Raw genomic sequence first — 72,089 nt, 5'->3', positions numbered from 1 at the left:
ATTTTAGGCTCATCATACTTGGGTAGTTTAATGCTTGTCATAAAAGGGTCGATTTCAAGCTTGTCATACACTATGTGGATTGAGAGTTGGAATACTCGGGGCTATTTAATTAAGGCTTGGTAGACACTGGGCGAATAAAGACTGGTCTAACTCTGTGCTATTCAATGTTTGTCATGCTCAAGTCGTTTAAGGCTCATACTCGGGACACTTTAAGGTTTGCCATACTTGGCGAATTAAAGCAAGAATTTAATTTTTTTTTTTGGGGGGGGGGGGGGGGGTAGGGGTATATAAGGCTTGCTTGGCATACTTTGTCTATTTAAGGACATTCATACTTTAGCTATTTAAGGTTTGTCATGCTTTGGCTTTTTAACGTTTGTTACACCCGAGGCGATTTAGGAGCACGATTTAAAGGGGCATTAGCTACGTGGTATAAAAAAACATAAAATATGATTTTTTTTTGTTCAATCATAAAGAAAGTGAAATAACAATTCGCTTTTAGCAGCCAGTTTGGTTCAATTCTGTCAAAAGAAGATAAGAAACATCGCTGATGCATTATTCATTTGCAAGTGAATAATTTGACCTCATTGAATCCGTATTCATGTGACCTTCAATTTAATTCCTTTCAGCTAGAGATAAGTTAAGCATAAACTAGGCGTGTTCAGCTATTAAAAGGAAAAGAATGTCAACATTGAAAGTGAAACCAGTGTAAACCATTTGGTTGACTTATTCGATCCACAATCAAAAACTCATTCTTATACAGGTAAAAAAGGTGATTAACATATTTTTTAACCTATGATAATTATGAAATCAAACAGACCTAGAAAAATCCAATTGTACGTGTTCTCTATCTATTTATATGTATATTTATGTTTATATCGGGTTATATGACCGTCGGCAGTCTTCGGAGGTCACCTCGAACGTTAATTGGATGGCGTCTAGACTAAAATACATAAGAAATGCTGATACGTATTATCGAGTCCATGCATCGTAAATTGTTTATTTTAGACTTTTATAATTTGGATATACGTTTTAGTGTGCATATGCGGATCCAGGGGGCCCTGGGGGTCCCGGGCTCCCCCTTTCGTGGGAAAAATTTGGTTGATTATATAGGGAATCACTGAAGCATGACTGGAGCGCCCCCCCCCCCCCCCCCCTTAGGTCAGTCAGCGCCTCCCCCCTTATGAAAAGTTCTGGATCCGCCACTGGTGTGATATAAATCAAATATAAGAATTTGAGTCAAATCGGTGAACATTAATTTGACAGCTAATGCCCCTTTAAGTAATGTTATACTCTTGTCGTGTTCCGGATGATATATAAGGTTTGTCATAATATGAGCACACTTATTGATCGTTAAAACTGTATGTATTAGATACACCTGTGAGGGCGTAAACCCGATCTTATTTCCATCAAGATATTATTGTCAATGCAGAATGATAGTTTGCAATAATTGAGGAGGATGGTCTTTCAGCGATTTCACCATTTGTTATTGAAAAGCATGATAAATGCACAGTATCCAATTTCATTAAGCGACATCTTTGTGTAAATATGGTTACTGTTATTGTCTCATTAACATTTACCATGAACGAAGGATAGGGAAAAAATAATGTCGAAGGTTATTTATCTCCTGTAAACAATCTTATGAAATGTCCGCTTTAAGGTGGAAAGCTAACTCTCTTGACACCAGGCAACTTATTATGACAGCTAAGACCATGTTATTCTTTATATTAATTAGTAAAACCGAAAAGTAATATGAAACATGTGCCTTAGTGATGACCTCATCAAAACTGACCAATAGTTCTGACATTTTTGCCGTTTATCTATCAAATGTCTCATTTGATTGCTAAGTTTGTTAATTTAGCTGTCATTCATGTTCATACATTTGCCACAAATGCCACTCAATTTACTAGTTTAGAAATTTCTTTGTGACAATTATATTCTGACATTCTATCTCTCTATCATATACTATTACACAAAAAAAATATCCCTTTTGAACAGTATTTATTAATTTTACAGCAAATTGACTTCAGGCTGAATAAAAGATTTTTTTCTCTCGCGTAAGTTGAAACATCGACACGAAAAGATCCGTCGGAAGTTTCTGTGTAATTTGTGGATGAAATATGGACACGTGATCTGTATTCTAATTACAAGTAGATTGCTTGGTTTAGCACTAGAAAAGGAATGTAATATATTTTACCCATACGTCAAACACTTACACCATCTATGTTTGAAAACTGTCAAAGTTACATGAAACACAAAAATTGGTTTTAATCAAATGGAATATGTACATTGTCAATCTTTGTTAAAATTAAACTAAGGAAAGACCAATATGAGGTATAGATTGCGTTAGAAACACTATTGTATTAAATGGACCGCTGAACTTTTCGCTTTTTCTTTTATTTTGACTATTGACATGAACTTAATTGTTATATTTCTTGACATCACGGACTTCCTGTGTTCTAAATACTATACCACAATTGCACAACATGATGACCAGATTTTAGTACAGTTCAAAAGGGCAAGACCACTACAATGTATACTGAATAAAAGTCACAAAGGTTAAATATCTGTAAATCCTCTTTGTTTTCATTTTGGAATTCAACCTGAGTATGCAAATAAAAGGAAATACTATAAAGAGTATACCTTTAGTAAGCTACCATTTGATTTTTTATGGGGGGGGCTAGGATGAAAAATTTTGTCCTGCATTTTTTTTAGTTGTAATCTCTGTCCTGCCTTTTTATTTTTCACTCTATACGGTCCTGCCTTTTTTTTTTTTAAAGTTTATCCTGACTTTTTTTTACCTAAATTGTCATCCTGACTTTTTTTTTTGCAAGTGTCTCATCCTGCCTTTTTTTTACTCAAAACTCCTGTCCTGCCTATTTTTTTCAAATTTCATCCCCCCCCCCACCCCCCCCCCCCCCCCCCATAAAAATCAAATGGTAGCTCCCTTAGTTTGCCAAAATTTCGTTTATTTTCTATGAGGGGAAAATGTCTCTTAACCAAGAACAAAAAAATGCCAATCCCCTCTGTCATGGAACATGTTAAAAATATTGACTCCTTTATAAAAACAATCATATTAGAACTGAGGGTAGAAGTCTTATATTTGTTTCCATGTGTTCATTTATAATAGAATTGTTATTTCTTTGCTATGTTATGTTTGTTTTTGTATTTTGTCACAAACTAAATATGTTTATATGCAAATAAAGATATTTATACAGATTTTCGTTTGTTTTTGTATGCATTGTACTGACGTTACCATGAGAAGCACGTGCAGTCATGATTGTTGAATTTTATTGAGAAATACAATTAGATATTGGAATGCCTGGCGCTTGTTTTCAGCAAATCAAAAGTAATGATTATTATGAAACATACATGTAATGTAATTATTTTTTTTAATGAACTCAACAAGACTTAAACGCGATGGGGAACCAAAATTGAACTGTGACGTAAACAGTAATTTGAATATAACCGTTTACAAAAAGCGTCTAGGAAAATGCTAAAACAACATTTCCATGGGGAGTTTCAACCTTATTTTTGTAAAAAAATCTATAAAATATATTTGTCGGCAGAGAATGACTAATGAAAAATACGTATGATATAACACGCAGTCAAGTTTTGAATATCCAAAGTTAGAATATGGTTTAAATAACACCCAGAAGAAATCCCGCCCAGCTAAGTAAGAACATCACAAGATTAGATTTTGGGTGAGTAACATCCAGCAGAGATCAGAACCAGTCAAGTTTTGAAAATCACAAGCTTAGATTTGGTTTACATAACATCAAGGAGAAATCACGACTGGTCATGTTTTGAAAACAACAAGATTCGATTTGGGTTAAATAACATCCTGAAGAAATCCGGACTTGTCAAGTTTTGGAAATCACAAGATAAAATTTGGGTTTAACAATATTCAGGAGAAATACCCACCAGTCAAGTTTTGATATCCAAAATTAAGATTAATTAACACCAGGAGAAACCACAACAAGACAAGTTAGAAAATCACAAGCTTAGATTTAGGTCTAATAACATCAAGGAGAAATCATAACCAGTCAAGTTTTGTAAATTATAGGCTTAGATTTGGGTCAAATAATACACCGGGGACCAGTCAAGAGTTCAAAATCATATTTTGGTTAAATAACTTTCAACAACAAGTAAAGTTGTGGGTTAAATAACATCCAGGAAATTTTAACCATCCGAGTAAGAAAATAACAAGCTTAGATTTAGGTTAAATCACGTCAAAAAGATATCACGACCAGTCAAGTTTAGTCATTCTTAACTCATATGTTGATAAAATGAACGAAGATTACCAAATGGATAGACGCTATCAGAGACCAACACAACTATAGTTTCAATGACGTTGAGTTGTGTTGTGTACAATCTAATACCCCTTTCTCTAAAACATTCGATTGAAAAAGGCTTTAGATTGAATTTTGACAATATTGATCCCCTTAGAAACCGGAAGTGATAACAGATGCCCCGGAATGGTAATTAAAAGCATGTTCATTCTTAGCATGCGACTCCCTTTACATTGCCCAGTGGTTAAAGCCACTAATTGTGTGTATCATTTCCACGTGTCTATCATCATTCGAGTAGTAAAAACATTTGTCCTTAGGATAACCTTGGAAAATATTAAAACAGAAATGTTTGAATCAATGAAAACCACTCATTAGTGAACATTATATATCGGGAATAATAATTTTCTAAATCCTTTTAAAAACGAGGCGCTAATTGAATAGACTGAGGGAAAATGTAGTCCACTTTAAACAGTAAAACAACAGAAACGATTGACCTGAAAAATAAAAAAAAAAAACGTATGACGAACTTAATATAGCCTTCATTTGAGCTTCAGCAAAAGACTGAACTTTCATATTTTTTCCTGTTGACTATTTGTTGGGGGATAATCTATTATACTTTGATTTTGATGGTTCAATGCCATTTGGTCTGTGTTTAAAAAAAAACATACCTTCTGATCCTTGGTGCCCTTAAGCATTACATTTACGCACATTTGGGGATTAAATTTTTTTACGTTTGCTCACATTTTTTTTATTACATTTGCGCGCATTAATTTTGCAGGTAGTACAGATGAATATAAAGAAAAATCCCAATTAATACGTCGAAAGTTATTATATATTAACATATTTCTTATTTTGTATTTTTAGTGGGCTTTAAATATTCAGCTAGTAACGAACATGTAAAATCCTTACTTTTATTCTTCAGATTTGCTCTTTATGTATTTTTTAAAGGACTTAGTGCTTGTGCATAATGAACAGACTTATTCTGCTTGAATCCCAAGTCCACCTCCTCATTGTTGACTTACGGAAGGAGTTACTTGTAAACAGTTTAATAAATAAATTAAAAACCAATTGTTCAGAGAACAATTGAAGGTCTTTCCACCCAGAAAGATCTATTTTGATATGAAAATATTAAAATTCGGTTTAAAATGTCATTTCTAGGTCAAATGATAGCTTATTGTACGCTGATTCCAAAAATATATGGTTTCTATACATATTTTTTTTAAATAAGGGAGATAATTTGTTACTTCCGGTTTAAAAATGTTACTTCTAGTATAATTTGAATGTTTACTTGACACTGATTCCAAAAATATATGGTTCTATATACTTTTATATTAAATAAGTACAAAAAATAGCTACTTCCGGTTTACACAAGGCCACTTCCGGTGGGATTTTTCAAGGTCAAAGGGCTTGCAACCTAATGCAAAAAGTCCCATGGCTTTATCATGTATACATATGATGTAAAAGCAAAGGTCAAAATCTACAACGTCAAATTTACCTATGACCTTGAGCTCAATTTCAAGGTCATAAACCAAGGACATCAAATCAAAAGACCCTAGGTCTTAATAATATATGGTTAATGAGTTATATCACCATACGCGTATTTTTAAATACAAGAGGGGAGAAAACTCTAATTTAATGTTAGCGCACCATTTAAACCAAAATGTATGTGTTACGACATGTCGCAACTAACAATTTAGTAATAATATGTTGTCGATATCTTATACGGTTTTTGAAAACAAGTTAAAATAAGCTAAAATCAAAATTTAGAATATGACCTTGACCTTTGACCTTGACCAAATTTTCCTTTTTTTGGACCAAGGACCTCAAATCAAAAGACCCTAGGTCTCTATCACTTATGGTTTACGAGTTAGAAATGCATATCACTTATATCAAATGCATAAGGGGAAATAACTCTCATATGGAGTCTTCGGAACGCTTCGGTGAAAACCAAACTCAACATCCTGAAGATGTAGCGAGCAATCTGGTAAAATAAATTTGTCGTTATCTTTTACGGTTGCGAAGGAGTAGTGGCCACAAGAAAAACAGTGTTTGGGGAGATAACTCTTACAACGTAAAGTATTCGGTTAGGCGGTTGTCAGTTTCAAAAGCGTATAAACTGTTCGATATCATATACCAAATATCTAAGCGACATCTTGTGAAACAACAATACTACGCAAGAAAAAAATTAGGCGGAAGAAAAAAAAAATAATAATAATAATCAGAACAAAACCAATAGGTCTTTCCACGGAAAAGTGGAAAGACCTAATAAGTGTGATTTACCTGTGTTTGCCAAAATTTACTATGTTTATCTGTAAAGTGAATGCGCGCAAACGTAATGATTTCAAAGTTACTCACTGTATGGCTGTCCGTCCGTCAACTTTTTTTATATCGTTATTATAAGTCAATAATGCCTCATCTGATATCAATGATGTTTATAAACAGTTTTTATATCTATAAGAGGAAGAACATTGTCGATTTTTTTTTATCAAAAGAAAGGGGGAACTTTTTTGTAAAAAGTTTATTAAAAATTCATAAATTTTGAGATATCTTTGTTGAGCTAGAATTTCGATGGAAAATGATAATTGATTCCGGGGATTTCAAATTTGCGGCTTGTGAAAATGGGGGAAATGTGATAAAAACTTAAGTTTTCCTTTAAAAAAAACCAAATTATTATTTCCATCTTTATGTACTATGATTTCAACAACAATTTATATTTAGGAATTCCAGCTTGATAACCAGAGTCAAGCTTTCGATTAGAAATAGTTTTGAATAAAACAAAACCACAAATTTGAAGAAACGTTCTGTTCTAGGACTTGATCAAAATTGAATTAATATTATACAATTCTTAATTAAATATCGGTGTCCAAATTGCGATAAAAACTGAGCTTTTATTAAAAAAAGTCACAAAATTTGACAAACTTCTTTTTGTGTTAGAATTTGTATGCTATTAAGAATTGATTCCCGGTGTCAATGAATGATACGATATACTGAATGACAGCTGTGCTGCAAACAATGTTTCAATACGGTTTTCATAATCTCATCTCCGATTTATTCACTTTATAACACCCGTGAATAGATAGTTAGTTCTCAATAAGAGAAGTCGTCCCACTTTTTCATCCGAATATCGAACAGATCTATATTACTTAATATAGTTTACGAATATCAAACTGTTACATAATTCTGTAATCCGACAATTATTATATAATTTATATATTTAGAACCTATTTAGACTTTCTAACAAAGCGTTCTTTTGTTAAATGTGTATAAAACATAAATATTGATGTCAATAACTAAATATTTTTTCTAATCGTTATCTTCGTCAAATAAAATAGATTTTCCGTAGACAGAAACATGTGTGATTTTTTAACTTTCACTTTCCAACTGATTTTGAAATACATCTTTTGATTCCTATATATTAAAGGGGCACTAGCTACGAGATATATAAAAAATCTAAAATATGATTTTTATTTGTTCAATCATTAATGAAAATGAAATAGTGAAATAATAATTCGCTTTTAGCAGCTAGTATGGTTCAATTTTGCCAAAATAAGCTAATTAACATCGATGATGAGTTATTCACTTGCAAGTAAATAATTCGACCTCGTTTAATCCGTATTCATGTGAACTTCAATTTAACCCCTTAGATAGAGATGGATAACGCATGCATTGTGCGTGGTGAGTTATTAAAAGGAAATGATTGTCAACATTGAAAGTGAAACAAAGGTAAATCATTTGATTGACTGGTTCGATCCACAAAAACTGATTGTTATACATGTAAAAACGATGATTAAAATATATTTTTATCATATAATATGAAATTAAACAGACCTAGAAAAATCCAATTACACGAGTTCTTTTTCTATTTATATCTATATTTATGTTTATATCGCTTATATGGTCATCGGCCGTATTCGGAGGTCAACTCGATAGTCAATTAGATGGCGTCTAGACTAAAATACACACAAAACGATGAGACATATTATCGAGCCCATGCCTTGTAAATTGTTTATTTTAGACTTTTTATAATTTGAATAAATGTTTTAATATGTTATAAATCAAATGTTAGAATTTGAGTCAAATCGGTGAACATGAATTTGACAGCTAGTGCCCCTTTAAACACTGTCCTTCCTATCTTATCATATAATTTTATATATCGTATGAAGTTAATAACCACATCTTATTGCACACAAATGTCTAGACACACATAATTGTTTTTGATTCTTTAAATTATCCGTAACATATTGAAAAATGATAACATTAGAAAAATATCAAAAGATCTTAAATTAAAGGTATTACTTTTATAGAATTGAGAATGGAAACGGGAAATGTGTCAAAGAGACAACAAGCCGACCAATCAGTAGAAAACAGCCGAAGGCCACCAAAGGGTCTTCAACACAGCGATAAAATCCCGCACCCACCTAAACAAAAATGTATACTAGTTCAGCTAAAATGGACGTCACACTAAACTTCGAAACATATAAATGAACCAAAATTTAAAAAAAACATACAAGAATAACAAAGGCCAAAGGTTCCCGACTAGGGACAGGCGCAAAAATGATGCGGGGTTAAACCTGTTTTGTGAGATCTCAACCCTCCCCCTACTTTTATAGTATATTTCACACAGAAATTACCTGAATAAATACCTAATTCACTGATACGCTAGACTTCCACCAAATTACCCGATAAGAATTCGTACTGCTCCATCTTCGAGTTTGTAGTGGTGTTTGATTTTATTATATTATTTTGTTATATGTGGTCATGGGTTCTTGTGACTAATTATGAACCATTTCCCCCTTTTTAGAGGGGGTGTCATCGGCTCGTGTTTTTGCCAATTGATTTCTGATATTGGTTCTCCTTTGGTCTCTACATGTTGTTTATTCGGCAACTTGATCAGGTTCGCTCTTGACCATAGAATAGGGATTCCTAAATAATATATTACTACTAAAACTATAAGAAAATAAAAGGGTGACATTAAAAATTGTATAGTCGAAGAAGCCCTGATAAATCCATGTTTAAAAGAAAATAGACGAAGCGACGAACTTAGTTCACAAAACTTTTCAATGAGACCTAAATATCAAACAACCGGGGCTGGACGTGGGTGTCTTTTTTGGCCCAAGTCCTCTTCCCACGACAAACACATCAGAAAATATAGAATATAGAATGGAAATGGGGAATGTGTCAAAGAGACAACAACCCGACCAAAGAGCAGAAAATAGCCCAAGGTCACCAATGGACATACATGATGTTTTTGTTTATTCACTTAGGTAAAGAAGTTTCTAGATCCCCACCTTAGCAACAACGAAACCAAATATAAATGCCAACAACGAAGTCCCTCATGGGGTTGTCCAAGTAATCGCAAAATCACAAATTTTTTAAACAAGATAATCAAATAATCAAAAATACAGTCCTAGATTATCAAATAATCAAATAATCATGAAATATTTGGTCTGGTAATCAAATAATCACTATAAAAACGGCCAAGTAATCACATGATCAAAAACCCCATGAGGAGGCTGAACAACATAAGTAAATCGAACTCCATAAGTGGCGCCCATTATATTGATCATGGCAACTAAAATCCGTTAATGAGTCATATGCGGTGATAAGAATTGGACCAGGCAGGAGGACGAGATTTAGCTGCGATAAATGGAACATATCAATGGTCGTCTTTGCAGTAAAATGAAGGAATTCAGTTTTCAATGTGAGACAATATGTATCTCCTAATTCGCATCCTTGCAACAAGTATAATGATTTTAAGGTCACTTTGAATCTAAATCAATTGTTAGCCGGCTTAAAACGTACGCATAATAGAATCTCAATTCGACCAGCTGACCTTATTTCCCTTCTAGAGATGAGTCTTACAAGGATTCACATGCACTCAAATCATATATATATATCACTGAACTAGTATACATATATAGCTATACGTATGGTATGTAATGGACCATAACATCAGGTCAGGTTCGTCTTTTATGGTTTTGAGATTTATTTTTCAAGAGTTATTCCCCTTAGTTGGTTCTTCAGTTTCCAGATGATCATGAAAATATTGATTGCATATAGTAAGTATCTGAGAACCGACTGTGGAGGAAATTGTATGCTCGATCATTATCACTGAACTAGTATACATATTTGTTTAGGGGCCAGCTGAAGGACGTCTCCGGGTGCGGGAGTTTCTTGCTGCATTGAAGACCCATTGGTGGCCTTCGGCTGTTGTCTACTCTATGGTCGGGTTGTTGTCTCTTTGACACATTCCCCATTTCCATTCTCAATTTTATCGTTATTTACAATTACAACCAAAAGTTGCATTTGCAAAACAAGATATGATATGATTGCCAATGAGACAACTCTCCACAAGAGACCAAATGACACAGAAATTAACAACTATAAATATAACACTGGATATTTAAACATCGGGCTAAAGATAAAAAAATCGGGTTAATTTGCACGTGGAAAATATTTTAATATTTTTTATGAAAAATTACATTAAAATTAAATAGGTGTTTCAAAAGATTTCCATCATTTTGATTGGCAGTCAGCAATAACAATGTGTTTTATGTTCCAATATTTTTTAAGATGTACGCGTTTACGCACTACGCGTACTCTCCATATCAATGACTATTAAAATTTAATGCTTCCTTTCTTCTAACGAATATTCAGGTAAATTAGTTACAATTTCGTAGTAACATAACAGCCGTACGATTTCCGATAAAGACTGATTTTTATCTTTAAATGATTCTTGTCATCGATTATCATTAATGGTTAAAAATTTCATTCAGAAAAAAAAATTCATTCAGGAAATATTGTAGATGATTAGACTCTTAATAGTCTTTACACCAATATTGAAATACACCGAGATTTGTTTTGGTAACCGAGTCAGGGTCTCATTCCACGACACGCATTGTATTTCAATATTGTGTTAAAAATTTTTAGCCTTATCGTTTACATTATTTCCTGAATGAATATTTTTTCTGAATGAAATACACTGAGGTTACTTTTGGCAACCGAGTCACTGGCTCTTTCCACAAAAACTTACTACACAAACTGATCGTTTTACTTAAATGTTCATGAGATAACGAGGAATGTTTCTCCTATTTTATTTTTGTAAAATTAGTCAGGTTTTCTAGATTCATTTTTTAACTAGATGTGTCGGAACGACACGAATAGCCCCGTCTCAAAAAGTTGAAAAATCTGCAATTTCAACAACACATGTGGACACAAACATGCATGGATAGTATCCAGCTCTCCAGACCAATACTAGTTTGATGAAAAATTTCCTTGATCAATGAGTAGATAAATTTCAAATTATAAGCAAACATCAAGTGGATCGATGTACTGCAGATCTAACAAGATGTGTTAAAACGACATGAAAATCAGCATAGCGGAAGAAAACATAAACTTGATCTGTAACTCGGAAGGCGTAAAGAAAAAAAGTCCACAACCATTTCAAAGTCCAAAACCCGTAATTTCGGCAAAAATCAGCAGAGCGGAACGAAACTTAAACTCGATCTGTAACACATCATGGTTAACTCACATACCAAAAATCAGCCCATTATCTGTAGGCGTAGAGAAAAAATATCCGTATAAGATCTGTAACTCATCATGGTTAACTCACATACCAAAAATCAGCCCAATATCTGAAGGGGTTTTGAAAAAAAAAATGCGTTTAATGGTTTGTTGCGGAATGACGGAATGACGGACAAGGGTAAAACAATATAGCCCCGACAACTTTGTTGCGAGGCCATAAAAGTATTAAAGTGGCATAACCTGTGAATTTCGGAATAAATATTTTAAAATTACATAATGTATTAAATATTGGCATATCTTTGAAATGAAATGAAATATGCGTTAAAGTGGAAATAATATCGTGATTTTCGTCAAATTTCGTTAATACTCGTAATGTTTCTCGTCAGTAGTATTATTTACTTCCAAACAATAATTCGAACGATCGCTTACATGAATATGCACGCCACATTTGACTTGGCCTTACTCGAAAGGGTCGATACTCACGTCTATCAAATAGATAATTGAAACGGGGAATGTGTAAAAGAGACCCAATCCACACCAAAGAGCAGAAAACAGCAACCCAAAGCCCACAATGAGTCTTCAACGCAGCGAGAAAATCCCGCCTCAGCTGGCCCCTAAACAATTGTGTATACAAATTCAGCAAAATGGACGCCACACTAAGCTCCGAAACATACAAAATTAAACAAGATTTAAAAAAACACACAAGACGAACAAAGGCCAGAGGTTCATGACTTAAAACAGACGCAAAAATGCAGCAGAGTTACACATATTTTTTGAGATCTTAACACTCCCCTTTGTATTTATATAACCTCTAGCCAATGTGGAATAAACAAACAAACAGCAAAACGCACAGTAAATCTCAGTTTGCGGATGTCTCGTTGGTAAACCTGATCTCATTTTTAAAATACTTAAATGAATTTTTATTACGTGTTACCCCAAAAAGCGAGTCTCCATGGAAAGGAGTGTCATCCTACATTGATACATTAAACTGACCAGTGCCAATCACCTATTGACTTAATATCTAAACACCCCATGCCTCGGGAAAGCATTTTAAATATTTTAATTTCAAATGAACAGGCATCAACCTCACCGAATTCCGTACTCCATATAACTTCGCTGCCATGACGCGTAACAAAGTGAAATAACATTAGGTCTGGTTTGACTTATACGGAAGCGTATTAGGGCCATCCTTTTTTTCAAATTGTCGACTTTAATCTTGGAATTGTCAACTTTAATCTTTGAATTATCAACTTTAATCTTGGAATTTCCAACTTTAATCATGGATCAATTTTAATCTTGGAATTATCAATTTAAAACCTGGAATTATCAACTTTAATCTTGGAATTATCAACTTTAATCTTGAAATTTCAAACTTTAATCTTGAAATTATGAACTTTAATCTTGGAATTATCAACTTTAAACTTAGAATTTCAAACTTTAATCTTGGAATTATCAACTTTAATCTTGAAATTTCCAACTTTATTCTTGGATTTATCAACTTTAATCTTTGAATTATCAACATTAAACTTGAAAATTCCAACTTAAATCATGTAATTATCAACTTTATCTTGGAAATGACTGATATTTATTTAACTTCTAGCCTATAGTCTAATGTGTTTCTCCGTACACGTAATCTACTTTTAATTATTTTCGCGTCTAAAATTTTTGTAAAATATTAAAGAAAAATAGTCGTGAATCTAAAGTCTTGTATATCTTCACGAAGCCTTATATCCATGAAAAGGGGGAGAGGGGCTGTAGCTTCCTATTAATGGGTATACGTGGATATGCCAAAATATTGGTCATAATTTTGCGAGATTATATATATATATATATATATATATATATATAAGTGCCTATAAATAGCAGCACATGACATACAAATCTATGGGAGTGTGGATTAATCAGCACAGAGATTAATTTAATTACACAAATAAAATTATAGATTGCCTAACAATGTAATTTTAACACACTATTTAGTATGTAAATATAAGAATGTTTAAAATATTTACAAAATGATGAAAATAAACGCAATATTTCGCTAGACTAACTAGCTTTATCAAGCGTGCATCTATCCAGGTGGAATCGGAAGTAGATGATAAGAAACTTTTGCAGCTCAATGTATATGTTGCACTTGAATTTAGCTGCCTTGAAAATAATACATAATCTGGATGAAGTTCAAGATTTTTACAAAATTGAGCCACAATTCACGATGTTACAATTCAGAGATTCACTCGATTACAGAAATTAGGAAAACATGACGGACGGAAGATTTAAGTTGGAATTTCCAAGTTTAATGTTGATAATTCTAAGATTAATGTTGATAATTCCAAGATTAAAGTTGGAAATTACAGATTAAAGTTGGAAATTCCAAGATTAAAGTTGGAAATTCCATGATTAAAGTTGATAATTCCACGATTAAAGTTGATAATTCCAATATTAATGTTTGATAATTCCAAGATTAAAGTTGGAAATTCCAAGATTAAAGTTGATAATTCCAAGATTAATGTTGATAATTCCAAGATTAAAGTTGATAATTCCAAGATTAATGTTAATAAATCCAAGATTAAAGTGATAATTCCAAGATTAAAGTTGGAAATTCCAAGATTAAAGTCGACAATTTGAAAAAAAAATAATAAACGATGGCCCTAATACGCTTCCGTAGATTTACTTTTATACAGTCTAAATGTTTTATTTTTTTAAATAAAATTGATTTAGGTTTTAAGGCTTACGACCTAAAGTAAACTCTATATAGATATAAGAAGATGTGGTATGAGTGCCAATGAGAAATTATATTTTGATTAAAAAAAATATTTTGAACTATTGACTGAAAAAATATTTTTGAACTATTGACCGGTCGTAATTTTATTCAAAAACAATAATAGACTATGAATCTAGGATGAAAATTTTTGTTGTTGTAATCTCTGTCCTGCCTTTTTATTTTTCACTCTATTCGGTCCTGCCTTTTTTTTAATTAGTTTATCCTGACTTTTTTTACATAAATTGTCATGCTGCCTTTTTTTTTGCAAAGTTGCTCATCCTGCTTTTTTTTTACTCAAAACTCCTGTCCTGTCTTTTTTTTCAATTTCATCCTAGCCCCCCCCCCCCCCCCCCCCATAAAATTCAAATGGTAGCTCCCTAATGGTCGTTAATTGAGCTTACCATGTCGCGTTAGCGGAACCAGTAAAAGGATATTTGTGATCATCAAATAAAAAAAATCTGAAAACAATACTGAATGATGCATTTTTAATTTAAGTCACACGACGCCTGCGTTTGTACATAATTTCCTCCAATAAATTGGGGAATAGCTACCCTGAATTCATATCCTGCAAAAATAAATGTTACAAACAATTAATGTTCATGTATTATAATTGTCATGCGTTACAATTCTCTATAAAATTCGATAACAACACTTTGTTTGATATTTATAGTAAAGAATTTCATTCAGAAAATATTCTAATCCAGATGATAAGACTTTATTAACCTTTAAAACAATAATGATATAACAGGGTCAGGTTTTGGAAACCGCTTCAACTTTTTTGAGTTAATCACTACTAAAAATACTTGTAGTCGACCTCTTCCGGAATTCGAATGTAAGAACTATTTTAAGAATTTTGTCATATACATATAATACTATTAAGCAACCAGTTTATGAATTTTAAAATTTGATGGAAACCTTTAAATGACATTGCATATCGATTTTTAAATAAGCACTGTATAGTTTTTTGTTGTTGTTAATTTATCGGCATAAAACTAAAATAAAGCAAATGATAATGCTATGTTGCACGAATTATTCGGCAAATAAAATTCTTATAATTGATATTCAGCACTGCTATCATTAGGGAATTCTTATTTAGTACTTTCGGAACAAATATTATTTCTAGTTTATCCTGAATATTGACGATCATAAAGACGCTTGATGAACTTTAATAGAGCAGGGATACAGGCGATCCCCTTTATCTAGTAAATGACGTCACAAAGGCGCACAAAATTGACAAACTGTTCCGGTGAAGGACATAACTTGAAAGTGGTCTAATAGATCTTCATAGTTTCTCATGAAAATATCAATATGAAATAAGGAGATGTGGTATGATTGCAACTGAGACAGATATAAAAAAATATTGAGATGTGGTATGATTGCTATGGAGACAGATATGTAAAAAATAAGAAGATAAGGTATGACTTCAACCGAGACAGCTATACATATGCAAATACGGAGATATGGTATGATTGACATGAGACAGCGATCCATATGCTCATGAAATGTAAAACGGAAGTACATATACACTGACTAAGTTTTCAATATAAAAACACAAGTGAACTTTCCTATCCCCCCCCCCCCCCCCCCCCCCCCCCCCCCCCCCCGTTAATATCGTCCGCTATACTTCATTAGATTTTATACAGGAACGTGTTGGAAAATGCAGAAAAACTCAGAAAACAGTTTTCTTGTGAAATGTTCAAAGTTAATATGTGAGCTGACATATTTTAGTTGTATCTTAAAATCTTATACTTGTTTGCTTTTTACGTATAGATATTACCATATCTTCAGCTAGTTAGAAACACATCGTCTTTTTATTAAAAATCTGCAAATTGAATAAAACTTCCACAAAATATCTATATATTTCGATAAAATAAAGTAAAATATTGGACTATTTTATGATATTTCTGTATCTCTGCACCTAAGTAACATTAGGCAATGTTGCCTTTGTTTTGTTTTTTTTAAATTGTATCGAATGTTTTATATTTTTTACTCTCCATACTTAGTGCCTCGTTATTGGTATGTTGTAGAACGTTGATTTTGTCGATCAATTTGCAGGTCATAAAACTATGTAATATTGCCCAAACTTAGATCGTTGCTACGTACCATTAGATAAAATTGTTTTTGTATTTTGTTGTGAGCCATTGTTTTTTAAGACTGAAGTATATTTTTTACCTTCCAATCTTTTTGGGTATTAGATGAAGGTGACTGCAGAAAAACATATTTTGTGTAAGAAAATTAGATCATACGCGTTAGCTACCACTGCGTTGGCACTACTACTTGTGGACAATCTCAGAAATAGTGTGCCATGTACCCGATAGTTAATTTTTTCGGTATTGTAATGGTTTAAAGGAACATTTTATCTACAAAGAGATAGGACCAGTTTCTCACGAACATATTGCTCACCTATAAGGCCATAGAAACGTCTGTGAGACAATACATTTGTGGAGGTATGATTCTAAAGTTACGTCAAATTTAACAATAATTCTTTTAGATTTTAACAACATTTTGTCGCATTAATTAACATGAAAAAATCAAATAATAAGTATCAGATACACTTTGAGGGCGTTAACCCGAGTGGGTGTATCTGATTTACACTAATACATTATTGTTAATGCAGAATGATAATTTTCAATAATTTAGGAAACCCCGTTTCAGCGATTTGACCATATGTTATTGAAAATCATGATAAATACAGGGTATCCAATTTCATTTAACGACATCTTGGTGTTAATACCTATACAGATGACCCAGATTTTTTATTTTTTATAGATTTTTTGTCAAATTGAACACTTAAACAAGAAAAAACTAAAGTCATTTTTAATCTAGCTGTCTTTCAGATGCAAATCAAATCATTTAGGTTAGAATGTCATTTGTTTTGCAAAATCTGCAAATTTTGCTATTTTGTTTGAAAATTGATCTGAACAGCAATCAATTGGGCTAACTAACATTACCTTTTTAATCGGTATATGTGTCATTGTTACAAAATCGTGTTACTTTATTTATTAAGAATCTGTAATATCCAATTTCCGGATTATGACTGATGTAAACTGATCATTACTTATATAGGGATTTGATTTGCAATATGAAATCCATTGGTAACTTCGTGATTCTATCTATTGTTCTCTTCATCAGTGTTTATCTGAATTGAAAATCTAATAAATTAAGGGATTGACAGTTAATACTTATACCAAACCTGCGTCATTGCTATGATTTCTATCAATCGGACAAATTTAACAATAATGGATAAGCTATCATTAATGATATTGTATATCCACTTACAATTGCATAAAATATGTCAATATTTTCACTAAATATTTGAAATTTTAATTACGGTCCTACGGGTTTATTTCTTTTGACATTAAAGGTATTTGCGTGGGAAACAAATGACTGACCGCAATGACGTAGATAATTCAGAGTCGTGAACTTCCGTATCCTGAACTAGGCCTTGAACATGATACACCAATTAAACAAGTTAATTGTTATTAATCAAAACAAGCGAAATTATTAGATAAAAACACAAATGGATAAAAATATTCATACAATGCGTATAATAATAATAATAATAATAATAATAATAATAATAATAATAATAATAATAATAATAATAATAATAATAATAATAATAATAATAATAAAATTGATAATAATAAAATAGATATGATTACGAATTGATGTTGATTGTAACCTTTCAATGCTCGCACATCCTTCCATTTACACAATTAAACATTCACATCTTTCCATTTGAACAATTAATTAATAAAAGCAGAGACATATATATACACATATCTCTGATAAAAGTATTAAAAGAAGACAACAGAAAGCGTAGGCAGAGTCGAATAAAACAATTAAAAGTCATGCCGTAAGTAAAATCGGTGGGTAAAATAATAATGCAAGTTTAATCATTTTTGGTTTATAAGGTCAACAAAAAAATAAGTAAGAAATGATAAACGCGTAAGGGTTGCACAATATTTATCTCATTGTTTATCAATTCTATGCTAGACACATTCATTGTATAATTGTACAAATGACGTAAGATCTTTGAAAAATGTTCTTTATCAATACTAACATTGATTTTGATTTTATTAAATAAAAATATAACTAATGTGCAATGCTATACAGTTATTAACAGGTCAGGCGGAAACCCAGTTGAAAATAAATAAAAGAAGTGGAACTCTTTGTCAGAGAAGGTAAAAAAGGCCAAGTTGGTAAATTTGAATTGTTTACATCTGTTTCTATGGGCTTTAACAATTTAATGAATGTGCCTTATTTAGGATTTTATGCGTCTTATGTATGTGTTTTTACTTAAGTTATGGTATGGAGCTTCGAGATATTTGTAAACTGTTAAATTATAGACAAATTTTCACAAAACAATCGATTGTGGTAGGTGCCGCGAAATACATGTGGATCTTTTTTGTGCATAATCATAAATTCCGCCGAAAAAAATCCAAATAGATTGTGATCTCTTTAAAGCATTAATTTGCATCTCTGCCCCCGGCTACAGTTTTTTTTAAATTCCCAAAATGGGCAATAATTTCATCGAAAAGAGAAAGTCGAGTACACCTTTTTATGTTCAAGTTTTTGAGTTGACTATTCTGTCTTGAAAACGTATAAAAGAAAAATGTTTGATACACCATCTCGCTTCAGATTCTATTATTTTTTTTTATATATTCAGGCTCTAGGTTGATATAATAACATAATTTTCAGTAATAAAAAATGAAATATATGGGTCAAGTGTGAGTCATAACAACAGAGTAGGTGTGTTCGAATAACAAACTTTTACTAAAAGTAAGACAGACTTTTTCAGGTGGATCTTTAAAATGCATATCTTCAAAAAAAACTTCAATTTTTGCATGTGTTATCTAGGGTAATTAGTCTTCCTGAACCTCTGAAAAATTTGTAGTCTGCCCTTCCACGAAATATTTAATTAGAATTGTTTTTAAATATTTTGGAACTTTCGAAAATCCCCCCTGACAACCGATCAGACAATAGTTTCAAGTTGACCAAATGATAATCGATAGCTAGTAGATACATTGTCTTTTAAAATACAACTGGCATATACGGATCGTAATGATGCTATGTGGATAAACTTATCGGTTTTCAAGAGATCTCAAGAGCTAAATTTACAGCGCGTCATCACTACAATGGTTTCCATTTAACGATTATAAAAAATTGGTGGCGTAATGGGGAGATAATTTTGACTGACTGAGGTATCGTCCTACATCCTGTTGATGCTTATATTTTGACATTGCCCAAGGTTATGTTTTTCTCCGGCTATTTGTAAAGTATTCATACTAAATCCGTTGGATGTGTACTGATTGATATTTTAGTCTTAGAAAAACATTTATAAGTTTAAATTTAGCTTTTAACTTGCTTTCAGTAATTGCGATTACTTCGATACTTTGTCTTTTGTCTTTTAGTTGTTTTTTTTCGGGATTTTGCTCGTGTTTCGCGTTTCAAATCATTTCCAACTGATTTTAGAAGTTTGTTCTTATGTTGTGCTGTAACACCACTGTCCACGGCGAGGGGCATGAATTAAGCAGCAACATACCTAAGGTCACCTTTTAACCACGCTGTTTGTCTGTCTCAAGTCAGGTGCCTGTAAATCAGTGGTTGTCATTGGTTGCCATTTGCCATATTTGTCTTTCGTGTATTGTTTTTAGCATATATGTCTTGTTTTTTTCTCTATTCAATTGTTTCATATTTTGACATGTCGGGGCCATTTTATATTTAACTATTCAATATGGATATTTTGCTCATTGTTGAAGGCCGTACATTGCCCTATAATTCTTTATGTCCTCGTTATTTATTCTCTGTTTGACTGTTGTCTCATTGGCAATCATTTTCATTTTTCATGTGCAGATTTCCATAGTACAAAGTCTCTTTCCTGTTAGTTCTATCTGGCTGAACACAGTATTAACTGGTTTCCAAGCAAAATTTCAAGAACTATGATATGAATTTTAATGTGGCCTATTCATATAAAATTGAGAATGGAAACGGGGAATGTGTCAAAGAGACAACAACCTGACCAAAGTGCAGAAAACAGCCCAGGGCCACCAACGGGTTTTCAACACAGCGAGAAAATCCCGCAAACGGAGGCGGGCTTCAGCTGGTCCCTAAACAAAAACGTGTACTAGTTCAGTGAAAATGGACGTCACACTAAACTCCAAAACGTATAGATGAACTAAAATTAAAAAAACATACAAGACTAACAAAGGCCAGAGGCTCCTGACTTGGGGCAGGCGTAAAAATGCGGTGGGGTTAAACTTATTTTGTGAGATCTCAAACCCCCCTATACCTCTAGCCAATGTAGAATAAACAAACACACAGTAAAACTCAGTTCAAAAGAAGTCTAAGTCCGATGTCAGAATAGGTAACAAAAGAAACTAGCAAAATGACAATGATACATAAATGAACAAAGGACTACTAACAATTACTGATATGCCAGCTCCAGACCTCAATTAAACTGATTGAAAGATTATGTCTTCATCATATGAAAATCAAGCACAATCCCTCCCGTTAGGGGATTAGTATCATATCATCATAAAATATATGAGAACATAACCCGTATCATGTCAAAAACTGGTTTTAGAATAAGTGTGTTTATTTTCGATGCAAAGACCCTATGAGTGAATCAATAATAATACCAAAATATGCCATCTTTAATGACCTGACAACAGTATCGTAACTATGGTTTGGTTAGCTTTTGAAGTGAATGCCGACATTTTTGTGCTTTGTATTGAATATTACCATAAAAGATTGGATGTGAAAAACCTGAACGTATAAGATGTCTGTATGTTGATTTATATTTACGAATGATGTCCTTGTACCGATGATAAATTAAGTAAATGTTTTGACTAGTTTGTGATATCGAAAACCCTGGTATAATGATTTTTCAGTAATACAGAGATTTCTGTCGTTAAAATCAAATTCGTTGTTACATACACGAGTGAATCGAACACGTAGAGATATATAAACACCATAAGATGGTGCCATCTAAAAATGGATAATTAACAATAGGAAATGAAAAATCATCTCTTTTATCGTAAATTTTGGTATTAAGCTTCTCGTTAAAGATATAGATATCAAGATCCAGGAAAGGGCAGTGTTCATTGTTAGTTCATCAGGATAAATCTATGTAGTGTACATACTGAAGTCGTCATTATTGAGAGCCAATATATCATTCAAATATCTAAAAGTGTTATTCAGTCTTTATATATATGTTGTTTGGATGGGTCTTTGCTGATTTGAGTCATAAATTGTAACTCATAACAATGCAGAAACAGGTCTGCAATAAGTGGTGCACAGTTAGTCCCCTTTGGAATTAATATTCCGATAACTTGACGATATACAAAATCTCCATAGCGAACAAAAATGTTATCTTGTAAAATATCATATGCATACATTTAAAGTAAAAAACATTCTAATTTTACAAACGAAACATGATTTCATTAAATATTTTAAACGCTAATGTCGTACATTGAATAAAATGTGTCAAATATAGTCCAAACTGACAAACAAAAAAAGACTTGCATTGTGCTGTTACACCACTATCCCGGGTAGGGAGAGGGTTGAACGCGCACAAATATGTTAAACCCCGACAAAATTGTATGTGCCTGTTCCATGCCGCTGGTTTTTTCTTTTGATTTGTGTCACATTTTGTCATGTCAGGGCCTTTTATAAATGCATATACGGTATGGGGTTTGCTCTTTATTGACGGCCGTATGGTATATATAATAGTTAATTACATCTAGGACATTGAACTCTGGTAGAAAGTTGTCTCATTGGCAATAATATTACACCTCCTTATTTCAAGACTTGTGGAAATTTATACACCAGCGTACTTAAATGACGTAAAAAAAATGCGTAAATTTCTATATTCCAACCACTTAATGTAACGGACAGGCAAGGCCTATTGGTATTACATTTTCACGGACCTGCTGTTCCGGCCTTATGATATTACGTTTTCACGGACCTGCTGTTCAGGCCTAATGATATTACGTTTTCACGGACCTGCTGTTCATGCCTAATGGTATTACCTTTTTACGGACCTGCTGTTCGGCTACAGATAGATTTTTCTATTGTTAAAAAAAGTTTTACATCGGTTTTCACCTTTTTTTAGCGTTATTCAATATGATCAGTATTCCATTCAATGAGTTTACCTAGTATTCAACCGTTCCTTTTTCTAGATAACCTAGACAGTTAATGTGTTAGCTTTTTATTTTCGTCCATTATATTCACTGAATTAAAGCCTTGTAGAATATAGTTGAAAATTGTACCTGAATCATTTTTATATTCCGTCAAGAATTTGTATAGTAAGAACTTACTATACAAATCCTTGGTTCCGTAAACATGTTTATACTGTATTATACTTGTTATTAGCTATCAGGGATTCTTTTTCATACTAGTCAGGCACGTTTTCATTACCCGTTAATTTCCCGTCTAAACCGTTTTATACCCCGTTCATGAGTATATAAACCTTGCATCCGTCTGCCGGATGATCTTCCTCTTATCCGATACTTACATATACACTGTAAGATTTTCGTTCAGTGTACAGTCATCATATTTTTCATTCGCTGCATTTCTCAATTTTTTCAGTACACATAGATGTTGACATTTCTAAATTATCTGAATAGTTGAACCTTTCTTCTCATATTAGGTCTTGTTATGCTTGACTAAGAACATTATCTAAAATGTGATTACACAAATTTAGTTTCTAGTCAGAAAAAAATATAAATAGCTGGTTTATTTATTCAGACTAGCTTGCATTTGTCAATTTGCTCCTTAAGATTAAAACAGAATAAAGTTGCATGTATTTCACCCAATCACCCTTTTCTATCCAGTCTTAAAGTTATGGGATATTGTTACGTATTCTTTTTTCTGTAGTTTAATTTCCAGATATATTTTTGAGATAAGACACAGTAAGAAGTTAATGATTAAAGATTTAACTTTTTAAATACTCTCAATCGAGTAGTTGAAGTCTATCTTCCTCTGCCATCTCCAGAAAGTAGTATTAACTTGAATGTATATAAACAGAATTCGCGAACAGTGGCGGTCCGAAGTTTTTGACCACCACATTTTGCAAAGGACCGACACAATTTTTGCAAAATAAATAATAGCATGGACCAGCAGATTTCCTTCAAGGATCACCAGGGGAAAGGATTTCGAGAACTCTATGATTAAGTTATCTTAAAATACTGTTTATTCAAATGTAGTATTTATTAGTGAATAAAGTTATAACGGTGACCTATAGTTGGTAATATATAGGTAATTTGGTCTCTGTTGGATAGTTGTCTAATTGCCTATCATTCCACATCTCCTTGTTTTATATAAAACAAAGATATAATATATTTATCAGATAAATGGTCGAACACTGTTGCAATGTTGGGTACTAAATTCATAGAATAATAAAAGAGCACCTTTCCAGTGACTTCCGCGTTTCTCATATTTTATCTGTCCAAGGGCAATCACTAAAAAGAATTGTCTGAAATATTTTAAACTTTTTTATATATATCTAACAGAAATGAAGCATGAGATCGCTAACAATGTTTTTTGCATATCATTAATATACGCCCGTTTACGGAACGTATTATGGCATACCGTTGTTCGTCCGTCCTTCCGTCCATCCGTTGTCAACATGTCGGACAATAACTCAAAAACGCTTTAACAAATTTTCATGAAACTTTGGTGAATTGTTTATATCTATTGACGTAAGCTCCCTTTCGATTTTTATAAATTTTAGATTTTACGTTTCTGAGTCAATGGATTTTATTCATAAAATGGGGGATTCTCCAGTTTTCGGACAATTACTCAAAAATATTTTGAGCAGTTTTCATGAAACTTTGGTGACTGGTTAATATCTATTAAAAAAGCTCCCTTTAGTTTTTTTTATATAAATTTCTGATGACATTAAGGAGCTATGGAACTTTAATCGTTGATAAAGCGACGGGCGTATCATGCGCCCATGGCACAGCTTTTTATTATTTCCGACGGAGAATAACTCCTGTAAAATAATTTGGTATGCACTTTTCAAAGACCTTGCTGGTATCAGCATTTAATTTAAATTTCATACAAAAATCGAAAAGAAATGTAGGTGTGAGAGTGCTTGCAATTAATGCAATATACAATATGAATTACTTTCAAAGAGACGTAACTCCAGTAAAAATAATTAATCAGCGCTAATTTTCGAACTTACTCGGACATTGCTGATATTTATTTACCTTTGTCATAAATTTAATAACAATCCCACAAGAAATGGAGGCTTTAGAGCGCTTACAATGCAATTTTCCATATGGTTTATATTTCCAGGGGGCATTACTCCTTTAAAAATAGTTGTTTGAAAACACATGTTTATATAGGCTACATATGAAACTTTGCAGTTTTTTTTTTAGCTATAGAAAGTGTGCGTAATTTCCCGAGGAGATTGTAAATAACAATACACGAGATAATAGACACCGTTTTGTAAATATTGTTTATTTATTCGTCTGCTGTTGCTATCCTTTATAGTTTCAAATGACACAATAATAAGCAATTCATTCCATTCCCTGGATTCTTAAACTCCCTTTGTATCACCACTCTATTTTAAGAGATTCCTTATATTTTAAATGTTCTGATATTCTTTCAAGAACTGCTACACAACGTACGTATCAAATGTGGATTCTCAAAAGTTCTATAAATGTACTGATAGTTCATTAAGTTCAAACACTTATCTATCTATAACAGTAATCACAAATATTTGATTTCTATAAACCTTATTCTTCAATCCCTTACGATTAAAAAAGGACAGACAAGTCTAACATATTTAACTAAAGGAAAATGACAAAAACAGTGCATTTTTGGATTAATACCAGAGAAGTGAAAATGGATCAAAGATTAAAAGAGCCGGGTTGCGCAGAATGTTTCTGAAACAATAGAAAATGATTTATACTGAACATATGAGTTTGTATATGTGTAAATATAAAATAAAAAAATTGGAATCAACCTTTAAACAACTTCATGATTGAAGATGTTCAGCCTCTAGGTTTGCAAACTTTCTGTGAAGTTCCAATGATCTTCGTTAAAAACAAAATTGTAACCATCTTTTGAAAAATTTCCTGCAAAATGACTACGTGTCCGAGTCTGAAAACTTAAAGGGGAATACCCAAACAACTCCATCATAGCGGGTGCACAGCTTCAAAGTGTGTGGAATCGTTTTGTAAAGTTGCAGGGATCTGAGTAGAACTTGATTACCTTAAGGTAACCACTTTTACCCGCCCGACCAACCGCCCTCACTTCCGCCCGACATTACAGCACTGTAAATATAAGAACAAGAAGATGTGGTATGATTTCCAATGAGACAACTCTCTACCAGAGACCAAATGACATAGAAGTTAACAACTATAGGTCACCGTACGGCCTTCAACAATGAGCAAAACCCATACCGCATAGTCAGCTAAAAATGGCCCCGAAATGACAAATGTAAAACAATTCAATGGCAACCGGAAACGTTAAGACAAGACTGCTTTACAAGATAGCAAAAAAAAATGTTTTGAATGGCAGTCGTGAACACAGAATCTGCAGTGGTGATAGCCGGTTAGAGGATGTGGTTTCATATATTAGATCTATTATATATTCCACTTATTTTGAAATTGGATATACATTTCTTCTTGATATCTGTGTCGCAATCATATATTATTTTATGCATGTTTGGCATTTTATTTTTCGTTGTGGTTTTGTTGACTATAGTTACTGTGATACTCTCCTGACCTTAGATTATCTTGTCTAGACAATTTTTAGGTCTTCACTAAGTTTCACACATACACCTCCAAAGACAATCTACTTTAATTCATTATAGGACTCGGTGGCAAAATTTATCATCATTTATCAATTGTGATATGTCTTATATTTGATAACCTGGTGTAGGTGTCGTATAACAGCATGGTATATGATTATTTCGAGTTCTGATTTTTTTTTAATAAATGCTTTATTTGTTCGAGGAAAATTCACATCAATGTAAGCCCACTTCAACAGTTCAAGCTGTTATTTTCATTTATGTATTACAATAAATGCGTATGCATCAAAGTTCTTAATATTTTATATAAAGGTCACCACTTATTTGAAATGAACCATTTTGCAAAAAAATAATTCCAAAAACAAAACAGTACATACTTATCAGTTTTATCAAATGAAACTATCATTGAAAAATATACGAACTTTCAAGTCAGCACCAAAGTACTGAGATACTTGGTTTGTGATGCACCCGGGCAGCATAGGTGTTGACCCAGTGGTAGAAATAACAGTGAATGGTTTAACTGGTACAAAAATGTCTCTTCAGTGATGCTCAATGCAAAACAAAATCTGATACCTACGATGAAGAGTTTATAAAGCCAAAAAGTTACTAATGTCTAGAAATATAATTTTTTTTTATCGTTATTAACTTTACCTGGCTGTACGTTATGAATTTGATTTCCACTCAGTAATTTTTAAAATATTGCTAGGGTAGACTTACACCAAGGTTTATTTAAGGAATGACTGTAATATTTTTTCTGTCTATGAAGAAATAACATCAAAAATGTGGTGCACACTGAATAACCCGCGTAGCGCGTTATTTTAAAGTGTGCACCACATTTTTTAGGTTATTTCGAATAGACAGAAAAAATATTACAGTCATTTCTTATAATTTAATTCTAAATTCCATTTTAAACCGGAGTAAACCATGAAAAAACGTTGATGACGTCTCGGTCACATGACAAAATTATGTCTATGAGCTGATAGGTTGGTTCCCTCCGTAAAATATTCAGTATGCCTTCGGAATATACAAGTATTGTCAAGATTTTCAATAACGGCCGGGTACCAGTCTAATGAGCTGATAAACAAAACAACGTCAGCCAATCAGAAGACACGTTACATCCAAAATTAAATTATTTCAAATTGACGTCTTTCACATTTTTCATTCTTATACATTCTTGAATTATGCCCACGAAAATTTAGAAACTTTTAATGTATTAAGTACTTGCCAAATAAATAAAGTATTATTTCAAAGATGCAACTTGGAACTGAGGAATGTCAACTTTGAATTGAGAATCATCAATGTCAAGTTGGAATTGAAAAATGTCAAGTCGGAAGTGAGAAATGTTGAAAAATGTCAAGACAGAAGTGAGAAATGTCAAGCAGAAACTGAGAAACGTCAATTCGGAACAGAGAAATATCAACATAGAATAGAGATGCCACCTACCGATAGGGGAAAGGAACGGGAGATAATTAACCTGTTCAGGTTCCTGGTGTTTGTATGATTTTCGCTAGGTCGTACACCAGGTCAGTTTAAGAAGGCAAAATGTATAGGGAGAGCACATAAACGGTTAATAAGTTGCATATTAGGATATTGTTGGTGCACAATGTTGAGAAGATCATTTAAGTAACATTGAAAAGAGGTGTGTCATTACTCATTAGTCTACGTATTGGTACGTAAGAAAGAGATATTTTTTTTTATTGTTACTGAACGAAGCCTAAAGATTCATGAACCATCCAACAGCAGAAAGTTTAACCTTTGTTCGGACCGAATCGATAAGTATTTAATTGTTCAAAATCGGAAAATTTATTACCCTTTTAGGCTTGCTCGTGTTGTGTTTGAGCAAATTAAGTTATTATCAAAACTGGAAAATAAACTATTTATTTTTTCCATAAACAACTATTGTAAGTAAAATACATTAAAATGTATTGTAAAATGTTGGTTGCAACTCAAAAAGGAAGCACTTTTATGGAAATAATTAAATGAGCGTACATGAAATGAATTCACGATATGTCAATTTAGAGCGGTAACAGTTAATTCCCTTTGCATATTACAGATTTGCTCTTTACGTTTCCGGGATCTGGATTGAAAACAGTAAGAGAAGTTGATAAAACAAATTATGTATCCACTTTTTCCATTTCCGCTCATCCGCCCGACATCACCATACTGTAAGCTAACCAGGATATACAAAAAAAAACGATGATCACGACGGGTGCCACATGTGGAGGAGGATCAGCTTACCCTTCCGGTGCACCTGAGATTACCCCAAGTTTTTGGTGGGGTTCGTGTTGCCCAGTCTTTAGTTTTCTATACTGTGTTTTGTGTACTATTGTTTGTCTGTTTGTCTTTTTTCTTTTTTAGCCATGGCGTTGTCAGTTTATTTTCGACTTATGAGTTTGAATATCCCTCTGGTATCTTTCGCCTCTCTTTTCTAATGCTCTAAAATTCAGCTTTTACTATGCAAATAGTATACTATTTCCAAATTATGATCAGCTGAAGTGTAAAGACATTTTAACCCTTATTAACGTCTATCAGTACTGCAGATGTAATATACAACGCCGATCAAAATCTCTTGTACACTCTTGCAAAATCCATTGTATTTCAATGTCAATCAGAACGGCAAAAAATATTCTGCTTTTACTCGATAGAAAAAGAACATTAGTCATAGCCAGTAATAGGGTGTGAATTTATATCTCATATACACACTATTCTAGAAGTTAGAGATACAAATGACACAACCAAGTCTGCTTGATACCTGTGTCGCAATCTTATGTTATTCTAAGCACGTTTGACATTGTATTTTTCATTGTGGTATAGTGACTTCGATACACTCTTAACTGCCCTTAGAATATCTGGTCTTGTGTTTTAGAAAATGTAGGTTCTACTTAGTGTTAAATATGCACTAAAAGGAAAAAATAAACTACTTAAATTCAAAAATAACAATTCCGGAAAGACGTATGATTCCTCATCTGGTTTAGGTATTATGTAGGTGTCATATGGCAGCATGATATTTTTATTTCGAGTTTAGAATAAAATGATAAATTTTATATTAGCTCAAAGAAAATGCAAATCAAAGTAAGCCTACATCATGCTGATATTTTATTCATATATTACATAAACAGATAACCATTATAAAGTTCAGCATTAAATTGAAATGTATTATATTCATGCAAAAAACAACATTACGTTATGTCATGTATGTATATATAAATAAATGGATACAAATATATGAGCTGCGTCGAATAGAAATCGGCCTTATGCAAATGCATATCAATACATCTGTTAACCTATTTCGGGTTGAAAAAATCTCTATAGAAAGCTGTTACTGTTTGAAAATTGAACTGTTATAAGAAAACCTGATCTTCAAAACAGACCAAAATTTATCTTCTATTTCGTATGTGAATGTCCCAAAATCAGTCAAAGTCTTAAACATGTACATGTCCTTTATATGTTTTGAAGTTTAGTGTGACGTCCATTTTCATTGAACCAGTACATAATTTTATTTAGGGGCCAGCTGAGGACCACCTCCGGGTGCGGGATTTCCTCGCTGCGTTGAAGACCCATTGGTGGCCTTCGGCTGTTATCTGCTCTTTGGTCGGGTTGTTGTCTCTTTGACATATTCCCCATTTCCATTCTCAATTTTACATGACTTTTGTATACGTGCACTTGCATAAGATCGATTTCTTTCCGACGCAGCTCATTTGATTGTTTAGACTAATTTTAGAAGTAATATTCTAATACAAAAAAAATTAAATGATAGCAATTTTGCTGCACTAGATGCACATTTTGACAAATAATGTCTTCAGTAATGATACCAACTTTTTCTAAATTGAAAATCTAATACAGACGACGAAGAACTGATAAAGACGAAAAGGAATAGCCAAACTCACACGAGGGTTCAGCGCTATGCATCAGGGGCATACATTTACATTTTAATTTCAGACGATTTCGTAGGCTAATGGTGCATGCATATATGAAGAGGAAGACGCTTGCCCTGTCGGCGCGTCCGGAGTCATGGTTTTTTATTAATTTTTTTTTTATCTTTATTTGTTTCATTAAAACAATATCGGTATTTTGATGTGAGTAATAAAAGGCAGTGGATGAACTGTTTTCGGGGAGTCCGTGCCAGATACAAGTGTTTTTTTTCTGATCTAATTTTTCTCGTCCTATTGTTATCTTCAAAGATCTATAATTTCCGATTCAGATGTCTAGGTTGTCTCTACTCAATGCATAACTAATGTCTAGAAATATAAAATATGTTAACCGTTATTAACTATACACGACAACACGTCTCAACATTGTTTTCCACTCAATATAATGTCTTCAGTAATGCTTGATACCAACTTTTCTAAATTGAAAATCTAATACAGACGACGAAGAACTTTTAAAATAGTACTTGAGAAAACTAACAAGGTTTATTTTCAGTTGACGTCACATTTCTCACCATTGAATTATGCCCCCGACAATTTAGTTCTAACTTAATAAACTGGGTATTATTTCAGAGATCATCTTGAAACTAAGGAATGTCAAGTTGGGAGTGAGAAATGACAATACATGACTATAATGTCTAGAAATATCAAACATTTTAACGTTTATAACTTTACCCCACAAGCTTGTTTTGACTCCGTAACTTTTGAAACATTGCTAAGTTAGAGTAACAGCAAGTTTTATTTTAAAGTCGCCGTCTTTCACATTTCTTATTCTTGAATTATGCCCTCGATAATTTAGAAACTTTTTATGTTTATGTTTAAACACTGGACACTTTTAATTTGCAAAACACTCATTTGCAAATCCGCCGCCGCCTCTCCTTAGACCTACAGTGTCGTGTAAATAACCAAAATGTGCGGAATTACATGGGATTCAATAATTTCATTGCTTTTCTGCTGTTATTATTATATATATTTTGTAATTTGATTTAGAAAAACATGGGATTTTCAATATCCCATGGGATAAGGCAAATCCCATGGGATTTTGGTTAAATCCCATGGGATTTTTTTGGGTCCCATGGGATAATTGTAGTCCCATGGGATATTTGTTGTCCCATGGGACAAAAAAAATCCCATGGGACTATAATTATCCCATGGGATTTTTAATATCCCATGGGACAAAATAAAATCCTATGATTCAAATTATAAATATACAGTAAATAAATGTGTATGTTACAATGAATTCTGTTTGGTAATTAATTGTTTTAAGATGAATCTTTTTAGTTGAATATCTTTTTTTTCCTTGGAAATGTTAATGCAATTATATTGTTCTATAACTGTTCAAATCTAAACTTTTAAACAACAAAGCAGATAATGTAAGTATCAATATATGTTTATTTATGAATTCTAGAACACTTTTTTGAAACACAATTTTTTCCCATTTGAAATCAATGAAAACTCTATTAATAGGCTTAACATACTAGTAGCTTTTTACATAAATCTATTTTTTTTTTTCAGGATATCCCTCCAACCAAAAAATTAATAGTTTCTTATCATCCAGCATTGTGTGATCATAATGTATAGTCCACTTTTTTGCCATTCAGCACAGAGCATTGTCATTATTGTGGTTTTAATATCTTTAGATATTTAATAGAACTGCAATTCATTGGCTGAGTGATGAAAATAATAACTGATCTGACTTTTGTCTTTGAATTTATTTTGGTCTTGTTTCTGTGTTTTTATCTTCTATTCTCAGTGATGAATTCCAATCCTTCTGAAAAAAAACCAATAAAATCCGAAGTTATGGATAATAAAAAATTGTACACATACATGTAGCAAGAACATATGATTTTCAATAAAAATAGCTATGCGGTATGGATTTTACTGATTGTTGAAGGTTGTCCAGTGTCATCAGTTGCTAACCTCCTACATCCTTTGGTCTCTGATGGAGAGTTGTCAAATTAGCAATATACCACATCTTCCTATTCTAATATTTTATAACAATCAATTTATGTATTCTTCTTTATAACATTTGGGTATTTTCCCCAGTTATATATATATAGATCAATGTTAAAACTTTAGGCAATTACAATAAAATTCCATTTTTCACAAGAATTTGCAATATATTATACAGAAAGCCAACAATAGAAACAGCACTTCTTTAAGCTTCTGAAGTTCTGAAAGAGTTCCACTTGTGTTTTATTTCAATTAGAAAATACATTGAACTCTTTGGACATGTTGGAAATTATAACATTGATACAAAAAATTATATTGGTTTTTTTTTCTTATTTTTGTGTTGTTCGGTTGCTGTCTCATTTTTATATATGGTTATACATATATCCTAAATCTTCTTTTTTATATACTTAATCATTAATACACAATGTAGTAAAAATGGGATATTTTTTATTTTGATAATCTCAAAACATTATTATTCTATCAAATAACTTATTTCCAAGTTCACAAAACACCAATGTGTCAGATATTAATTTTAAGACATGTATAAACATGATCAACAAGCAGTTGACAGGATGTCATGCAAAAATCTCACTAATATTAAACTTTCACAAAAACTCCATACTCAGCGAGTACTATTAAAGTTCTTAGTACAGGACAAATTCCTAGTACAGGACACAATGCCTGGCAAACACTAGCATGTGTCAATGTCTAGTCAATCATGTAATCAGGCTCAAAATCTTAGTTTGGCACTGAATTTAAAAATTCACCACATAATGAACATGTGTATGAAATTCAACTTCATGGTAAGCTATGTACCTTAACCTAAAACTTTAACCTAAGAATGTACTATAATTTCACATTATGACATTTCTATGTTCAGTGATCCATAAAATCAGGGTAAAAACAGTAAATGTGGTGTTTAATGTATACACAAGAGTGCACACGCTGAAATGTTGCGCCTTCTTTACTAATCATTGATATCATGTTGATAGTCCTAAATACAAAGCTTTACTACAACTATCACATAAACTCAACATGATCCAAGAAAATGAATTCAAGGTCATATAAACCTGACAAGAAATATATGTACACCTTACAATCATTCAAATTACTAAATACAGTTGACCTACCGGTATTGCTTATAGTTTCTAAGAAGCAGACTTAACCAAGAAAACTAAACATTGACCAATGAACCATGGAAATGAGGTGTAGATCAGATGAACCATGCCAGGCAGACATGTACAGCTTACAATCCTTCCATACAACACATATAGTTGACCTATTGCTTATAGATTAAGAAAAACAGACCAAAACACAAAAACCTAACACTGAGCAATGAACCATGAAAATAAGGTCAAGGTCAAATTAAACCTGCGGGACTGACATGTACATCATAAAATGTTTCCATACACCAAATATAGTTGACCTATTGCATTTAGTGTTAGAAAAAAAGACCAAAACTCGAAAATTTAACTTTGACTACTGAACCATGAAAATGAAGTCATGGTCAGATGACACCTGCCAGTTGGTCATGTACACCTTACAGTCCTTCCATACACCGAATATACTAGACCTATTGCTTATAGTATCTGAGATATGGACTTGACCACCAAAACTTAACCTTAAAGATAAAAAAGAAGATGTGGTATGATTGCCAATGAGACAACAACTCTACACAAGAGACCAAATGACACAGAAATTAACAACTACAGGTCACCGTACGGCCTTCAACAATGAGCAAAGCCCATACCGCACAGTCAGCTATAAAAGGCCCCGAAATGACAATGTAAAACAATTCAAACGAAAAACTAACGGCCTAATTTATGTACAAAAAATGAACGAAAAACAAATATGTAACACATAAACAAACGACAACCACTGAATTACAGGCTCCTGACTTGGGACAGGCACATACATACAGAATGTGGCGGGGTTAAACATGTTAGCGGGATCCAAACCCTCCTCCTAACCTGGGACAGTGGTGTAACAGTACAACATAAGAACGAACAATAATAAAATGCTCCGCTGGGGCGCAGCTTGATACGACCGCAGAGGTCAAACCCTGAACAGTTGGGGCAAGTATGGACACAACATTCAAGCTTGATACAGCACTGAATTTGGATTGTGATTAAATATTTGACACAGCATAGGTTTCTGACACAGAATGAATGTGGTCTAAGAACTTAAAAAATTTTAATTCACTTATTCAAACCATATCATAATTATTTGCTTTTATATATAAATCAGAAATAACCAATTTAAAATGGAAAATTTTAAAGAAAAAAAAAGGAAAAAAAAATCCCCCCCCCCAAATTTTTTGAACCCCCTTATGATTCATCACCCCAAAACTCAATAACAGCCTTCCCTTTGTGGTATGGTACCTTGCAGTACAATTTCAGAGAGATTCATACACTTGAACACAAGTTATTGTCTGGAAACTAGAAAAATGCTTGTTTTTTGGTCCCTTTTTGGCCCCAAATTCCTAAACGTTTAGGGCAATTACCCCCAAACTCAAACCCAGCTTTCCCTTTGTGATATGGAACCTTGTAGTACAATTTCATAAAGATCCATACACTTACACACAAGTTATTGTCCTGAAACTAGAAAAATGCTTGTTTTTTGCCCCTTTTTTGCCCCTAATTCCTAAAATTTTGAGGCAATTACCCCCAAAATCAATCCCAGCCTTCCCTTAGTGGTATGGTACCTTGCAGTACAATTTCAGAGAGATTTATACACTTGAACACAAGTTATTGTCTGGAAACTAGAAAAATGCTTATTTTTGGCCCCTTTTTCTAAACGTTTTGGGCAATTACCCCCAAACTCAATTCCAGCTTTCTCTTTGTGATATGGAACCTTGTAGTACAAATTCAGAAAGATCCATACACTTACACACAAGTTATTGTCATGAAACTAGAAAAATGCTTGTTTTTTTGCCCTTTTTCGGCCCCTAATTCCTAATATTTTGAGGCAATTACCCCCCAAAATCAATCCCAGCATTCCCTTTGTGATATGGAACCTTGTGGTACAATGTCAGAGATCCATACACTAACACACAAGTTATGTCTGGAAGTTACAAAAATGCTTATTTTTGGCCCCTTTTTGGCCCTTAATTCCTTAACTGTTGGTACCATAACCCCTAAAATCAATCCCAACCTTTCTTTTGTGGTATTGAACCTTATGGTAAAATTTCATAGAGATCCATTCACTTAAACTAAAGTTTAACGACAACGCCAACATCATACCAATATACGACCGCAAAAAAAATCAGTTGAAAGAGGCTTAACTCATCAGATGGATAAAAATACAAATACTACAAATACAAGTGGACGTGGCCGGGTACTTGTACATCCAAACAACAAAAAGACACTAAGTACAGATCTGAGAGTACTCGCAGTTACTGACAGCTAGTACAAAGCCACTAACAACTAATAAAAAAAATCATGCATCTAAGACTAAGTTCTTGTTCACTGATCCATGAAATGAGGTCTAGGTCAAGTGAAAACTCTCTGACGAGCATGAGGACCTTGCAAGGTAAGCACATACCAAATATAGTTATCCTATTACTCATAATATATGAGAAATTAACATTACAAAAATCTGAACTTTTTTTTCAAGTAGTCACTGAACCATGAAAATGAGGTCAAGGACAATGGACATGTTTCAGACAGAATTCGTATCATGAGGCATCTATAGACAAAGTATGAAGCATCCAGGTCTTCCACCTTCTAAAATATAAAGCTTTTAGGAAGTTAGCTAACGCCCACTGCTAACGCCACCGCCGTAGCCGCCACCGGATCACTATCCCTATGTCGAGCTTTCTGCGACAAAAGTTGCAGGCTCGACAAATATACATGAACATTTTAAAGTACTAAATTTTGAGTATATACATGTAAAACCACAAGTTACTAACTGAAGTTCATGGTGAACTGTAACCAAAAACTTAAAGTGAATACAATTTAGAGAAAGACAGATGGATGCACAAACACTATCATAACAGAGCATAAAACTTACCAAACAAGATGTTTTACATTTATCCTTCAGAAGCAGGAAAACTGAAGTGTTTATTTTCTTTCTCTGCCCTCCATGATATAAACTTCAAATTCATTCATGCAAAATATGAAAATCTGCAAAAGTAGGACCTTGTACCGCAGCTTATCCACATTTTGACTTTTGAACTGCATTGTTCTTTTCATCTTGCTGGCAACCTAAACATAAAAAAAAATGATAAACACATAATTCTGGATTAACTTTCTGTATTTATTTTTGTTGGTACAAACAATTTTTTCCAACTTTAAACTAAATCTGCCTCTGCTTTAAAAAAACAACTGAAAACCATGTATTTATCTTAATTGAAAACAATTTCTTGAGTTTTTCTCATTTGTATCACCCTGTTATTATATATAAATTTTATTTTTGTCCCTTTTTAAAAATAGGAATGGTTCAAATTCCTCAATAATCATGATAATTCTAGTCAGTCAATTAAAAATGTATGAATAAATTATTTAACCTGTATACTATTAATATCAATATATTTCATTTTTGATAAAAACTAGGCTCTGTGTTGAAGACCATTCCTTGACCTATAATGGTTTACTTTTATAAATTGTGTGACTTGGATGGAGAGTTGTCTCATTGGCACACATACCACATCTTCCTATATCTACAAACAGATTCTATGGGCGAGCAGACATTATACCCTGGAGGTGGTTTTAAAAAAAGCATACGACTTAGATGTACCATAAGCATGGAAAAACAATTCAGCAGTCAGTTTCACAAAAAAACTTACAAATAATATTGATAGTAATTAAGTCATGTACAATACAGTATACTTACGATAAATTGTAAGTTTTTTTTTTGTAAAACCGACTCAAGTATACTTATAATCAATCTTAGTCGTAAGTATTAAGTATTATTCATCTTTTGGATAATTTGTTGGTTAATTTTATGAATATACAGTGGCAGATCCAGAACTTTTCATAAGGGAGGGCCGGCTCCAGTCATGCTTCAGTGATCCCTATATAATCAACCAAATTTTTCCCAAGAAAGCCCCCACCCCCCCCTCCCCCGGATCAGCCTATGATATATGTTTATATATCTCTCTGATATGCCATTTCAAATCAAATGTGTATTAAATAAAACTTTACACTAGAAAAGTAATGGATAGTTACTCATTTGGGAAACTTACAAGTTCACAGCATGCCGGTGCCTGTGACTGTGTTCAAAGTGGTGGGTTTTCACCCTCGTTGTATTGCGGAATAACGATTTAGGCAAATTGAGAAAAACATCATGTCTGTGGTTGATAATAGTGTGTGTGCATTAATTTAATTTTCTATACCTTCTTATTTAATATTTTTCCAATTTTGAGTACTGACGGCAAGTGTTGTAACCAATGTTTTGAGACCAATGTGCTATTTTCAAGTGCGATCGAGAAATGCAGGGGAAAGAAACTTATCAATTATGTTTATTCTTAAGACAAAACTGAGCCGCCGTAAAAATGAACCGTGTCGAGGAGGTTACTGCCACGTAATAGGGCAGAGACATATTTACACATATGTGTATATATGTCTCTGTAATAGGGTCATCCCTCGAGAACATTAACTAGTACATTGATAGTCTTTTCCTTTGGTTTGGCTTACGAGCAAGTTTCTCATGTCTGGGGTTTTGGCACTTGAAACTCTGTGCACGAAGACTTAGTCGTGGTTTGAACGGATTTCGTTTACTTACAAATTATTTAGAAATAATACCCAAATATGATAATTTTCAGAAAACGGAGACAAATTAATTTTTCAGAATTTACATTTCACATTGGAATTCGTTCAAGGCTTGTATTGCAGTTAGACAAGAACGACTTTAATGAGAAAGATAAATCTTACTAAATGCGGATTTGTTAAAACATTCGTATTACTCAAGAATGAAATTACTGGACAAGAACGATAAAAATGAGAAAGAACACTAACTATATGAGATTTGATTTAATTTTATTGAAAAATTCAACAATACACGTTCTAAACAGGTTAAATTCAATTTAAAAATTTACAAATTCAGATCTACTGGCATTCAACACCCAATTACTTACTTGCTGTATATTGCTAACTTTGATTGTATATTGTCAATCCCTCCACATCGTGAATACGCCATGCGAGGTGTTGGATAAGTTTGATACAGGGTGGCGGCTTCGAAGCGTAGAAAAAAATCCAGGTAAATGAAAGTGTAAAATTTTGAAAATTTTAAGTACTAAATTCCTAAATTTGTACTTAACTCCGTTCTACGGGTAACATGGTTGTTTGATATGAAAATAGGATAAAAAGCATCCGGAAAAATTAATTATCACGTTATAAGTATTCGTAAATAGATATGAAAAAACTTAACAAGGAATAAGTATTGGTAAACGGACAGAAAGTCGCAGGACAAAGGTTTAGATTAATTATTTTACAATTGTTTAAATATATGAGAGAAAGTTCTTGACGAATTGACTTTATTTATAGATAAATGTATTTAGTTGAGGAAATGATTAATTCGCCTTCAAATAGTTTTTTTTTATCAATAACTTACAAAAAGGAGACATTTTTGACAGCATGACTTCAGTTAATTACAAAACCACTTTGGCAGATTGTTTTCTTAACAATCATTGTTCATATTAATATTCAAAAATAAATTTTGTTTACAAGTCCGTTTCCTTTTAAGAATGTTTCAGAAAAATACTGAAACGTTTTTAAAATTAAGTTTATTCAAAGAAAAACATATCCCAAAACTGAATCGTGACTTTTTACTTGTTACTTTTTGTTGTACGTTTTAAGTGTCAATCCTAGCAAACAAAAATTTGGAAATAAAATCGATTACAATGTAATTTTATAGAAGGAAAAAGGGGGGTTAATGAACAAATTATTACTATACACTCACATACTTCTAAAAAGATTTGCATATGTAAGCTGTATATAGATAATGTTAAATTATTTCAGGAGTTTCAATTAATTTAGGAGAAAAAAAAGATTATAAACAGTTTAGTTTTCAACGCCTACTACTACAAAAAATAGTGATTCTTTTTGTAGATTTGGTACTTTAGTTTCGACTCAAAATTTCCTATTGTAATTGTTAGATGCCAAATATTTAGGAGAAGATTGTATTTGTACTTTATGTAATTGTGGTGATATTGGCGACGCGATTCATTATATTATAGCAAGGATTTGTAAAAATCCTTGATTATAGAATGTTCGGCAATAGACGAAAGTAGACAAACCCTATTTAAACGGGGTTTTGATCTCCAAGGACGCCACATTTTACATCGAATAAGATCTATATTTGTTAACGCTTTCAAATGAAATAACTTGAATTGAAAATTTCCTGACTATGTGAAGATTTCTTATATTTCTAAATGGCTTCAATTATTACATACAAAACGAAAAAATTATTTAACTTTTTTTGTAAAAACAATATTCATGTATTTTTATATTTTTTCCAAGGAAACGTTGTTTTTTTTGTTTGTTTGCAAAGTTTACTTGTATGTGTTTATAACCATCACCAATCAGTCCTAATTATTAAAGATCAAACGTTGTAATCAAAATGATGATTGGTATTGAATATGATCATCGGTCATGCATGACGTATCCCAAATAACTTCTTTAATGTTGGTTTGGTTTTATCAGAGACATATAATACAATAAATGTATTATATGTCTCTGATTTTATCAAAACCAAAATTATAAGATCAAATATTAAATTATCTATCGAATGTATACCCTCAACGCTCACTAAAACATATATACATGTCCTGAGTGACTTTTTATGTCCTGTCTGCACTCAGGAGGTCCTGAGCGGTTTTTAGACGTACCGTTAATTTACAGGCATATATTTGAACCTGTTCTTAATTATGTACATTATCTATAGGTATACATGTATCAGACAAAAAGACTTTCCAATGAACTTAGTTCTAGTTATCTTAGTTCCTAGTCACAGGCACTTGTCTCAGAAAAAAAAATGTCCTATATACTTTTAATGTTATATTAAGCAGGGACTTTCTATACTAAGTTAGTATAGAAAGTCCCTGTATTAAGGTATATAGGAAACAAAATTCTGAGACAAGTGCCTGTGGTCCTAGTGTGAAATAAATCCACTGGGAATTGGCCTTTTTAAACACATCTATATATACGTTTTCTCAAGGGTTTGTACATGCAGAGACATATGTGTATATATGTCTCTGGTACATGTAAAGTGAAATTATGTTTACTCAATGCGTAGTTACATAAGTTTATTTGCTACTCTTTTCTTCTTTATTTTATATAAAAGATTTTTTTTTTTTTAATTTTAACATTTTTTTCTTCGAAAGAATTGTAGTGTTGCAATAGGGAATGGACACAGATACTTAACTACATTTAACGAAAAAAATTTGTGTAATGTCATCAATCTGTATTACACATAGACAGGATGTTCTCTAGAAAACTATGATATTTCTAATACGTTATACACAACCCAGGGTACACGCACTGTCGTAATGGAAAATTACTGCATGCTTTAATTACCTGTAATCAGCCATGCAACAAATCAGTTGACTGACCATGTCATTACATTTGTGGTCCTTTGTGCTCCTTTGTGCACAAAGGAGGTCCTTTGCGGTGTTTTTAGAGACCGTGTCATTACAGTTTAAAAAGTTTTTCCTCAGATATAAACGGAATATTCATTTTAACTTTAAAATTTAAAACTTTAAAAAGTAAACTTTGATATAATTATGACGTTAAAGAATTTAACAATTTAATAATCGGATTTTCCCAAAGATTAAGATACAATTATATTTATTATTCTGGGACTGACAGATATATCACAGGCACTTGTATCAGAATTTTTTCCTATATACTTTTATTAAAGAATATAGGATTTTTTTTTCTGAGACAAGTGCCTGTGAGATATATACATGCATAAGTCCCAGACATATATAATTGTAAATCAAAATGATTTACATAATTACTGGGAAATAATATAATGTTTCAGTTATGTTGATGTCACAAATACACATGAATTATTTGATGATGCATGCTGGAGTTTCTTATCTAACTGCATGACGGTGACCACAGACATATATATATATATATATATATATCCATTTACTAATTCTATAATTTCTTGAGAAAAAAAATCAGGAGGGAAGTCAAAGGGAAGTGAAACAAACATTTTAAGCTTTTATTAAAAATTGTTGGGAAAACAATAAAATACGACACTGAGTTTTGAAAAAAAAGTTTATGATTGGTCTTAATTTTTTTTTTTAATAAAGATAGAAAAAAATTTTTGTCCCAAGAAAAAAAAACAATGCCCCCTTTTTAGCCAAACCGACACACGCCGATGATTGAAGAATTCCAAGTAGGGTCACAAGGTCACATTTTAAAACTTTTTCAGTCGCCCAGTCTCAAAAAGCAATTTTGACTGGCATTGTTTTTAGTCGAATTATGTTTTTGCAGGTCAGGTTGCAAAGTGGCAGGTCGCGATCGGATTTGACAATGTCAAGTTGACAACGGTCCTAAAAAATATCCGAAAAAACGTTGAATCAAACGATATGAACCTACGCAGTTTTATATTATAAGACTGACACACACCAGTGTGCTAACTGTGCTGGGTGAGGTGCTGTAACTTGATATACATGTATCATTAAGTTACAGTACTGTTAGGATTTGCCTGCCTTTTTACAGGGTCTTTCTATACTAACTGTTAGTATAGACTGCCCCTGGCTTGAAAGTATGGTTCTCTGCTCATCAACGGGTGCGTGATTAGCAATTTAAATATCTTGTAGCAGTAAAATACCTCCGGGGGGGGGGGGGGTGGGGGGGGGGGGGGGGGGGGGGGAGGGGCACTTCAATACTTAATTGATAGGGGGTGTCGCTAGGGTTCTGTTACCCCACCCTATTCATATAATTTAGATCTTAAAAATGTATTATACCTTTTCATATATTGCGAGGGTAAAATTGTAACCTTTTCCCATATTGGTTGGTTTTCGTGGGGTGTGTTGGAAAAGTGGAATATTTAAGGCTAAGATTCTGTATGTAATGTTTACTTACGGCGAGACTTTCGGCTGTGAAAAAATGACAGGGCTTTTCATATACAAGTAATTCAGTTGAACTTTATCGACCTTATCATATATTTCTGATAGTTTACCCCACCTATTCCCATATTTTCAAGCTGGAAAAAGTGACCTATTCCAGCGGCACGTCATATCGTCATATCACCTTGTATATAGGAAGTGCCCCCCCCCCCCCCCCCCCCCCCCCCCCCCGAGTAAAATACACAAATGTATAATACCTTAATTCAGGAGCACAGTCTGTCTTTACCGTAAATAACTTCGAGATTAATATGTAAGTTTACTTTGCTAATCGATGTTCCTGTAATTCATATTTAAATTTATTTGTGAGACCCCGTCACTATTTATATTCACTCAAAGAAAGGGGTTCTCCGTTACTGGGAAAATCCAAGGACGTATTGTGTTAGTTATACGTCCTTGGAAAATCTTATCTGATTCAGGATCAATTTATCGGTTACACTCCCCTATCACCAGTGATTCTTTGTGAACTGACATTCTGAAAAAGGTATACTGTTGACTATCAATTTGCATGATTAGTTACAGATGTCGACTCGGACTACTGCAGAAGACAATAATTCAGTTCACTGATTTATATTGAATAGTGGTTCGGTTAATCCCCTCTTCCCCAAACAAGTAAGAATTAGGTTACATCTTTTGGTAGTCCAAATAATTATGACGTCTAGCAAGGCTATTTTATTTTTTTTATGCCCCCGCCGTAGGGGTGGGGGCATTAAGTTTTACCCTTGTCCGTCTGTACGTACATACGTCCGTACGTCCCAAAATTGGTTTCCGTTCTCTAACTTGAGTTTGCCTCAACCAAACGTTAAAGTAAAAACTTATACACAATGCTTATTACCACAAAACACAGATCAAGTTTGAATTTTGGTGGCGTCACTTTAACCGTTCTAGAGTTATGCCCCTTTATAAATGGAAAAATAGCAAAATTTTTAGTTTCGTTCTCTAACTTAAGTTTGCCTCAACCAAATGTTATAAAACTTATACACAATGCTTATTACCACAAAACACAGATCAAGTTTGAATTTTGGTGGCGTCACTTTAACCCATTCTAGAGTCATGCCCCTTTATAAATGGAAAAATTGCAAAATTTTTATTTTCTTCTAAATATCAAGTAATTTTTAAAATTGGAATTATCTCCCTTTGTCCATTATTATAGTTGAATCAACTACAATCAATGCTTTATACAATGCAATGTTTAATTTTGACTTCCACTAATAAAACACAGATCAAGTTGAATTTGGGTAGTGTCACTTTAACCATTATTGAGTTATGCCCCTTTATAAATTGAACGATTGCAAATTTTTAGTTTCCATTCTGTAACTTAAGTTTGCCTCAACCAATCATTATGAAACCTATACCCAATATTCATTACCACAAAACTAAGATCAAGTACAAATTTTTTGTTTCCGTTTTCTAACTTTAGTTTGCCTCAACCAAATGTTATGAAACTTATACACAATGCTTATTACTACATAATACAGATTAAGTACGAAATTAGGTGGCGACAAATTACCATTCTTGAGTAATGTTCCTTTATAAACATAAAAATTGCTGAATTTTTCGTTTCTGTTCTATACGTTACTTTAGTTTGTCTCAACCAAATGTTATAAAACTTATACACAACCGTTCTAGAGTTATGCGTGTTTACAAATAGAAAAATTGCTGAATTTTTAGTTTCTGTTCTCTACTTAAGTTAGCCTCAACCAAATGTTATGAGACTTACACACAATGCTTATTACCACAAAACTCAGATCAAGTTCAAATTTGGGTAGCGTCACTTTTACCGTTCTTCAGTTATATCCCTTTATAATTTTTCTATCTATCTATCTGAATATTTCCGCACTCAGTCACAACTTTTGACTATTACGTGCCCAGAAAAAAGTTAAAATAGCCTTGCAAGACGTCATAATTATTTGGACTAATCTTTTGGCAAATATGGTCGTACCACAGGGGTTTGTTACAATTTGCCGGGTTTTCTATCCTTACGAACCCTGAAAAACTCACCAGGCCAGGTGATAAAAAGTCTGTCTCCCCTTTTTATCCCATCAGAAAATCAAAAGGTTGTCTCCTTACACCTACATGACAAAAACATATACAAATATGGTATCATTGCCAATGTGATGGCTCTTCAACAGAAACTAAAAGCGTAGAAGTTAACAACTATATAGGTCACCGTACAGATTTCAACAATGGGCTAAAAAGCCAAACTGCGTAATAAGCTACAAAAGGCTAAAATAGATAGACAATATCTGACAAGGGTAGAAATGTTCAGAATGTTGAAAAAAAATCTACTGTCCATTTGCATCAAAACTAGCAGCTGACTCATAGGAGTTGTTGCCTTAAATACAGATTTTAACCATTTTTTTTTTCTTCATATTTCTTGAATTTGCCTTTTTATCTCGAAAACTGTAATAATTAAAGAGAAACTTAAATCTTATTAAAAAGTTGTTGCTTTTCAATGATGATTTTGATCCAGTTTTTGCAAAAACTTGGAAACTTTAAATCTTGGGTAAACTCCTTATATTATACTGCCTGGTCTCGTGGTAGCATGTTCACCTCACGTGCAGAAGGTTGTTTATTTTGAACCCAACCGGGTAAAACCAAAGACTTTAAAGTTGGTATTTGCTGCTTCTCCCCTAAGCACGCAGTATTATTAAGGAGTAAGAGCAAATACTGGTTTGTTCAGAGTCAGAATAATGTGTCAAGGTAAGGTGACATGTCTCTCTGAGAACTAGTGTAAGAGATAAATTGTCTTGTCAGACAAATATAACTAGTATAAAAAGTCCATGGATACAGAATTTACTAGTATATTTAGTCCGATGTCAGTAATTTATGTCCCCAGACTAATTTTCCTAGTCCATGACATCACTGTTCCTAGGTAATAACATGAATAAGGCCCCTATATTTGGTGAATGGAATGATTGTGAGATGCACAGTCTGTCTGGCATGTTTTATATGACCTTGACCTCCTTTTCATGGTTCATTGGTCAATGAAAAGTTTGCATTGTTTTGTCAGTTTATCATATGCTTTAAGCAACAGGTAAATTATATTTGGCGGATGTAACGATTGTAAGGTGTGCATGTCTGTCTGGCAGATTCATATAACCATGATCGCATTTTATGGTTCTTTGGTCGTTGCTAAGTTTTCTTAGTTTTTTATACAGTCATATATTGGTATGACGTTGGCGTTGTCGTCGTCCGAAGACACATTGGTTTTCGCACTCTAACTTTAGTTTAAGTGAATGGATCTCTATGAAATTTTACCATAAGGATTGATTTTGGGGGTTATGGTACCAACTTAAGGAATTAGGGGCCAAAAGGGGCCAAAAATAAGCATTTTTGTAACTTCCAGACATAACTTGTGTGTTAGTGTATGGATCTCTCTGAGATTGTACCACAAGGTTCCATATCACACAGGGAATGCTGGGATTGATTTTGGGGGTAATTGCCTCAAAATATTAGGAATAAGGGGCCAAAAAAGGGGCAAAAAACAAGCATTTTTCTAGTTTCATGACAATAACTTGTGTGTAAGATTATGGATCTTTCTGAAATTGTACTACAAGGTTCCATATCATAAAGGGAAAGCTGGAATTGAGTTTGGGGGTAATTGCCCAAAACGTTAAGGAATAAGGGGCCAAAAATAAGCATTTTTCTAGTTTCCAGACAATAACTTGTGTTCAAGTTTAAGGATCTCTCTGAAATTGTACTGCAAGGTACCATACCACAAAGGGAAGGCTGGGATTGATTTTGGGGGCAATTGCTTAAAAATTTTAGGAATTAGGGGCCAAAAAAGGGGCAAAAAACAAGAATTTTTCTAGTTTTATGACAATAACTTGTGTGTAAGTGTATGGATCTTTCTGAAATTGTACTACAAGGTTCCATATCACAAAGGGAAAGCTGGAATTGAGTTTGGGGGTAATTGCCCAAAATGTTTAGCAAAAAGGGGCCAAAAATAAGCATTTTTCTAGTTTCCAGACAATAACTTGTGTTCAAGTGTATGGATCTCTCTGAAATTGTACTGCAAGGTACCATACCACAAAGGGAAGGCTGGGATTGATTTTGGGGGTAATTGCCTAAAAAATTTAGGAATAAGGGGCCAAAAAGGGGCAAAAAACACGCATTTTTCTAGTTTCAGGACAATAACTTGTGTGTAAGTGTATGGATTTTATGAAATTGTACTACAAGGTTCCATATCACAAAGGGAAAGCTGGGTTTGAGTTTGGGGGTAATTGCCCTAAATTTTTAGGAATTTGGGGCCAAAAGGGGCCAAAAAAAACAAGCATTTTTCTAGTTTCCAGACAATAACTTGTGTATAAGTGTATGGATCTCTCTGAAATTGTACTGCAAGGTACCATACCACAAAGGGAAGGCTGGGATTGAGTTTGGGGTGATGAATCATTAGGGGGTTCAAAAAATTGAGGGGGGGGGGGGATTTTTTCCTTTTTTTTTCTTTAAAATTTTCCATTTTAAATTGGTTATTTCTGATTTATATATAAAAGCAAATAATAATGATATGGTTTGAATAGGTAAATTAAAAATTTTTAAGTTCTTAGACCACATTCATTCTGTGTCAGAAACCTATGCTGTGTCAAATATTTAATCACAATCCAAATTCAGTGCTGTATCAAGCTTGAATGTTGTGTCCATACTTGCCCCAACTGTTCAGGGTTCGACCTCTGCGGTCGTATCAAGCAGTGCCCAGCAGAGAATTTTATTCATTTTATCAGATATTATAAGCATATGTTTACTTGTTGGTGTATGGAATGACTACAAGGTGTCATATAAAAATAAGAAGATGTCTGTCTGCCAAGTTTAATATTACTGTGACCTCATTTTCATAGAATATTGATAATATCAAGCAAAAATGATGAGCAAGACAAGATACAAATGATCCAAAATTGTCAGTTGCCTACTCATTATGTAATAGTAGTTATTGTCATTAAATGATAATGTTTACCCTTTTATGTGTAGGGCAAGAACATTAAAGATAAAGGGAAACTATAAACAAAAGAAATTATCAACAAAAATAGATTTACAGATGTCAACAAAGCCTAAATGGTAAGTCCACTTCTATAAAAGTTATTGCCCTTGAATAATGATTATTATGAAAATAAGATGTGGTATGATAAATGAGAAAACTATCCACCAGAGTTCAATTAAGTGGATGTAAGCAATGCAATTACTTATTAGAGGCCAATGATGACCTGTAAATAATGACAGGCAAAAGATGGCAGGGTTGATATAAAAATAAGAAGCGGTACGGTTGCCAATGAGACTTTTCTCCAATAGAGATCAAATGACATTAAATTTAGCCTTCAACAATGAGCAAACCCTATACTGCATAGTAATCCATAAAAGGCCATGAAATAACAAATGTAAAACAATTCAATAAGGGCATGGTGTCTATCCATGCTAAACATGCTTGGGGGAAACACCATAAAGGTGAAAGCTAAGTGCCTGATTTTTGCACAAAACAATAAACAAAAAACAAATATGATATATAGCAACAATTGACAACCACTGAATAATAGACCCCTGACTTGGGACAGACACTTACAAATGTGGCATGGTTTAACGTTTGCTGGCACCAAATCCTCCTCTAATAAAGGACAGTGGTGTAAGTGTCAGTTCAATATAAAAACTATAAAATCAGTTGAAAAGGGTTTTTTTCTGCTCTTTGGTCAGGTTATTTAAGGAATGACTATAATATTTTTTCTGTCTATGAAGAAATAACATAAAAAATGTGGTGCACACTGAATAACCCGCGTAGCGGGTTATTTTAAAGTGTGCACCACATTTTTTATGTTATTTCGAATAGACAGAAAAAATATTACAGTCATTTCTTATAATTTAATTCTAAATTCCATTTTAAACCGGAGTAAACCATGAAAAAACGTTGATGACGTCACGGTCACATGACAAAATTATGTCTATGAGCTGATAAACAAAACAACGTCAGCCAATCAGAAGACGTGTTACATCCAAAATTAAATTATTTTGATACATTCCCGTTTTCATTCTCAATTTTATTAACTCATTAGAATGCAACAAAGCAGAAAAACAGCTACCAAAAACACAGACTGGATGTGGCTGGAAATTTATTCTTTCCCTTTAACAAAAAAGACTCAACATACAGATCTATTAGTACTCACAGTTACTGACAGCTAATTCAAAGCAAATATCAACTAATAAAATAAACATTTAGTTAGCACCCAACCCACGCCTAACCTGGGACAGTGGTTTTAATAACAGCACAACATTTGAACAAACTGTAAACATTTGTTGCAATTGGCTTAACTCAAAAGACTGCAACAAGGCACAAAAAACAACTAATATGAAAACCATAGACACAAAGCACTGAAATAAGAGTTCTTACAATTTTAAATATTCAAATGAAATTTTTATCAAAATGTACATAAACATGATAAAATAGCCATTTTATTGCTGTATTTCTCTTCATTTATAATTTTTGAGTTTTGTGTATTTGTAGGTCAGACATCTTGGTTTTCATGATCATCATTCAACAGGTCAATACTGAACAGCAAACTTAAAGTTGATATTTTTCTACATAGTGTGACTTTTTTATTAATTTGAAATGGAATGTGGTTTTTTTTCCTACATAAGAAAGAGGAAATTTCAACATAATGACTATAAACAAAAAGGAGTCATATCATCATGATCATAGATGCTCAAGAACTTAATCATGTAAATGCAACAACGTAATTATCAATTGAAAGAAGGGAGGAATGAAAAAATATATTAGTATTTTGTTGTCCAAATGAACTTGCTTTGTCCACTCATTTAAATCGCTCCATCCAATAAAGATGTACGGAGGAAGATTTTTGAAGAACAGATTGCATAAATGTTTTGTCTTAAAATTGTAGGAATATTCTAGTGGATGAAATAATTTATTTACTTGACTCTTATATAGTGGACTGAATAATTGTTCATAGCAAGCTGAAACAAGAAAACTAAAACTTAACAGGAAAAGTGTTTATTTTATAAATTTACAAATATAAATGTAATATTATGAACACCACAAAGGAATAAGATTCAAATCATTTGCATATTCATGTATTGCAATGGAACTATAACAAAGAAAACTTTACCTCATGAAAAGAGTAAACTATTAACTGTGCTTTGTCAATTTATTCAGTCAGAATATGAAATATTTTTTTCAGTTCTATTTTTCATAATAAAACAAAGAAGACAAAGATTTCAAATCAATATTTTTTTCTTTTATTAAGACCTCATCATTTTATTTCAGTTAAAGGATTTTATTTTTTGACTTTAAATATTATTATATTTCCAAAATAATAATATTCTTTATTGTCATATAAACAAATTAAAAACATGTTTGTGACAAAATGAAAAAAAACAAAATACACTCATATATATATTATAAACTTTTTACTACCAAACAGAATTCATTGTAACATACACATTACTGTATATTTATAATTTGAATTCCATAGGATTTTATTTTGTCCCATGGGATATTAAAAATCCCATGGGATAATTATAGTCCCATGGGATTTTTTTTGTCCCATGGGACAACAAATATCCCATGGGACTACAATTATCCCATGGGACCCAAAAAAATCCCATGGGATTTAACCAAAATCCCATGGGATATTGGTCAATCCCATGGGATTTGCCTTATCCCATGGGATATTGAAAATCCCATGTTTTTCTAAATCAAGTTACAAAATACATATAATAATAACAGCAGAAAAGCAATGAAATTATTGAATCCCATGTAATTCCGCACATTTTGGTTATTTACACGACACTGTAGGTCTAAGGAGAGGCGGCGGCGGATTTGCAAATGAGTGTTTTGCAAATTAAAAGTGTCCAGTGTTTTTATTTGAACATTAAATGTCAACTTGTTCCATTGTCAATATAACATCATATCGAAATCAAACCTCGACACGGCCACGTTGTTCCAAACTAAGTCAAGAAGTATACAAGTTGAAGTATGATTGGCTATGAATATATTCAAATCCAGTCGGAACGTAAGAAAAAGAAGCGAACAAGAATGGAAACAACAAGGCAAGCAAACTTAATATGTCAACAAGACGTGTTAACAAGTATATATTACTAGAACACAACTCGACTTTAAATGTACCATATGCGTTTCCATATTTAAGTACTATTAATAAATAGAGTATGCAGAGATGCAGCTTGGAGGTGAGAAATGTCAACTTTAAACTGAGACGGTTTACGTTGAACTGAGAAATATCAAGTCAGAAGTGAGATATATCAACATGAAATAGAGATGTCACCTACCGAAGTGAAGGAGAGAAAAAAGATACTTGAGTCATTTTAAAAATCTAGACATTGGTGGTAATTTATAATGCTTTTCTATAAAAAAAAAACATCCGGTTGTTGTTAAAATTACTTACTATAGTATTGTTTCATTTGCTTGAAAATGCTCACCCAACATGAAATCACAGCTCCCAAATCATTCCGAAAAAGATAATCGGTGCTTAAATGCAAGAAAAAATCATAAATATCGAAAAAGAAACAGAATTTAGACAAGTCTATTTGTCAACAAAGTGTCATGCAGTCAAGTTAATGGAAAAAGTTCGTAATTTATATTTTTGATTTATCTTAAAAACTTTTCACCTTTCATTGATTGATTACAATTTAATAGCTTTTCATGCACTTAATAAACAACAGTCTATAAAACACAGTACAGAAAATTAAAGACTCAGTAACATGCACTCTATCAAAACTCTCAGTAATCTCAGGTCCTCCGGAAGGGCAAACAAATCCTGCTACACATGTGACACCCGTCTGGTTCTAACATCAATACATGCACAGTTTGTGCAGATCCTTTTTTATATATTCTTTTTTAAAGTCATGTCAATATATAGATATAAGAAGATGTGGTATGTTATCCTATGCTTATTTTGCCATCGTTTAATCATGACTACAGCTTTATATTCACAGTATTTTTACATATACTTTTATCCCATTTGCTAAATCAGCTAGATTAATTATTTTGCTTAGAACTACCATCCATAATAAAAGTGCTTCAAATAGATTTACTGTGACTTGACTGTAAGTGTTGCTCTCCACCTATAGCAACTTATGCAAAATTCTGACCAAATTGCAATTTGTTTTATAAAACCAAACTGTTCAACTGGTCAGAAATTTGATCAAACTGCTGTAGAAAACCACAGTCAAGTCGTGAAAGTACAAGGTGATAAAATAAAGCATACTTACAATCCTATAAGACTTTAATTCCACTTCAATGTTGTTATGAAAAATCACAGTAAATGATATAGATAAAAAAAAAAGTACATACAACCCCAACCTTAGATCACACATTCAGGTAAATAAGCTTGGGTCCTTTTTAAAACAGTCTTATAGATCCAGAACAGAGGACAGGGGACTCTTGAAATATTTACTTTCATAATGTATATAAATGATCTTGTTAATATTGTTTGTTTTTATTTTGTTATGTTGTGGCATATGCTATAAATGTTGTATGCAGATTTGAATTGAATTATTTATATTATTGCATGATTATTGTATTTTTGTGTTAAATATATATCTGTTTCTGTCTATTTGTTTGTGTACCATGCCAACTTAAAATAAAGCTTATTTATTTATTTCTATTTATTTTTATTAACCTTACCTGATCCATAACATATCGGGGAAAACCTCTAATAGGAATGTGGATTGGTTAGACATTACCGAAGAGTGATAATTCGTTATCTGTTATATTAGTTATTTAAAATGTAATGAAAATTTTCCAGTAAATAGAATATAAAAAGATTGTCTGCTTCTCTTTTTCATTTGAATGAAACATGCCTTGAAAATCATGACAATTTACTTATGTTTATCACAACTGCACGAACTTCTGCACTTGTACATTTATAAGAACATGACTGACCTTTAGGATTTCTTCTTATCTTGATGTACTGGAAGAACTTTAGTAGTTCAGGTGAATTCACTAAATTCTAACACGGTAATATGTCTGGTTTGTCTCTTGTTGCTACATTTGGAATACATTTGTTGCTTATTGGTAAGTGAAGTTCATTGTTAAGTATTGAAGAAATCAACTATGGTTTTCCTCGCCTATTTTAAGGTGTATATTTTAGCTTTTCTGTATGTATATTAAAAGGTCGTTTTTTGCATTGTTTTTGTTTTTGTTTTTTGCCATGTCATAGTCAGTTTGTTTTCAACTTAGGGAGCTATCATTTGATTTTTAGTAAAAAAAAAAGCAGGATGAGCAAATTTGCAAAAAAAAAAAAAAGGCAGGATGACAATATATGTAAAAAAAAGTCAGGATAAACTAATAAAAAAAAAGGCAAATGGTAGCTCCCTTATGGGTTTGAATATCCCTTTGCTATCTACTGTTCTGTTTTAATGGTATACTGATTTATAGTCAAGTATCACAGGCACTTGTCTCTGAAAAATAGTCAAGTATCACAGGCACTTGTCTCTGAAAAATAGTCAAGTATCACAGGCACTTGTCTCTGTCAAGTATCACAGGCACTTGTCTCTGAAAAAAAAATACATATATACTTTAATAGAAACACGTGTCTGTGTCAAGTATGGGTAAATATGAACGTTCAAGTCATAACTGCGTTTATATGAGCAAAACCTGAAAAAACGTGACTGACCATAAATCTTTATCCTGCTATGAAACCATATCATTTATAGCTGAGCATTAATTTATATACTGCTATGAAGTTATACTATTTATAGTCGTATTTTCCGGGAAAGGCAAACAAAACTAGGTAACATTTATTTTCAAAGTTTTCTGAAATGTAAACCTTTTCTTGTATAATTCCAATATTTTATGTTCATCCACATAATGCATGATCCACGAAATTGTATTGAGGTATGAATAAACACAAAATTACAAGATATGGAAATACATTTTATACGAATTTCGGAAAATTTATTTTTCATCAATGGTGTTCTATAGCAAATTTTAAAAATCCGAAAGTATATATTTGCTTTAAAGTAAAATAAAGCCAAATAACCCCCAAAAAAATTACAGACATGATTTGTCCCTCCTTTTTCGTGTATTATATGTGATAGAAATGCTATAAACTGACCTGAATAAAACTTTATATTTAAGCTTCAAATTATAGATAAATAAGATTATTTGATATCATGTTTATGCAATATTCCAGCTAAAGCTGATAGACTGTAGTGTCAGCGTTTATTTTGTTGTTATATGCTGTTTTATAATTACCTGATCGTTTGACACGATAATATATTATTTTAAATCGAACAGCGACAAATTTTGATAACCGGGATATGTTTATAAGGTATATATGAATATTCGTTCCGAATTTCGATCTTGCACAGGAAAAAATAATTCCCTATATCAGTGACAGCGAAAATATAGTTTTGAGGTTTACAACTGATTCTTTCAAATGTTTTACTGTCATGTAATGAGACATAAATGTATTCTCCTGCAAAAATATTTTCCAATGAACGTTCAACAATCAATCAATCAATCAATCAATCCCCAGGCAATTCTGCAACTAACTCTTTGGTTCAATTTAAATAAACGACTTTAATAATTGAAAATATAAATAAAAAGTCGTTGGAGTGACAGGGATTAATAGAAATAAAATTTTGGTGCAAACTTAATTATTTGTAGTGACATCATAGTTGATGAACGAAGAATAATATTCCTAATAAATGATAAATTGTCGTGAACAATTATAAAAAATCATTGAAGATACTTTCGGAGCAATGGTTCATATCGACTTTTTGTATAAAGTTGACATATTTTATCTATACAACGACTATTGAAGTAATAAACTTTGATTAACTATAATTTGCATATTGTATATGTAACACTCCCAAACGTGTCCATCCCCCCAAACGTGTCCGATTCTCCCAAACGTGTCTATTTCGCCCAAACGTGTCTATTTCGCCCAAACGTGTCCGTAAAATCATAAATCGCCCAAACGTGTCTGATTTCACATCCCCAAAGCGGGGTTATTCGCCAAAACGTGTCTACTTTAAGACGCCTGAACGTCTCAAAACTTTTAGCGCTATATTATGTCCTCAGTGTCGTCAGTAACGTTTACGGCAATTCAATTTTACGATTGTAGATGTTGGAATCCTAAAAAAAGATTAAAGCCGCATTCAAAGGACATAAATGCTGAAGTTTTTTTGGGCACAATTACCGGAAATTAAAAAAGGAACAGAGTTGAAAGAAGAACATCCGAAATTTATTAGCACTAATTTGTTCAACGCCGGTTGTTCATATTTAGCATAATTGCAAGTTTGATTTGCAACATATCAATTAACTCTTTACTGTTGATTGCTTAATGTCCAATGACAAATATTTCATGCATATTTAGAGCGAACATAAACAAATTGCAATTAATTAGTTTTGTACAGTTAAATTCATCGTTTACTAGGTGAATTCTTTTGTACCAATATTCTCCGGTGATGTCTAATTACATGCATATTAATGATGTTTGAGAATATTGCACTGATTTTTTTTTAACAGCTCTTCAAAGTATATACTGGTATTTTTGGGTTCGAGCATCACTAAAGAGACATAAAAAAGAGGAATAAATTTGCATGTATCATGAGCATCCCTGATACCAACCTTATAATTCATAACCGTTATTACCTAAAGGTATCGTTAAAATACGTTAAAAACTGTATTCGTAAATTCCAATATTAAATGTAAGTAATTTTGAATGTGCATCATCCTTTTAACTGTCACATTACGCTAAATCAATTGTGAAAGAAGTAATAATCGACTAGGAAAAAGTAAAAGATCAACTGATTGTTGCTTGTGGCAATTATTTCAAGCATATCTAAGACAATACATTGATTTATTGATGGTTGCTAAACGTCCAGTGGCAAATATTTCATGCATATTCAAGACTAGAACATATTAACAATAAATACATTAGGTAGGTCTATCTATTCCTACACGAGGTTTCAGGTTTAACATCCCCATTCTGACTGGACGTGGCTACGTACTTATACATCCCACATAGCCAAGCGGACGCCCAACTTTCGCAAGGATTTAACTGTCGGTTGGAAGAAGACCTTATTAACCATATTTCTGTTCTCCCGTCACGCTTGGAGGTAGGACAATAGATGAAAGAGTAAATTGAAAGGAGAATACGTCAATAGAAGAACAATAACAAAATTATATATTAATATTGGTGGATATTTTATTGTTACTTGAAGGCCAAAAATTAACTTAATTAAATTGAGCGTGTATGCTTTATATGGACACGTTTGGGGGAATGGACATGTTTGGGCGTTCTTTAAAAAATGGACACGTTTGTGCGTTCTTAACAATGACACGTGTTGGCGCCCTTTAGCACCTAGACATGTTTTGCAGTTCAGTGATGTCATATGGACACGTTTGGGGGAATCGGACACGTTTGGGGGGATGGACACGTTTCTGAGTGTTACATATATGCTATCATTTGAGAATTACGTTTAGATACTGGAATTAATATTCTTAAATAATAAGGGCTCTGTAAGCTCTATAAATATTAACCATACAGGACAGATCAATTTGAGTTTAATACATTTTTACTCCAGAATCAGAAAACTTACTATGAAAAGGAAAACATATATGCATTTAGATTTTGTTAAAGATCAGGCCACATACATGCAAATTAAGCATGATAAATGAAATATATTGATTGACTGGTTGCTTCTTGCTGAACGTGTTTTGGAAAAGCAAGTTTAGATTATGAACTTTAAATACTGTATTAACGATTCATTTATTTTTTTATACTTAACTTGGGAAAGTTGAAACAATTCCACATTTAACTATAACAACTTAACTTAATTACTAAACGCAATACCTGCATTTTCTACATAAAGAAATGCCTGTACCAAGTCAGGAATATGACAGTTGTTTTCCATTCGTTTGATGTGTTTAAGCTTTTAATTTTGCCATTTGATAAAGGACTTTCCGATTTGAATTTTCTTTGGAGTTTGGTATTTTTGTTATTTTACTTTTTATCCACCTTTATTCTATACTGTGGTTTTCCACAGATTGAGGAAATGTACAAATTCAGGAACATGACAATTGTTTTCCATTCGATTGATGTGTTTGAGCTTTTGATTTTGCCATTAGATAAGGGACTTTCCGTTTGGACTTCTTCCTTGAAATTCGGTATTTTTGTTATACTACTTATCTCTATGCTAGTAAGCAGAATTGTGAAACCACGAAATCCAAGAATACAGAGTTCATCTGCAATCCACGAAAAGAATTGTCTGAAACAATTGCATATACTAGAAGATGCCCGCGAAATCGCGGTACAATTGGCCAAGTTTTGAAACAAAAGTTTTCAAATTTCGCGGGCAGTACGTCGACTGAGCATGCGCGAAAAAGTATAAGACACGGATCGATAACAGTCTCCGAAAATTCGATATTTTTTTTCAAAAATTGGCGTTTTATTTGGAAAAAAGATTGTTTCAAAGACAAATTTAGGAATTACAAAACACTACATTTAAATTTCATATCACAAATATTTCCGACTTAGTATGGTTTCAGAGAAGTTGCGGCTCAATGAAATCGGTCTCTTCAGGCTTTAGTAGTATAGATATATATACAATGCAGTTCAGACCTATTATTTTTTACGACATAATAAATATTGTTTTCTTGCTTGACCTTTTCAGTATTATATATGCTTTTATCTATTTCAGCACGATGTAATGGTGAGTATCTTTTCTTTCTATATTATATTTCGGTGTAACAACAAAGGTGTTAATTCGAGAAAGAAGTGATATCACACATTTGTACTCGTACATCTGAAAATGATTTTAGGACTCTGAAATAGTAATATCCTCCTTTCATAGAACAGGGACGAAAGATAACAGAGGGACAGTCAAACTCATAGATCGAAAACAAACTGACAACGCCATGGCAAAAAAAAAAAAAAAAAAAAACGAATTTAATAAGCCCTCTGGTAGTTTTATAGAAAATGAGACATCCTTGCTCGTGTTTTTTTTAATATTTGTAAGAATTTTCCACTTCTATCATAGTGACATACTAGTAGAGTATATAAAAGAGCATGACTGTTTACGGTATCGAAAGTCTTCTTTTTCAACTGTGTCATTTTCTATAAAACTACCAGAGGGCTTATTAAATTCGTTCAGTCATCATTGGGAGTTAAACAGTGATGTATCTTAATCTACTTCCCCTCTTTGTCTTATGTATAAATAATTTAGTGGAGTATTTCAACTTTGAGTGAGATCCAGTGGAATTTTCGATATATTATATACAGATGACTTAGTTTTGATAACTCAATCTGCAGAAGTTAAGTCATTGTCAATATAACGTACATGTCACTTCATTCTATATTTAACTTCTTATCGATATTTTAAACGAGGAACATGCAGCAATAATGTAGTATATCTCAGCGATTATTTCTTGTGCATGTATGATATACTAGACATATCTATCTATAGTCTTCTCATATCTGAGTGGCGTAAGCCACACAGATATGAGATGACTATATCTGATTATTTAATCTTTTCACTTTTTCTTAAAAGAGCAATTAGTTCTGATAAAACAGGAATAGTGCCATTATCTCAAATTTTCAAGGTGCAGTAACACTATGTTTTATAGTTATGGATTTGGAATGAAATCTTAATTGCATCTATTTTTCTGTCATAAAAAAATGATACCTTATCACTGCTTTAGTATGTCAATATAAATCGCTGTACTATCTTGTCTTTTTCTGGTTTAATTGCTAAAACGTTTTACTGATATATGATAACACTTCTATGTAAATATATATATTCATATGATATACTTTCAGCCTTTATGTGTTACTCCTGCAATGGCGTGGCTTCACCTGTTGATTGTGAACGCGCCATTAACTGTCCAGCAAACGAGGTATTATCTTAAACATAACCTCTTAACCTTTACCTGATTTGATTTGCACCTATCAAAAATAGATGACACCCTGGGTCGACAACTTCAAAATGAATTTTGTTTCTACAATATATTGCCACAAAGACAGCGTTTACGTTTACACATCAACATCATAAAAGTGAATAAAAACATCTCACAGATCAAATAAAAGGGTAAATGAGATAAACACCAATAAGACAACAACTCATCAATCATAAAACAAGAAATACATCTAGAATCTATTTTCACCCAACTGAAACATTCAATCTCTAAATCACCGTCAGTCTAAACATAAATAACAAATAATTGAATTCAACAAGAACTAATATTTTTTTCTTCTTTTGGTCTTTTTCGTATTATACCATGGCGTTGTCAGTTTATTTTCGATTCATGAATTTGATGGTCCCTCTGTTATCTTTCACCTATCTTATAAGGGCAATAACTCCTTTAAAGAGTCAACTGAAGATTTCAGCAATATTTGACTCACATGTAGATCTTATCTGGTTGATCATTTTTGCTTTTTAAAGTTTGTGTCTATATCTATCATTATTTTCAAGATAATAGGCAAAAAGGAAAGAAAATTGGTAAAATTTGTTGGTTAAGGGCAACAACTTCTATAAAAAGTCGTCTCATTTTATGTCAACAAACAGAAGGTAGATCTTATCATTCTAAACATGTTTGCCTCATTACCGATTTTGTATATCTATAGAGGTTGTTCAAGATAATGACCATGTTGCTGGCAGGATGGGTCATCGGACACATCTTTTAAACAGGATACCCTATGATGATTGAGGCCATGTTTGGTTAAATTTGGCCCAGCATTTTCAAAGGAAAAGATTTTTGTAAAAAGTTAACGGATGACGACAGACGACGCGACGCGACAGACGACGGGCGTTAAGTTATGGCAAAGCTTATACTAGTGAGCTGAAACTAAAGTCATCTCTTCGAAAGATTTAAGGACGCCATCAGGATGTGTTTGAGATCTTTACGGTACAATTGTAACAAAATGATAAGATATGTAATCCATTTGTTGAATCCAGGCACATTTCCGTCCTCTTTTCCTCGTTTACAACCTCATTAGCATAACGGTGGATGCAACTTGTGAAGCAGAAACTGCTTACTCATCCAGAGTTCATTTCCAGGTTTTGATGTGGTTCCTGTTGCTCAATCTACGTTTTTAAATGTACTTAATTGGTAGATTTTTGCAATTGGTGTTTTTTCTTCGTCGACGTTGGATTTGTCATGGCTCTCTTTATTAAGCTTTACTAACATTGAGTTGTCTGCTATTTTTTTCCATTCAATATACACAAGTTGAACATTAAGATAGGCGGTTCCATACAAATGAGTGAGAGTACCATGCCAAATATTTTCTTTTACAGCATTGTTTTACAGACAAGTACCTTAACGCCAATGGCCATATGTTGTATAATCTAGGATGTAAATCCGACAGGGTATGTACATGAAGGATCACATGTAAAATCTTAACGGTAAATCTGACAGGATAGGTTCATAACATCAGATTTCATACAGGGTGTAAATCTGGCAGGGTAGGTTCATAACGATCAAATGTAATATACAGGCTGTATATCTGACAGGGTAAGTTCTTAACAATCAAATGTAATATACAGGCTGTGAATCTAAGAGAGTAGGTTCATAACGATCAAATGTTACATACATGGTGTAAATCTTACATTGAATGTATATTAATGATCACATATAAAATATAGAATGTCAAACTAACAGGGTAGGTACATAAATGATCGCATGTAAAATCTAGGATGTACGTCTGACAAGGTAGGTTCATAAATGATCGCATGTAAAATCTAAGAGTAATACCACCATTGTCTTTCCCCTATTAGTCATTGTTAAATTGGCACTTTTCCAAAAATGTGCAGAATTTATCTTTGTTTCAAATAAAGAAATACTTGGCATGATTAAATGTCCAGTACTACAGACAAAATTTCAAATAACATTTCATTGCATAAAAGATAATAATCATCACTGATGGTTAATCAATCAAATTTTCACCCCTTTTCTTCCTGTTTACAAGTTTTAGTAACCATGTAACCTCAAGTTTCCAAATTACTTGATAGAAACACCAAATAAAAAAAGAACGATGCTTTGAAAGAACCAAGATGTATGTTTTTGACTCAGAATTTTTTTACTGCAATGAAATGTTGGAATATTTTCCTATAACTGTCAAATTCAAGGGAATATTTTTGTTGGACCCTTTTTCGTAGAAACCGGATGGGACGTACACTCATTTGTTGGTATTACACCAAAAGAAGACTTTTTTGTTGAATAAACTGAATGTGATTTTTTTCCTTTGTAATAATGGTTATTTCAAGCGTTACAGTCAAGTTTTTTCATAATCCGTTTAATAGTTTGAGATATTTCTAGTATAATGTAAGACGACATCTACAACGATTTGAGCAAAATTTCTTCGAAAAATCTAAATCACAAAACATCATGATAGAATATAGTGTGGACCAATAAATGATCAAATATTCATCTCATCTGCATACAAACAGTTGAATATGATACAAAAGATGACTCTGAGATGAAAAATACCACTAATGAACCTCTTTGTCTTCATTGTACGGTCCCTTTTGGTCCATTTATACCTCTCATTTCCTCAAAATTTCAAATTTTTATGCCATTAAATCAAAATTATGGGGTAACTATCACACATTTATGCAAGAAATGTGATAATTAGTGTTCAAGCCAAATAAACTATCCAAAACACTGAGTATGGCTTGCTCTGTATACTAATATTCCTGGTATAGCCCTATTTCAAGGCTATTTTCTCTTAAAATGTGTTTTTGAGACTCAATCCACTCACAATATTTCATATTTGCAATATTTTACTGAAATAGCATGAAATTTTAGCAAATGAGATTACATACAAGGTCGAAGGTGCATGTGCAGCTTCCCTAAATAGGAGTAATGCCACCATTGTCTTTCCCCTATTAGTCTGCTAAATTAACAGTTTTCAAAAAATTGTGCAAAATTAATCTTTTTTTCAAATAAAGAAATACTTGGCATGAGTAAAGAGGTTTTTTACTTCAGACAAAATTTCACATATCATTTCATTGCATAAAAGATAATAACCATCACTGGAAGTTAACCAATCAAATTTTCACCCCTTTTCTACCTGTTTACAAGTTTTAGTAACCATGTAACCTCAAGTTTCCAAAATACTTGATAGAAACACCAAATTAAAAAAGAATGATACTTTGAAATACCCAAGATTTATGTTTATGACTCAGAACTTGTTTACTGCAATGAAACGTAGGATTAATTTCCTACAACTTTCAAATTCAAGGAAATGGTTCTTTTCGAACCCTTTTTCGTATGAAACCGGATGTGACGTATTATGATTTGGTGGTATTACACCAGTCCTTTAGGCTGAACGTATGACAAGGTAGGTACATAGGTAACACCTAAGCTGTAAATTCGACAGGGTTAGTACATAAATTGTCGAAGAAAACATAATACAGGATGTCATAATAGTAGAGTAAGTATATGAATTTCACTATTTTCTATGTGCTTTGTCTATATGCCATTTTGTTTTTCTTTGATGACATATTTTTTTGTTTTATAGTGATTAAGAATATAACACAATGTTGACTGCTGTACCTCTATTTTTGACATTTTTACCTATTATGTCTGTTTGTTTTGTTCACACATTGTTGTCAATCTAATGGAATTTTATGCGAATGTCATACACGTGACAGGTTCAGCTAGCTATAAAACCAAGTTTAATCCATCATTTTCTTCATAAGGAAATGCCTGTACCAAGTCAGGAATATGACAGTTTTTTGCCATTTGTTTGATGTGTTTGAGCTTTTAATTTTGCCATTTGATAAGGGACTTTCCGTTTTGAATTTTCCTTGCAGTTCGATGTTTTTGTTATTTTACTTTTTACATGTAAAATTTAGGCTCTAACTCTGACATCAAATGTACATAGAATTGATGATCACGTGTAAATTCTAGGCTTTAAATTTGACAGGAAAGGTTCATGCAAATCACTATTGAAATCTAGCTTGAAATTGTAAAAATACTGCAAATATTTATATATCAAATGGCTGCACAGCCGACATTGTAGGTAAACATGAGGTTTATAAATGCAAATGAAACATGTTTATGATGTAATCATAAAGATGTTTGGTCTGATGTCTCCAGATAACACTATAAAATCAATTTCGTAACATAATAATGCAGTGTTCCTTTTTTTTACTTTGTGATTTTAGGAACCAAAAAAAGATTATATATTTATACTCCTTATTTGTTTAATATAATAAATGAATAAAATTCAGTTTTTCCCTGGGACATTAACTGTTTAGCAGGAAGTAGGAAGTGAAAATCTAGAAAGTTGAAGAGCACTGAAAACCAAAATACCAACAAAAAAGAATGATGCTATCTATACCTAGAGGCAGAATAAACTTAAAGTTTATGAATAAATTTGCAAAAAATAACGCATCAATGATATTCCTTGTCAGCACAGGAGTGTTAATCTTATTCCTACCTGAAAATAGCCAGGAATTTAAACCAGTAAGCCGATATCATAGTCCAGTACATTGAACTGTCTGACAATGAAGGAAGGAAAGGAAGGATATACCGATGTATTAGCTTGATAGTGTAAAAACCCAGCTTAAATCTTTTGTAGATATGCACGTTACTATCAACTTTGGGCGGGAAGCGTGACCTAGAAGAGGTACTTGGAATAAAAGATAAGAGAAATGTCATACATATGTGTACAAAGTGTTGTGACAAAGGTTACTGTAATAATGCTCTATGTACAGAAACAACTAGTAAGTCACCTTAAAAGAAACTTCTTACAGTAGCCAATATTGAAAGCATGACATAATGAGTTTGAAAAGAATAAAGGGTAAAATTCATTATATTTTGTCATGGACGTAAAATAAATATCAAAACAAGAAGATGTGGTATGATTACAAATGAGACAACCGACCATACACCAAATGATATAGATGACATCAAGTGAACAATTACAAGTTACGGTACTGTCAAAAACTTACCGTATAGTAACCTATAAAAGGCCCCGGTATGACAAAATGTGAAACAATTCAAATGAGAAAACCAATGGTTTGATTTATATTACAACGATGAACGAAAGACCGACAGTGCTCAACTTAGAACAACCACTGTACTACAGGCTCCCTAAACAATTCATACGAGAAAACTAACGGCACTATTTATAACAATTCAATTTAGGAAAACAAATATGACAGGCATGAACCAGCAACAACCCCTAAATTACTGAATCCTGACGTAGGACGCAAATACAGAATATGGCAGGTTTAAACATGTGTGTGAGCGCTAGACCCTCCCCAATAGTAGATATTTGAGCACAACAGATGAACAAACCGTAAAAATCAGTGTGATAGGGTTTGGCTTATTAGATCGGTACCTAACAAAAAACAAAATACACAAAGTACACAAAGTACCCATATTAGAGTACTTGCATTTAATGAAAGCTAGTCCGTAGTTCAAAATGTGCTAAAAACAAAAATAAATCATTTTTCAAAAAAGAAAAATTATCAATAGGGAACGAAATAGGCTTGTTATGTCAAAATAATTTTTGCATGCGAGCAGATAATTGCTATATTTCATATTTAATAAACTGAAAAATTCATAAAAGATTTATATTCATGAAATTCACGATCTAATTGAACAACTCTTAATATGTCTTTCACCGAAACACTACTTTTGTTTCAATAAATTCAGTGATGAGCGCTCATTTAACTAATTTAATTTAACAGTTTCTAAATGTTCAATCTGTGAGAATTTACACATGAGACTCTTAACAGTACAATTACAAATACACTTTTGAAATCCCAAAAGCAAGAAATTACGACAGAAGAATATTTCATTCACCCATGATTAATGTTCAGACATTTTTTCTATTTTGATCTTTGCTTTTATAAGAAAAGTAAACGTTGGTAACATTTTCAGTGAATGTCATCCGTCACTGATAACATGTTGTTAACACAGCTGTATTCTGTCATTTTTTTGCATATAATATTTCAGCTCCAGCACCAAATATGCAGTGTTATAAATGTGACGATATCGAAGATTTAGCAGCATGTGAAACCCTAGTGGCATGTCCGGAATATAACGTAGGAGTCGATCGTATTAGCTCTTATTAATTAAGATTTATCGGTCCATTGTCTTCGGTCGTCCCTAGATTTGTCATAAATATATTTTTTCTTGTGACGCAATCTTCTTTTCATTTGAGTTTTTTTATAATTACTGTGAGTAGGCTGAATAAAGTTCTTCCATGATTGAGGTATATGCTTACTATGCATGCACTTATATTTTTCTTTCATAGCTATATTATATTTTCAAATAACGTCGCTGGTGGATAATACTTCATAGTTTCTCTTTCTGTCTATATAGATATAAGAAGATGTGGTATGAGTGCCAATGAGACAACTCTCCATCCAAGTCAAAATTCATAAAAGTAAACCATTATAGGTCAAAGTACGGTCTTCAACACGGAGCCTTGGCTCACACCGCACAGCAAGCTATAAAGGGCCCCAAAAAATTACTAGTGTAAAACCATTCAAACAGGAAAAAACAACGGTCTAATCTATATAAAAAATGAGAAACGAGAAACAATTATGAACCACATCAACAAACGACAACTACTGCATGAACATCAGATTCCTGACTTAGGACAGGTACAAACAATTGCAGCGGGTTCAAATGTTTTAATGATACCAAACCTTCACCCTTATCTGAAACAATAGTGTAACATCACAACATAGAAAGACACACTATAAAATATCAATTGAAATGGCTTAACTCAATCAAAAGACATATTAACACAAGTGAATATACACTGAACGAATAAATTTGATCTATGATACAATGTAAATACAAAATCAATAAAATAAGGGATGAATAACTAAAGTAACAGTATTACACCGCTTTGAAATGTTAAACAATTTCAGAAAAACAACAATAACCTTAAACAAAAATCCGCCATTTACAATAATATTATACACAGGTAAATGAAAATAATTTTGTTGTTAGGTATACAGTTTAAAAGTGTTGATATCTTTCCTGTCGAGGCCGGTGGTACTTTCAAGGAACTCCAACTTCCTCCACTGATAAAAACTGACCGCCACGATAAAGTCAATTTTGCTGAAAGTGGCGTTAAACACCACCAATCAACCAATCAATATGCTTACAGGCTCCTAACTTGGAACAGACACATAAATAATTATCAAAGCCTATTTCCACTACTTGAAATAAACAAACTATGTTTCAAAGACTAAAATATCAATCAGTATACACATCTGAAGTATGTTTTGAGACAGTCAATATCTATTATCACCTACTTTTGTTTGATTGTATTTATCATACAGTAATGTACAGTAAACTGTCAAACAATAAAGTACACCAAACACTTTTCTCTCCAATTCAGGAATGTTTCGCCGACATCTTCTACAACGACAGAGGAGATATACGTCATCAACTTGGGTGTCGACCAAAAGAGGTATAACATGATCTAACATAGTCATTTGTTCATTTACTTTTTCTTTTCACATGTGTTCATTGATTTTCATTTCCTGAAAATAGTTTTAAGTCAATTAAAAAAAAATGTTAAGATAAGGATGATGTGCAGTCTCTTGTGATATTTCTATAATTTTGTAATAAATACCTAAAAATCTCAGAATAAAAGTAATTAGCAGTTTAAGAATCTAAAGGACTATGGGTAATCTCATTGTTCGTACCCCCCCAAAAAAAAAAAAAAAAAAAACGTCACGTAATTGGTTAGATTTCCATTGTTTAGAACGTTGTTAGACAATAAGAACGTTCTTGCGAACGCTTTTGAAATATTATCCAGAATGCATTAGATTCTGAAACGGCGTATTCTTAATATGAGATGTCAGAATATATTCTAAATCTTTTGTTCTTTTTAGAGGAAATCAGTCATTTTACAGATACAGTTAAGTCTGCCTCATATCTTGACTTACATCTAGAAATTGACAATGAGGGTCGGTTGAAAACAAAACTTTATGACAAAAGAGATGATTTCAGCTTCCCAATTGTGAACTTTCCATTTTTATGTAGCAACATTCCAGCAGCGCCTGCATACGGAGTATATATCTTCCAGTTGATACGATACTCCAGGGCTTGTATTTTCTATCATGATTTCCTTGATAGAGGGTTGCTGCTCACAAGGAAGCTATTAAACCAAGAGTTCCAAGTGGTAAAGTTGAAATCATCCCTTCGTAAATTGTATGGACGCCTTCACGAGTTGGTTGGCCTATACGGAATATCCGTGTCACAGATGATAGCGGATATGTTCCTAATGTCGTAACTACAATCCCATCCCCATTTCCCGAATGTAACCTGCCGAATTAGACTTATTACCGGGTTTGTACTAACATGAGCAACACGACGGGTGCCACATGTGGAGCAGGATCTGCTTACTCTTCCGGTGCACTTGAGATCATCCCCAGTTTTTTGTGGGGTTTGTGTTGCTCAGTCTTTAGTTTTCTATGTTGTGTTTTGTGTACTATTTTTGTCTGTTGGTCTTTTTCTTTTTTAGTCATGGCGTTGTCAGTTTATTTTCGACTTTGAGTTTGAATGTCCCTTTGATATCTATCGCCTCTCTTTTAAAAAGATGGGAAGTATAAAAATGCTCGAGTAGAATGCAAAAGACAAATTTTAATCAACAAATGAAGCACAAAACTCGGAAATGTAATAATTAACAATTATGAATGTGTATCTGGCTCAAAATAATCTGTAATATAAACATAATTGTTATTGTGCAACAAGTAGGTTGACAAACGGGGAAATGATTTATTAATTTATTAATTTTATTTTTGTTTGTTACCTTGATTTGTCCTCTCAACTTATCGATTTGTGATATTTGAAAATCGGTAAACTGCTGTTACCTATATTTATATATCAGCTGGTTGCTAGAGGGATATAGTTGGCTTAGAAATGTAAAGTATTGCTATGACTTTAATTTTTCAGACTTGTCGACGATTTTTGGCCTTGGGAGCCCATGTTCCACATGGAAAGCGTCAAGGATTTGCACAGTTGTGTGGCGGTTGTTGTGGTAGCGCATTCTGTAACATTAAGGGCTGTGAAAAAATTGGTAAGTTTAATATTCGAAGAGATTGTGGAATGTAACGTTTTAAACTTGTCATACAAGTGAGAGGTTTAGCTAGCTATAAAACGAGGTTTAATCCACCATTTTCGACATAAGAAAATGCCTGTACCAAGTCAGGAATATGACAGTTGTTATCCATTCGTTTGATGTGTTTGAGCTTTTGATTTTGCAATTTGCTTAGGAACTTTCCGTTTATAATTTTCCACGTAGTTCGGTATTTTTGTTATTTTACTTTTTTAACTTGAAGATAATATTATGTATAGATGTAAATGTGAAGAAATGATTAAGAATATACCAGAATAATAGCAATTATATATTCATACACCCTTGCTAAGCCCTTAGTTGTAGTTGTTGTCTTGTTGCTCAGTCAGTTTTAGTGTTGTGTTGTGTTTTGTTGGCTGTTGTTTAGTTCTCAACGTTTTTCCTTGGCTATCGTGTTGTCGTTGTTCTACGACATATTGGTCGTTGTATCTATGATGAGTTTACCTAGTCCACCTTTCTATGAATGAAATAATAAGGGAGCGTTCATTTGTGTACACAAGCCATTTCGCAGCGCTGAAGTATTTTTAACCATAAAGGAATGCACATTTGAAAAAGTCAAAATTTGATAGACATAATTTAGAATCGATATATGAATATTTAAGGGTACAAAATATAATACTTGAAATAAAGAGTGTCAAAATATATACAGCAAATTTGATAACCTGTCAAAAGATATGATATAGATCATCACCCTTCGTCGTCCGTTCGTTATACACGCCGAAAGGGTTTGCGTCTCTAATTGCTATGATGGACATTTCTTTACTGTTCTAAAACCTTTTCTTATTCTAGTTTTTGTGTGTTACATTGTATCAATTCTCAGAATTGTCAGACTTTTGACGTCAAATTGAGGGCATCTAGATATGATAAAAAAGACATAAAATATCGACATTATTGGGAAATCTTCCATCTGAAGGCGTCGAATATTTTTTTTAAATATTTGGCTTTACGCGTTTCTGATGGAGGTAAATCCAGAAACGCGCTTCGGAAGCATAAAATTTATAAAGGGTTTTTTAATGTTTTGAATTTATAACATAAAGAAATGAGCTAAAGCTCCATACAGAAAATAAAACAGTGTATACCTAAATTAAAAAATGTATCGAACGCTTGGTTCTCGTTCTTCTGAATGAAAATGAATGATATTTATTCTAATGTCCTTCAATTATGGATATTATTACGATTTCATTAATATCTTTTGTCCTTATTTGTTCAAAAATTCGTCATTTTTCCAATATGTTTTAAATTTTTAAATATGGTGGCCTCGAGCATCGCTAAAGAGACAGCTATTGTCGAAATGCGCATCTAGTGCAAATCGTATCGTTAATGTTATTATAAAGTATACTATTAAGAAACAAATACATAACAAAAACAACAATGAATATAATATGTGTAAATCAGGGGAAATAGTCATGCACTGTATAATGTGAAAGCTCATTAACATTAAAACGTTAATGCTTTAAGCAGGTAAAGTAACTACTGAGTTTGAAGTCGTATGTTTTTCGCTTAAAACGATGACCTTTAGTTACGTACATCCACATCATTTGGTCTCTGGTGGATCTTATTGGCAATCATATCACATCTCATTATTGAGGGTCTGAATGGGGTTTCCAGAATAGAAAATAATGTACCAATACAAAAAAATGCAAAAAATAAAGAACAGAGATTAACAAGGTGCTAAAATATAAAGAACAGATATAGTGAGTAAAATATATAAAGAATAGCTATAAAGAAAAATTACCTAAAAAATTAAGAATACAGAATTGAATAACCCCCATCCAGACTCTCAATATTATATTAAAAGGCGAACGTTAAATCAGTAAGACTCTGTGTATCCCTTTTACGTATTGAAAAAAATACAATACATTGGGTTTTATACTTATTTTTCTTCGCAAAGTTCATGTAAAAGTATGTCAATAATCTGGTAGTATCAAATAGATCACAATGGTTGTTATGATATCTGATGAATGATAAAGAAATATGATTCCTATAATTGCGCTAAATTGGTGAGTGAATATGTGGAATCTATGGGTCTCAGATGATTCATTAATTTGATTCCAATCAGTATGTGGGAAGAGGAACAATCCGTTCTAATGGAAGTCATAAAGTAATTTTGTTGAATTAAACCCATAACTTCTGCATGTGGAACTTGGGTAATATATATTAAGTCAGGAATATGGCAGTTATTTAATAGTTCGTTTATATTAATGTTGAATTGTTGTTTGTTTTTTTTGTTGCACTTCTGTTTTATGTTAGTTCGTTGTTTTCCTCTTATAGTTGATGTGTTTCCCTCGGTTTTAGTTTGTAACCCGGATTTGTTATCTCAATCGATTTATGGCTTTTGAACAGCGGTATACTACTGTTGCCCTTATTTAAATGCTATATGCAAACTAATTGAAAAAGGCATTGATCTAATTAACTTGACCGATATTCCTCCACTTTTGATATCTTAAAGCATTAACTTAGAAGTGTTTTATATTCATGCAGATTAGCTGTTATTTGACATTTTATCATGCTCTTTAAAAATTCACAGGAGAAAGTCTGTTTTCTGTTTGTCTGTTATCCGTTTGATCTAAAGTAACTGTTGCGCTGTACATGTAGAGCTAAACTTATAACTGTACACGTCCATTTCGATGTTAATTGTGAATATCCATAGAGTTATCGCTCTTTTGATTTTTTTTAAAATTTCAACAGTCAAACAAACCAGGTGATAGCTTAAGTTGGTTTTAGATAAAAAGCCATAAAAGTTGGAACATTATTAACAATAATCGAATACGGTTTGAGTTATATTTGGCCTTTATTTGATTTATTTGTATTTGGTAAAATAATGTGATTATATTTACCAAACTTTGAAAAATGTCGCCTGGGTAGGACAAACTATCCATAACTATACACACTTAATGAAATGGACATGCTTTTATATGTTTTGGTAGATGTAAGAAGTCTTGAATTTTCCTTTTGCGTAATCATATATTTTCTAATTAAAATTCTTACATAAATAAGGTATGCACTAATTCAAAACAGTTAATTCCCGCATATTGCACCTTGCTCGTGTATATACTGCACTTGCTTTCTATAGACAGGGATACATGTTTTCCCATGCCATGAAAAAATTCTAAAATTAGAATCGAAGTCGATACTTTGCAAATGTATTAAAGGATTATTTCTTCTGTATTCCACTTTACTTGTTTATTTAAGGATGTTTGCTACTCTTGTTTTTGACTTTTTTTCAGATATTCGGAATCCTCTGGTTTTATCCATGTAGTGCCATTAGAAATTTTTGCCCTCAAACCCCTACTTTTCTTTTCATATTTTTATTACATATTGTTTAAAAAGCCATATTTGAAAATCTTATAAAATCCTTGTTATTTTTTCATAGCTTTTGAAAAAAAAGTGCCAATGTTAAGTGTATGAAAAATCTAGAGAGAATCATTTCCCGCCAAATTTTCAATGGCTTTTATCTTGAAAACAAGCACACAGACCCTTCATTTATTTCTGCTTTTTTAGTTCCTTTATTCATATACTTTCAATTTATAACAGTCTTTTAAAAAGCTTGTTATTTTGAAATAGAGTACCGAACAACCTTAAAATCATTTTTTAAGAACATTTGAAATAAAAGTTGCAAAACATGTTCTGTTGATTTTCTGCAGTTAGTTCCTACTTGGTGATTTTGATGATTCATTTCAAACAAGCTTAGGATTTTGCAAACCAATATTTCCATTGACCCATTACAATGCATTAGTTTGGTTTCTTCTCTTCTCCCATATGTTCCCATTTAACGTCAATATCAACGAAAGTAAAAAAAATAAAGTGCTACAGAACTGTAAGCATCATATTACCTTTTAGGTTTAGACTTTTTGTAATTTTCCAAAAGGTTGCTACCCACTCATAAAAATATCCCGGCACCTAAAATAGCTTGTTCGTGGTGACGAGAAATGGGAATTAGAAGAATTGTAAAGCTATAAAAAAAAAGTACTAGTAATATGGGAGTTGTTATTGCTCTTGCTTTAATTTTCAGTTGAATTGCTTTATTGTCATATGTCTTTGTGAATAATAATGAGCTAGGTTGTTCCGTGTTTTTTAGTTATCTCTGTCTTACAAATCATTGCATCAAATAGCCTTTGGAGTCACTCATTGTATTTCTGCCCCTAGGGCCCTTAAAACTTATATCCGAGGATATTATTTGAGCTGTAAATGATTTGATAATTATTGTTTATGATTTTGATAATTTTGGTTTATGTTTATGATTTTAATAATTTTGGTTCATGATTTATCTATTTTTTTCAGATCATGTAAAACTAGGTCACCATGTTTCCGTCTCGACGACATCAAGTGGTTGAAATGCTAAAAATAAAGATATAGTTGATATCATAGCCGAGTTTCTGAATTTTTTTCCAATAACCATTCATTAAAGTCTTGAATGGAACTTTACCATTCAGTATTAAAGTACATCGCAGTCCTCAGAGAAAACCGAAAACGGAAACGGTTTGACAGTGAAATATTCTTTGATAAAGACAATCTAATTATCTGTAGTGGTATATTTAGAAGCGGCAGCAAAATACTCTTATGAATTGCAATTCCAATTTTCAGGATATGTTTTACAAATCAATCGTGAAAATGTCCTTGTCGTTATTTTGTTTGTTCATTGGAGATGTGTCATTACTCGAGGATACTAAACACGGTTTGTCTCATTAAAATCGTCTTCAAGCTGTTTT

At 32.6% G+C, this 72,089-nt stretch overlaps 1 protein-coding gene and 2 long non-coding RNA genes across 3 annotated transcripts; 2 read left to right on the top strand and 1 right to left on the bottom strand.

Moving 5' to 3' along the window:
• Positions 1-31,638: 31,638 nt before the first annotated feature.
• Positions 31,639-37,259, bottom strand: LOC127729038 (uncharacterized). The gene is made up of 2 exons (XR_007994431.1): positions 36,229-37,259; positions 31,639-32,035 (listed from the first exon to the last, which is right to left on the bottom strand). It is a non-coding gene; the product is annotated as an uncharacterized LOC127729038 (long non-coding RNA).
• Positions 37,260-42,609: 5,350 nt separating this feature from the next.
• Positions 42,610-49,512, top strand: LOC127729037 (uncharacterized). The gene is made up of 3 exons (XR_007994430.1): positions 42,610-42,782; positions 47,267-47,353; positions 48,786-49,512. It is a non-coding gene; the product is annotated as an uncharacterized LOC127729037 (long non-coding RNA).
• Positions 49,513-58,091: 8,579 nt separating this feature from the next.
• LOC127729033 (uncharacterized) lies at positions 58,092-71,751 on the top strand. Its single transcript, XM_052236653.1, has 7 exons — positions 58,092-58,163; positions 59,561-59,632; positions 62,851-62,995; positions 64,236-64,324; positions 65,638-65,709; positions 67,200-67,323; positions 71,662-71,751. Exons 1-7 carry the CDS (start codon positions 58,092-58,094, stop codon positions 71,712-71,714), a joined length of 627 nt encoding a protein of 208 aa, XP_052092613.1. The 3' UTR covers positions 71,715-71,751.
• Positions 71,752-72,089: the final 338 nt, after the last annotated feature.

Source organism: Mytilus californianus, unplaced genomic scaffold (assembly GCF_021869535.1).
Source record: "Mytilus californianus isolate M0D057914Y unplaced genomic scaffold, xbMytCali1.0.p SCAF_2, whole genome shotgun sequence".
Taxonomy (NCBI): Eukaryota; Metazoa; Mollusca; class Bivalvia; order Mytilida; family Mytilidae; genus Mytilus; species Mytilus californianus.
The sequence above is the reverse complement of the archived record's forward strand: the minus strand, read 5'-3'. Positions and strand labels throughout refer to the sequence as shown.

Coding starts and splice junctions, on each gene's coding strand:
- LOC127729033 (XM_052236653.1), top strand. CDS start 58,092: ATGTGTTACTCCTGCAATGGCGTGGCTTCACCTGTTGATTGTGAACGC. Junction 58,164..59,560: donor TTAACTGTCCAGCAAACGAG/GTATTATCTTAA, acceptor TTTCTTTTACAG/CATTGTTTTACAGACAAGTA. Junction 64,325..65,637: donor TGGCATGTCCGGAATATAAC/GTAGGAGTCGAT, acceptor TCTCCAATTCAG/GAATGTTTCGCCGACATCTT.